Here is a 72,089-nt window from a genome sequence, read left to right on the forward strand (position 1 = left end):
TACAATTATATATAAAAAATACCTACCTAATCGAATAAAAAAAACTAATATACAATAATAATAAAAAGTCAATCTATATTATTTTACCTAAGTTAAAACATCATCTGCTGTATAGCACCTAACACTTCTCTACCAAAAAAGTATTCAATTTATTTTTAAACAAGATCGTGTTGTTTATTGTCTTTAGCTCAGCAGGTAATTATCATAATCAGCCTACTGTCACAATCATTGGGTAGTTAGTTTTTAATATGAATAAAATGTTTAGTTGTTATTATTACAGACTCCATTGCCAATATTTTTCTGGCTTCACTGTCAGCTCAGCTCGATGTCATAGAAATTGCTTAAAAATTAGCTTATGATAAACAAGCTAACCAAACTCACAAGTTAAAGGAAAGCATTTAAATATAAAGCAATAAATAAACAAGTGAGTTAGTCCTCCTCCTCCGCGCATATGCATAGTGTTTATAATATGTATGTACATAATATTGGTATTATTTATATTTATATATATATTGGTACTTATATAGCAATATGTCTATTATGTAGTAATATAATTTGTATAATATTGTAAATAATGTTGTCATTGTCCAAAATAGCTTAGTTAGTATAGTTGTTAAAAAATTGTTTTCCTAATTGTTTTTCACACTGCACCCACATTCGAGAATTTCTGTTTTGCCCTATGGTTGACTGATAGAGAATGCCTTGAGGCATTAAATCCGCCATTTGTACGTATTTTAATTGTGCAATAAAGTTTAAAATAAATAAATAAAAATTAAATATAGAAGAAAACATTGCCTACGACAAATCCCGTTACATCAATCTTACATGAAGTTCTCAGTTGACATATTTTCCGTGGTGGAGCGGTAAATATTTTGTAGGGAGAGTCAACAGTCTTCACACTCTTTACCTAAACATTCGTGTCGAAAGCTCAAGTTAGTGAGAACGCCGAGGAAGAATAAATAAAGACGGCATGCAAAGGAGATCCGGCTCTTAATCTAAACTATTTCCAGCCAGTACATTGAGTTGGTACTAGAAACGCAATGGATAGTTGTTTGGCCAGATACCGGATACCGGATTGTCAGAATCAGAACGTATATATTACATAATAATATTTACAAAATATGTTACAACAATTATAAAAAATATATAAGCAGGTAGGTACATTATTACTTAGGTACATGGTGCTTGGTTTTATGTGTAGGTTCTAAAACGTGGTTTATTTTTGTAGTGGGTCAATTTGTGTAGTGTTCGGCCTGACCATCGGCCGAATATTCGGTATCCGTTCGGCCGGCGGAACTATACCTACATTTCGGTTTTTCAGATACGCATTATCATATGCAGGTTTTGACCTGTTTCGTAGTGAACGGTCGCGCGGACACATTTCTAGGTTCAAAATGAGTGTGCGTGCACTGAGTGGAATGCCAAATGTTTTAATTATGACCGTGACTGTTTCTTAAATCCAATTTGTTTACTCCGAAATCAAGCAGTTATTATCCGGTTACCGGCCGAATAGTAGGTAACTATCCGGTGTTCGGCCGGATATTAAAATAAGGGCCGGATACCGGATAGTGACAAAAAGCCGGGACAGCGCGAGGAAGATGATGATGATAATAATTATTATGAAAATAGCACGTTTCGTTTGAAAGATGCTATATTATGTAATTTCATTTAATTTTCGGAGAATCGCTTATCTTATTTTGATCTAACCAAATTTTAGACAAAATGTGAAAGAAAATCAATGTGTTTTCACCATGTACCAAAAGAGTATGAAAGTACCGTGATAAAAAGGTATGCCAAAACTGTAGTTATAAATAAAATATTTTTAAGTGCACCTATTAATGATATTTATTTAAGTGTCCTTAAACGTGCAGTTTCTATGAACTCAATGTACTGATTGCGGTACTCCCACTTGACTGTATATTTAGCAGGCCTCGCTTCCTCTAGTGTTGTGACAGCTTGGATTTATTCGAATAAAATTCGATACCGATTCCAACTGTGTGTTGTTTTAAACAAAGCTCAGCGTTTATAAAGTATGCCAGGATTAAAACAGGTTTAAATAAACATTTAGATGGCTCGCAATTGGTAGCCATATTTTTACCACAATCTTTAAAGGTTTTTAATCAAAATTCTATAAGTCAAACATTCTATTAGTCTTCAATATGCTAATGCCCAATTATTTAATGACATTTTGTGAGTGTTACTAACTTCAGTTAATGATGACATCTACTGGGAAAGTGACCTCTACCTTACATATTGGTAAGTAATTTTTTTCCACAGATTAAAAATAGACGAATTATAATTTATACAAAGGAAAAAATCCCCGCTTCGGTGCTTTTTTCAGCTCTAATTAAGATTCACCCCAAAGAAAAATATTCCTGCACCTACAAATGCTTTGAGTTTCAAGTTCAAAGCCTCCATTTCGTACGACCTTACTTATTTACCCGTATCCCAGAGTGTTTGCCGACTCGCGGAGCGGAGTCGCCAAAGATTGAATTTCGAATTACGCAAGCAAGCCACAGTTGTGTGCGTGCGTACGTTTATTAATAATGAACACATAGAAGGATTAGATTGTATCGGGCGACTTGAGTTCAACATTTATTGAGGCGTTTTGAAACTTAATTGCATTGTGTACCTTTTGGGGATGTGATAACACAAAATACCGGCCAAGTGCGTGTATCATTCGCGCACCGAGGGTTTGATGTAAATTACCTATTAACCAGCGTACAATTAAGTAAATTGAAATGACAATTCACTTTTCAAATTATAATCAGGCCTTCGGAAGTAAGGAACAGAACCGATGAACATACATACAGAAATACCAACATACACACCAGTCAAAATCACAACCCTCGTTTTTCTTCGCCGTAGTGGGGAAAAAATGGCCTTAGCGAGCGAAAAACGAAAAACACGAAACTGAAAAAGATACAAAAAGTTATATATTTCACCATATTATTTCTCGGGGACCGAACCTGGGATGTAGCTGTTAGAAAGCTTCCGACTACACAGTAATACTTAGCTAATTAAGTGATATCTAAATCCCGCCTATACTAGGGTTCCAAAATTTCTGCATTTTATGCCAAACACTCTCTAAACATGTCTCAAAAAGAAAAAAAAACTCAAATCATATTGAAACCGCTATTTATTTAGGCGTTGATCTACCATAGCTCCAGGATTTCAAGAAAAATCCAAAAACTGAATTGACAAAAACATTTTATTCAAACATCGAACCTGCTCAAGTGCTTACAAAATTTCACGAGAAATACATATAACAACTGGATTTACGTGCACGATATGATAAATTTGAAGATAACTCTGTCTATCTTCAAGCTTGATCCGTAAACTTATTTAGATGATATTTGGTACACAGATAGGTTGACGGGGAAGGATAACTTGTATCACGGAAATCATCATTACAAGCAGTCATAGTACGGGCAGAAGCTAGCTTCCTAATAATCTGAAGCTAAGTAGGTAACTGTGACAATGAACTGTGAAACACTCGGCTATGAAATAGTTGAGCTTGAGTCTTATCACGAGTCTGCTGGCACGTCCCAAAGCATTCCTTTAGCCGTCGCCCCGAGGCTTAAGGCGCCTTAATAAACTGTTTCACTAGTGCATTTTGTCGCCAAGAAAATACATCTAGTTAGTTTATGATTGAGTTCCGCTTTGCAGAGGTCGGTTAGGCAGCTTCTTAGCCGGCCGTAATACATGAATAAAATGAACTTTTCACATCACCAATTCGAAAAACGGGTTTTTCTTCCCTGCTAGGAGGCATCAAAGTGGCACTTTTCTTCCCTGCTAGGTGGGATCAAAGCAACACTTTTCTGTTCTAGGACACCATTTAAAAAAAAATGCACATTATTTTTTGTTTAAATAATATTTTTAAACATCATAATTACCTCATAGGTGATGTGAAAAGCAGTATGTGTCACATGGTAGCAAAATTATTTCCATCTTGGGCGTAACACACTTGAATCCCTCACTACGCTCAGGATTCTACTTTAGAATCCCTCGTTACTCTCGGGATTCTATTATAGAATCCTTCGCTTCGTTTAAGATTCAATATACGCCCTCGCCGTAAATATGTAATTTTGCTCCCTTGTAACACAATCTACTATTTTTATTTCACAGGTTATAAAGCTACGTATGCGATATAATAATAAAATATATACCATTTATAGATGCTATTGGTACAAAAGCTGCTCAAGGTTTGAAATTATTGCGAAGTGTAAGAAAATATACTTATCGAACAAGCGAAGCGAAGCGAAGTTCTTACATTCAACTTGGAACACACGGCTGGCTAGTGGCACGTCCCAGCATATCGATGTTTTTAAACTGAATTGTCGGGAATTGGAAACTATTCCACAGGGACCCATGATCTCCGAATTGAAAGACGCACTCATTACCGGTAGGCCTCAAATATAAAATTGCCCTTTAATTATTTCCTTGTAGTTTATTTCTTTAATTTAATTGCCGTTTTGTCTTATTTCATTTTCCTCTTTTAATGGCGACAGTGGCTTGAGAAATAATAACGTTGTAATTTCGAGATTCCGCCAGAAGATTAAAGCTTTAATAAGTCTGTTAGTAGGTAGGTAGGTACGTAGGTAGGTACTAAGCCAATAATTGATGTATGAACTAAACAGTTTGACACGTCTTAATACTTACTTTAATATTAGGATGAGATGCTTTGTGAAAGAGGTATTAGAGAACCTAACAACTATATTATACAGTGAGGAAAGAATGAAGGGAAGGAAAGGAAGGACTGGAGGGAAGTGCCTTAAAACAGTTAAAACCTTAAGTTAGTTCATTTTGCTCAAAGGAAACATTCTTTTATTTTTTTAAATAAACAAAACTGCATTCAAAGATTTTTTTGAAATTAGCTTGTTTCACCCGGGAATTTAATCGACAAATTTTTTTATAAAATAAACACTCGCTATTTTATTCTACTATTCGATACAGTTAATGTTAATGATAACATTTCTCCAAGAAACATTAGGCCTTATTTGTCTGTCGTACAAAATATCCAATTAATCGAATATTTAGTATTCAAGAATATTTTTAGACAAGCAAAATTGAAAAAAAAAATGAAAAATCTTTGAATACAGTTTTGTTTATGTTCGAAAATAAAAGAATGTTTCCTTTAAGCAAAATGAGCTAACTTAAGGTTTGGCCTACTTTCCCTCCAGGGCCCATTTATTTTTTCCAAACTGCACACTGTATAAGTCTTAAATATTATCGCGGTCTTAATATTATGAGACCTATTCGAACTTTTATATCATAATTGATAATTTTACATGATATATCGGCATCAACCGAGACATCCATAACAGATTAAGATAAGATTTATAAATGTTCGAATTAGCCCCTGTATCCGCGACTTAGACAGATCGTCGGAAAAGTTAGTGAAATGGTTCTAATTTAACAATTTCGAGAATTGCCTTGACTCGTGCCGTCACTTTGTCTTAGTGGGTTTCATTTAAATCTGTTGGATCGAAGGCCGCTTAGATACCTTCTTGTTTTTGTAATCAACATTAAGGTCAAACGTGGTGGCGATACAGTGGCAATTTGAAGGGCTACTTTTAAGAGCCCTTAGGCTTCTATATAATACTGGTTTAATGTTACCGATTAGTACTAAATTATGTTGGTTAAGCTTAAGACTCAGGCCTTTAAATCCTCTGATTTGAGACTTGGCTCAGTTTTTCAGGCTCTAGTCATTAAGTCGACTCTTGAAGAAAGAAAGAAAGAAAAAAAAAAGAAAAAAAATAATATAAAGAAAGTAAGTAGTAGAAGTAAGTAGAAAAGGTTTCTAAAACGCCTTGTCTCCACATAAAATTCATGGGTATCAATATAACGCCTATTTTCCTTAGCGTCACTTGTACCATCCCACTAACCCGGGGTTAACCGATTAAACCTGAGGTTGGTTACCAGTACAATTTGACACTGGGTTAATGGTCCTCGGGTTAGTGGGATGATGCAAGTGGCCCTTAGTGTTCATTTAGATATAAACCTGCAACATTTTTGCCGAAGTCTCTATCCGAAGGCTCGATTCCTTTAAGATACGCTCGAAAAGGCTTGACTCGGAATTTAAAAGACTCGGAATTTTTTTAAGCGCTGAGTTTTTATCAACACTAGACCTAAGTGTAAAAGCTTTATGCATCGAGGCGTCTTCAGTTCTAAAACAGAATTAGAACATGCCTACCTAACAATACGCTTAGCGAATCATTAAGTCGTCTCCCTAATGGCGTATTGACTGGTATCGAAGCAGATGGCTATAATTAATTCAGTTCCCGAGGAGGTAATAACGCAATATTAATACGTTATTAACACATCACTAACGTGGAATGAATATAAACACAAATTATGTTTTGACGCTACCTGAAAATAATTACCTACTTTCCAATAAACAGCGTAAAGGTACCAATCGGAGTCAAAATAGGTACTATCTGCTCAAACGTCGGTTGAGCCCGTCATAGTTTCTTTACAAATCAAGGGCCTGACACTCTTTGATAGAGAAAGATAGTCTTATTGCGATTCCTATAAGAGGAAAGAGAAAAGTGCCATGCTTTGTCCTTATCACCGACCGGATTTTTTTTCATGGTCGGGTTATGGCAGCATAGGTAGGAGGCGATGGCGTCATACCGAAATTTATAAGAGTGGAAGAGAAAAAAAGATTATGCTGCCATACATTAACCTGTCAATACATGAATATGTCTTTCTCTTACCCCTGGTCGCTCGGTTTCATGTCTATAACTACTACAACTATGTTACAAATGCACCCCAAAGCGCTGCGGTCACTTATTTACATTATCCACCATTGGAAAGATACTCGATAGTTTGTGATTTTTGACCAGTAACTCTTGCTAATTAATATAAACCTAGTGTCTTAACAATACGGTACAAATTATAACAGATAGGAAATCACAGGGAGTGGCTTTTTTTTTCATTATGGGTCAGGTAAATAAAAAGCATTCTATGTTAGAAGGATTACACATCTGGTGGCCGTTAAACAATTGAGCGACCAAGTAAGATTAATTGAAAACTTTTTTTATACAAGCCATAATGTGTTCAAGAATTGTTTAACTTTGCCCTAATTGGTTGTCATAAAACGAGGCGTGACGCCTTAAAGTTTTGGCTGCAAAGGATTTTCATTAGGAAATGTGTAACTTAGGGCTTGAGCCGATAGTACACCAGCACTACTGCTGCAATAATGCGGCGCGGCATTGTTGCCGCAAATGTCGAAAGTCCGGGCAGCAACATCAATCAATCATTTGCGGCAGTAATACTGCTGCAGTAATGAAAGTTTAACTTAACTAGGTAACTAGCAAATTGATTCAGAATTAAATACATAATTTTTCAACTCATCTACTTAATATTTTTAATACTTAAGCTTTTAGAAAAAAATGTATTTTATGTATATACATTTTTAAATTTCACCGAGGCATAACGGAAATCTAGTTTTAACTAGGGAAAACACGTATTCACTGAAAACGGGTTTTTACAATAATAAATAGGTATTTATTTCTTAAAACAAGTTTGGGAACAAATCAAATTATTTTATTAAATATTTTGATTTGTGTTTTTTAAAGTAGTCACACTACTATATATAAATTAAAAACTGTAACGTAAATCCGTAAGGAGTTCGTTTAGGAGGTGCAAGCGCGCACTGCTTGCCCTTAGAGCTGGTCAAAGACGCCTAGTCTTACTAAGATGGCATATAGTCGAGAAATTCGGACGGGCACCGCCGTGGCGGGGTGGCCTAGGGGTTCATGGCGTTAGCCGCGATAGCTAAAGACGCCGGTTCGAATCCGGCCTTCACCACTGGAGGGCTTCGTCACTTTTTCTTTAATATATGACATCTATTACAGTTTTTATTTATTTCTTATTTCGCCAAAAAATGCGAAAATTAACGAGTACCTATTTTTCTAGAAGACGAATAGCGAATGTTAAAGCTAGTAATAAAACATAACAATGATGGTTTTACGAAAACGAACGAAGCACAAAAATCATAATTTTTTCCTCTCTCTGTGCCTTCGCACTTCAAAGCCCAGAGGAGGCCGATTGTAATTTAACAATTTGATATGGTTTTCAACTTATTTTGATTGGACCTAACCTTATCGTGAGCAGTGAGCACCAATGAGCGTTAGTGAATTACGCTGACGAAATGCATTGAGGGCGCCCAGCCAAGACGACAATCCTACATAGAAAAATGTGTCGTCTTCAAGCAAAAGGTCCCACTTTGTCGCTTGCCATAAGGACACTCTGACAGGTTATTTGTATAAAGATACTAGCAAATTTCGTTCTTATTGAAAGCGACAATGTAGTACCTTTTACTTGAACAGGTCACAAATGTCAAACGAAAAGAAAAAAATTGTCGAGATGACAGATGCTATTAAGTCACGTGATAATTTCCATACATCATTTTAAGTTCAATTATCGTTTCCTATCAATGATTGCAAAGATATATAGAACTCCGTATAAGATAAAGTCTAATATTAAAACGTGCCTCCGAAAATCAAGAAAAATGTATGCTTGAAAAGATGGCACGCATACCTTTGGCCTATACTCGTGTAGATGGAGACACGGTTTGATATTTAAACATTTTAACACATATCATTGAAATAATAAAGGATCAAAGTTAAATGGCATTCTAAATGTTTTAATAATGTGTCGAAAAGTCGAAAGATGGCAGTAAATTTAATGTGACTACAAAATTTACTTTGACAATACGATACGCTCCTATACTAAATTCTCTTTAATGATTGTCATCTATGCTAGGCCCTCAGGAGTCAACTCATCGGGCCTCCCGCTCGCATTTTTTGGTACCCATGAGATGCCCGATATAACTGAAGTTCGCATCAAAATAAGATGCAAACCATATCAAAATGTCAAAACAGAATTGACCTCCCCGACGCGTTTGCCAGTTTTACGACTTGTAATATTAGGGATACGTTTAATAAATTTCACCGCCTCGCTTAAAGCTCCCACATAAATTAAAATGTAATGACATGAATGCTAATGTTGTTTTCTGACTCACTTAATGCCTTTTGAGGTTCCAATTTGTTTCAAACGACAACTCAAGTTCGTCCTTTCATCTTATGTGGAGGCTGCCGACAAAGTTATAATTAATTTAATTATTCTTGGAATATGGCTACTTATATTTTGTAGGTATGTTGTATTATGCCGAATACTGGAAGTTGACGTGTGATTAGGAAAATAGACTCTAATAAAATGGAATTATGGGTGATTTTTGGAATTACCCGACAACATAAAGTACATATATATTTAAAATTACCCTAATTATATTTTTATTTATTATATTATTTACACCTTGTACATAAAAATATAACTTGGAGTTTGCCATTTACATATATCTACCGGGAAACGACTCGGAGGGTAAATGTTCCGGGCGGGTGAATATATGTAAATCATACTGAACAACTTTCACCTCAACCTCTAAAAACGCAACAAAAACCTGCTGTCTCATACATTTCAGATCATATGTCAATTCATAGAAATATGGAACAGCCATCAGATTTTTTTGGCGCTTATGGGGTTGGCCCCTTAGTAAAAGTTGATCTGTATGACAGAGTATGGTCAGGCATAACAAAAACAGCCTGTATAAACTTTTAGTGAAGGAATGAAGCAGAATTCAGGTTTTAAAAATCAAAATGTGGCAATTAGTCCAGCCATAACCATAATTTAATATTCTATTTTGGCTCTGTTTTATCCATTTTTACTATTCATCAGTGGGAAAATGTAAAATATGAGTTGTAATGTTCAGGGATGAATGGGCGGTTTCACGACATCCTTATTTCTAGAAATTTAAATTTACAAATAATTTCAGTCCGCTAATATAATCGTAATTTTTCTTACCACATTCACTGCCAGTGACTCGCTAGGCGGGTTCTCTGTTCGTAGACGCTTTTCGCTACAAATTACATTATAAGCTACAAAATAAAGTTATATGCTACAAAAGAAGCTTGGGCTTGCAGAAAATAACGTTACAACTCGTAATAAACGCACCACGTCAGCTGGTATGAATAAATAATGAAACCGGTCAAATTTTACTTACACCCTAAAGGCTACATTCGGATTGCAACCTGCTGCTTTATCACTGTTGCGGCCTTGACGCGAGCGCTGTCGCTGTCAATTTCCTTGATAAAACAAGTGACAGATTGAAATTTCTAATCGCGGCAGTAATACAATTACGAACGTAATTAATTTTATCAATGCAATTGACAGTGATAGCGCCCGCGCCAATATCGCAGTAGTAGGGGAGAGTGGGGGAATTGGGAACGGCGGGTAATTAAAAACAGTGAAATACATATTACTTCATTTATTATTATTATTACGAGCCTATTGTGTCCCACTGCTGGGCAAAGGCCTCCCCCCTCTTCTTCCACTCCTCCCGGTTTTGAGCTACATCTGGCCATACATATTACTTCAAATTGCACAAAAAAATCTTGAGTATGTTTAACACAAACATAAAGAGGCCTTCATGTGCCTAAGTCTGTCAGAGTCGGAAGCTACGCACATGTGGTCACGATTAATCGAACAAAATATTTTCAACTTTTGTTATAATTTTTATCATACATCATGATAGATGTAAGCATGGAGTTTTTGGAGTGGAAGATTTTGTTATTATCTTATGTATGGTACCTGCTTTCAAACCCCAGATGGTTTCAAGTTCACCAAAATTACAATCATGTGTAATACTCATTTTGATTGATATTATTCAATTGGGGTAATTAGGAACTAAGAAAACGAGAGCGTTCCCAATTACCCCTTGCATTCTCAATGATTCCTACTACATACTGATTGATAAACCAATATTATTGAATTTGTAAATTGTTATGTATCTCGTAAGGTAAAGAAAGATCCTTGAAAAGTGATACGAAATTGAAAATCTTCAGTGTTTCCATTTCCCCCGCGGACTGTTTCCAATTACCCCATACGGTTTGGGGTAAAAAGAAACGGCAAGGTTTTTGTTTTCGCCCAAATTTTGTAGGATAACATTAACTGAATAAATTTATTTTGTTAAAATTAAATAGACAGATAACCAAACTAACGGTTACCTTAATTCGGCTTAGGACATTTTTAAAGCGTTTGAACTTGAGTGTTGCCAATTCCCCCACTCTCCCCTAATGCCGCAACAGTACCTAATGCAGCTGCTGCAGTGTTACCATCCGAATGACACCTTAAGGGTTCTGTTCTGAACTATCACATTTTCAAACAATGTTTTTTTTTTCTTTAGGCTGAATCACGCTTGACCGGTTTTTATTATTTGTTATGCAGTATATTCATTTTTAGGGTTCCGTACCCAAAGGGTAAAAACGGGACCCTATTACTAAGACTTCGCTCTCCGTCTGTCCGTCCGTCTGTCCGTCTGTCTGTCTGTCACCAGGCTGTATCTCATGAACCGTGATAGCTAGACAGTTGAAATTTTCACAGATGATGTATTTCTGTTGCCGCTATAATAACAAATACTAAAAACAGAATAATATAAATATTTAAATTGGGCTCCCATACAACAAACGTGATTTTTTTGCTGTTTTTTTTCGTAATGGTACGGAACCCTTCGTGCGCGAGTCCGACTCGCACTTGGCCGGTTTTTATTATCTAACCACATTCACGGAAACATGGACTTACGAATAGCGAAAGTTTAGTAATAGTGTTTTAACTATTACTCTACGTGTACGAAACCAAAAAATTTAGACATAAAACCGCAAAGATTAACAATATTTAGTACAAACAATATAAATAATATATGATATTAACCAGTTCAGCTGAAGACTGGCGTCCTTTTCCACTGTCTGAGCAGCGTACTGATGCGGCAATAAGTGGTAAAGTTTCCTGCGTATCTCTCTCAGGGGTCCGCGTTCGTGGAATTCTTCATGAGCTAATTCTTGAGCCTTTATTCTTTCCAATGTGTATTACACACTTTTAGCACTTTCTCCTGTCATACATAGCGTATACCGTTCCGTTGTGTACAAAGCTGTGCTGTCGGAAAACAAATGGGTGTCGAGACGAACTTGTCTCTCTGTCATGTTAAAAATGGATGTCTTTGATAAAAATGGATGTCTTTGAAATTAATTGGGGCGTATTACTGCAATATTTTGCCGAAAGAGTGCAGCACTAGCGCCTGTCGTAAACCATAAGTGTGCCAATAATTAACATTTAGCATAACAAGCAATAAATTAAGTAGCATAGAAAGTAGAAAAATTTAGTTAACTATTTTACCTGCAGACAAACTGTGAAAACAGTTTTGCAGGAAACTGTATAATATAATGTATAACTTTTGAATAATAAATCTATGGATGGTATAGAAAGGATGCCAATCTCTTATGGCAGAATTGTTGCAAAAGTGACCGCTTTCAGCTTTAAATAATAGTTCCTAATCTCTCCGGTGGCGCTAGTTAGGCTCTGGGACATGATTATAACATGAACCATATAAGGCAACAAATAACCCGACCAAATTACGTAGGTTGTTTTTGGTAGTATTTCGGTGTATGGTGGCGCCGCCTAATTACTGTTTTTTCATGGACACTTTTCAAACATAGAGATTTGGCTCCTTTATATAGTCTCCATGAATAAATCTCTGTATCTATCTATAGAGTAACTTATACATACTGTGCCTTAAACTGTTTTTTGTCAATTTTTCACAGATAATAAAATATGACATTGATGCATCAAGGCGGTTTGTTTAGAAAGGGCCTACCGCGAAAATAGAAATTTAGTTAGATCTGCCTCTTTATCGCTCGAATATGCAAGAGTAGTGATAGAGAGGTTAGATAAGGAAATTTCGAGAGACGAGATTATTATAAGCAAACATAAAACTAAATAATTTCACGGTTTAGAATCACTTGTTTGTTTGTTGTTTGTTAGTGCTTGAGAAAGGAGACCTAGGCTCTCTGAAACATGTCGCGCGAGTGACTAAAACAAGTGAGTCTATACCGTGAAATTATTTAATAATCTCATCTGTCAATAAAATTATACATTGTATGGCAAAATAGGCTGATAAAGCTAATTACACTTTACAACTATTTTAAGTAACATAACTAGGCATTAGTACTTAAACTATCAGCGTGAATAACTATCGCGGTAACCCAAGACAATATTATTATTACATCATTATGCATTTACTGCAGTTACTTAGATAACATAATTTCCAAAATATTTATTTAAAATATGATGTTGCCCTCAGAATACGTAAATGAAAACTCCATAAAGTAAAATGACAGTGATTACTACCGCGTATGTCGTTTTCTTATTTGAAAATCTCTCACGGATTTAATGTAATCCTCTCGCAAATTTCGTCTCGAACCTCCATAAACCAACGTGAATTACATCTCACTCTAACGCTCTAAATTATAGATATGCTATTAAACTTCATCATGGAAATACGCTTTACGGATTATGACTCCAAATTTATTAAGTCAAGAAACAAAATAGCAGGAGCGGGGCGTTCAGCAAATTGGTTAATAAATTAAAAGCGGTAGTCTCGGCGCCGTCGCCGACAGATGGCGCTTGAAATACGACAGGTATTTAGCGTGTTGCAACACCGTCGGCCGCGATCCGTGTTTTAATTTTATGCTTTATGAGCAATTTTTATATATCAATTTTCCCTAGTCGTACTTTACATAATTCACCGGCGCGCTTTTGACGACTATACGGCAATTTGAGAACGAAGGCCGTTACCAACTTTGTTATTTGCCTTTTTTACTGTGTTGTGCGTTTTGAATTAATAAAGCTAAAAAACCGGCCAAGTGCGAGTCGGACTCGCGTTGCAAGGGTTCCGTACATTACATAATTTAAACAATGTATTTTTTATGTGAAACGTGAGTGAAATGTCTTTAAAAAACCCGTAGGGGTCGGATCAAAAACTAAGTAATTAAGTCCGACTCACGCTTGACTGCAATTTCTAATAGGTTTCCTGTTATCTATAGGTAAAGATGTAGTTTGTGTATTTTTTTTCAAAATTTTAGACCCAGTAGTTTCGGAGATAAAGGGGGAATGGTCATTTTTTGCCTATTTTCTTGAATAACTTCTAAATTGTTTATCGTAAAATTTTAAAAAAATATATATATTTGAGATTCTCACAATGAGCTCTTTCATTTGATATATAACACGATATAGTTTGAAAAACTTTATTTTTTAATTTTCTCATTTACCCCCCAAAAGTGGCCCCCATGTTTAAAATTCATTTGTTTACGTTACATGTCCGTCTTTGGGTCACAAACTTACATATGTTTACCAAATTTCAACTTAATTGGTCCAGTAGTTTCGGAGAAAATAGGCAGTGACAGACGGACAGACAGACAGACGCACGACTGATTCTATAAGGGTTCCGTTTTTTCCTTTTGAGGTACGGAACTCTAAAAAGGGAACGGTGATTTCTATTGCCAAATAGGTATAAGAGTGAAGGAATGACATTACTTGTCTTCCTCTGACATTGTAGAAGCATAGTGTAAATGTTAAACGTTAGTCAGAGTCAAAACCGAGTGAAGTGACAGACATTTGAAACTTGATAGCTGATGATCAGCGGCGGTAGCACGGTCGCATTTTTATCGCTGGTCACCATGCCTGTCACGTTCTAACAAGCTTGTAAGTGTGAAAGTGACCTGCATAGTGACAGGCGATAAAAATGGAACCATGCTGCGCCCGCTGGACACGAACTTTTAGTGCGGACAACGTAAATACCTATGAAGTTGCTTTGCTTTGCTTTGCACACCTGTTACTGTTGCACAAATAAAATAAGTTTTACGAAACCTAATTGCTACCGTACGGTACGATTGTTTACTAGTTGTAAAATTGTAACAATATTCTTGTAAAGAAGATTTTTTACAGCGACTTTTATACATTGGTAAAAATAAATACTACATAATAGTTGTGAAAATGTCAGTTAAAGACGTTATAAACTGCTCATTTCTAGTGGCGATAGGGAGCGTGCATAAACTGTAGGGGGCAGCACGAGACGTCAGATTTTTGGCGCTAGGTGTAAATGTGTAGTTTATGCTTCCAAAGTAATCCACAAGATGGCAGCACTTTGGCAGCTTTGGCGTGAAGTGCCAGTGTACATGTGATGTACATGTTTATGGTTCCGATTCAGGCCACAAGATGGCAGACCCTCCAACGCGCACGGTCCCTATATCGTTCTTGTAACTGAATGAGAGATAACAAGTTGATAAATGGTGACTGTTTACGAAAAGACTACTCAAAATCATTCTGCGTGTGGTTTGACGTCGGCACTAAAAGTTCGAACTTATGATGGTTCGATTAACCTATAATATACATCCGTCTTACATGTTAAAATCTGGCTAAGCAACGAAAACACAGAAGAAAGAACCTATGTCTGAAATATTTACCTTTAACCAGATGGTAATTAGCCACAGTTTGCGTGGACTTCCGTACCTCATTTAGAAACCGCTTTGAAATGCATTTTTACAAGGTGTGAGCATTAAATGAACGTACCAGTTCGCAATCGTTAGGCCACCGCTACGTGACCGCAGGCCGCTTCAGATTTACGAGCGAAATACAACATTGATAACCTCTGAGGTAAGTACGTGGAACGAGCCACTTTAAGAGGCCGGTGTCGATTTTAGTCGCAAAAATGTAAAATTGATAGATTTCGTCGATGAAATTGTACACCTTTTGTCACCAAATTGAAATAACAAGTACTGTTTTCTATTAGCACGTCTTCTTATCTTGCCTTTTATCAGATCAATTTTTTGAAAACAGACTCACTAAATTAGTAATGATTTTTTTTCTGAAGGACGTTTAAGTAAACGCGCGTAAAGCACTGATTTTGTCGCTCTTATTTGTAAATTTCGTAAAGTTTGGACTGCTAAAAATGGTAAATTTGTATTACACATATTCTGTACTTCACCTTTATCAGATTACATTTTTGTTATATGACTTAGAGTTCGAGGAAATGAAAGTTAAACGAATTCAATTTTCTCCAGAAATTACTTCAAAACAAGTTACAATTTCTCTGAAAATCGACTTAATTTCAACGTAATTTGGATACTTGAACAATCTACAACATTTGCTGAAACTATTCTTATACATTAATTTGTATAATTTACTACCATAATTTTTTGATGAATTTTTAAAAACTGCCCCTTCTCTTCATATATTACCGGTGACGGACGCTCGCGACCTCATTATTAAAAGGCAAGATGAGAAAACGTGCTAATAGAAACCAATACTTGTTATTTAGATATTACGTAACAAAACGTGTATAATTTCAACGACTAAATCTATCAATTTAAAATTTTTGCTCCAAAATCGACTACGGCCTCTTAACGTTTTTCAGAAAAAACTTATTGTTGCTAACTTGTAACTTTGGCGTTGCACTTAGACGTTGTCGAAGTTATAAATAACGACACCATGTGTAGGTATTTGTGTCGACAGTAAGCAATATATGTATTTTGATAAATGCTGAATTTAAAGTTGGACACAGCAAAATAATTTAAGTAAGTAAGTAAGTAAGCTCTTTCATCATCTCATCTTCCTCGCGTTGTCCCGGCATTTTGCCACGGCTCATGGGAGCCTGGGGTCCGCTTGGCAACTAATCCCAAGAATTGGCGTAGGCACTAGTTTTTACGAAAGCGACTGCCATCTGACCTTCCAACCCAGAGGGGAAACTAGGCCTTGTTGGGATTAGTCCGGTTTCCTCACGATGTTTTCCTTCACCGAAAAGCGACTGGTAAATATCAAATGATATTTCGTACATAAGTTCCGAAAAACTCATTGGTACGAGCCAGGGTTTGAACCTGCGACCTTCGGATTGCAAGTCGCACGCTCTTACCGCTAGGCCACCAGCGCTTCAGTAAGTAAGCTCTTTATTTGCATTAAATGCGGTTAACAAAAGGTTAATTTTATATGTTACTTTATTTTTTCCATTATTGTTTTTAGTATAAATTCAGCATGCATGTTTATTCATAATTATAAAGATGAAAGACATTCTTAGAATCTATTTGCAATTACATAATATATTATAACGTGCAATTATCTGTATAGTCTATTTCAATATGAATTACTTTGTACAAAGGTTAAACATAGGACTTCCGGTTCGAACGCCATCTTGATAGTAGCCTCGTGATGAATTCCTTTGTTTTTTGCTCATTAATATTGTTTAAAGTGTAATATCGATAGCTTTATTATACAATAATCTAATGTGGCAGTGTGCAGTGAATGGAGAATTAATCTCAAAGCGTGTTTAACCACCATTTTGGAGTCAACGGCCGGTAGTCCACGTGCTTCTCTTAAAATCCAGCTATCGGTTTTACGAGACAACTACAACAACCACCGAACAGCGTCGTGCTCTTATTTTGTTCCGAAGAGCATTTATTTTGTTCCTATCCTTTTACGTGACATTGGCTACGGGCAACACCGCCCTCAAGTCCATCAAGAAAAGAAGGTTAAACATACTTAAGTTTGGTCAAACAATACATGGTTGTATTATTCAATTCAATTATTTAATTCGAATCATTTTGATCCATATAGTGTTAGTGTATTATATTGCAAATAATCATTGTGTAGATTTAAGTTAAGTTATAAATACGATACAGCAAATAGTAAAATTAAAAATTAAATTTTTCGTGTCGAAAAACGTAAAAAACTTGTTTATAAGACAGCTTTAAGGGGCCCACTGACTATATCGGCCTGTCAGTTGTTCGGACCTGTCAAATTTTTGTTCTAACTGACAGGCCGATATCGTCCGGCGGACTGACAGTCAGTGGGGAGTTGCTTGACGACCGCCATCTTGGCGACATCGAGTCGGGATTATTTTTTTGTTTTTGCTCATTAACATTGTTTGAAGTGTAATACTGATAGCTTATTATGCAGTAAACTAATGAAGACGTGTGCGGATAATGAATAATTAATCTAGATACGAGTTTATCCACCGTTTTGGCGTCACGTGGCCCTTGTATAGTCGCTATCGCTATACAAGAGCTCATAATATCACAACTACCGAACAACGTCGTGCTCTAAGAGCATTTGGAATTTCTACCTCTAACCGTATCTGGATAGAGCCCTAGAGGCCATAATTGTATTATTTATACTTTTACCGTACACTGGCTGATTTACATGAAGATTGAAGAAATATAACTCGATCCCACGTGGATCCCACTTTGACGTTGGCGAAATCATCGACAGTATCGATGGAGCCATTCTACATAAAGATTGATTGATTGATTGACAGTCAGTGGGCCACTTAAAGTATCATAGTTAAATTAGCAATCACAATAACATAAGATGATATACCAACTTACATTATCAATCCCCGTCACACACTTAAACCCAATCTAATTACTCAGAAAGGCTAAGTACTCACGAACAAACGCGTGCGAAGTGTTTTATCACATCTGTCCCGGACACATCGACTGCTTGACGTGGCATCACGCGCCCTGATTTATGAAAGGAAACTTGGACCAGGCTCGGGGAAAATGTTTCGTCCGATAGCCTTCGCGGGACGTGTCCCAATCCCACTCGTTTTATTCAGTTAGCTGGATGAGACATTTATCGTGTCGTGTGATGATTTACGCTGGTTGGATGTGGAGCTCGGTTTTGTAGATATAAGAATTTGTGTCACATAAAAAGAACAGGCATTTATGTAAAGTCTGACAAGCCAGTTTTGTCATTTGAAAAATGAGGCAATTTTGAACAAGCTATTGACAATTGTTTTGTGACACACACTTTAGTTCCTGACAGTACTTCTCATATCTATCAAGTACTTGTCGAGACCTTTCTAATGAGCCTAAACTCGATGTGTTTATGTTTTTCCATCGGGAAGTTCCTTTGGCTACCTTCCAATTGCATCATCAGATCAGCTCCATGTTAGCATATTATTACATTGTCATAGAAATTACGGAAGTATTTCCAAGTTTAAACTGAGTCAGATATCAGGAAGTGGTTTAAATTCAAGTTACAAGATTTGAGTCAAATATACAGTCACATAAACTTACGCGGTTAAGCTAAATAAAAGTGTGTAAAAATGTAGGCTAAAAGGATCGATGTCTCATATAAATATTGACTTTCGCGCCTTTTTCTACTGACAATGTTAGCTTGCCAGAGAATACTTTTTCTCTCAGGAGGGATTTAAATTTAATCCTAAGCTTTGGATATGTAAATACATTTACAAAATTTACAAAAAAATATCAAAGCATACATAGATGAATTCTGCATCGAAAATAAATAAGTTTGTAGCGTTCGTCAGCGAAATCGTTTTTCGATTCCATTTCCTTGCAGAGCTTAAACTTCCATTGTTTTTCTTTTAACTGCATAGAAATAACTTGTTTTATTTGGTAGAAGTCAGTGAATACAAATTACTGTACCAGTAAATAACGTTCAAATTTTAACAAAGAGATAATAAATATGACAAAGAAACATTTATTTAGCGGCTGCAAAAGTGTAAGTACCTAGTTAAAATATTGAGTGCCGCGCCGTTCCCAATTTTGATTGGAATGCATGTATAGTTTTACAATATTTTTAAATTTTTTATTTTTACAATTTAAGTTAGTAAAAAGCTTTCTATTTTATTTTAATACTTTTTCGTATCATACAAAAGTTAGTAATCGTTATTTATAATATTGTATTTATAGTAGTGTCACCCGTTGATTACGAACGCTGTAAAGGGTTCGAAATGTAGACTCTAATTCCTCATAACGTGAAATAAGAATTGAAACGCCGATTTGCAACACAATTATTTATATTATTAATAAATTAGACGCGTATACATGACATGTTATTTCTTTGAAGGATATTGCAAAAGTAAAAAGCTTGACAATGGCCGCGCTTATATAGGTCGCAGGAAACCCGTAGCGCGCGATGTGTGCAGCGCAGCGCCATCTACCATGAAATTGAGTATGCTTTCTTGCTTGCCGCAACAGAAACGTCGGGATGTATTATAAATTCAATATACGCGATATAATCCGTTTTCATAGTTTTATTTCAATCGTTATTTATGTTTGGCAGAATACGTTTTTTAGCCATTAATTTCACCGATCCCATGAATATCATGAAATATTTAATTTAACTTAATAAAATGCAACGTATTGCAGAGGGATTAATTTGTCTGATTTTTTTTATATTTTTCGTTAGTGGTTTTATTCAATTCTCTGAAACTAAAACCTTTTCATAAAATCTCCCGGTATCCATTACAATTTTAAACTTGACATAGTTAAACGCCGTTCCACAATTCCAATAAACTGCAAATTAATATCTACTAGTGGGTCACTACAATAAAGAACAATACAATAAAAATTAACGAATCTGGTACATATATATCCCGTTCTTTTCATTTGAGTCTCAAGTACTGAAAAGTGTATCTGCGAGAGTGCAGCATAAACATTTGCTTTAGATTCCCTTTGCGATGTCTACAGAAAAGACGCGAGAAGAGTTAAGCATACTACAAAATGTGTATGACCCAAATGCTAAAAGTTGAGACGTCAGCTGTGGTAATGACCATGGTAACGAAATAAACGTTCCACTTTATTACTAATTCAATTTGTCGACTTGGAAAGTTTTGAGACAAGGCAAGTCAATTCACATTAAGTATTTTTTCAAAGGCAAGCACTTCCTGGTTTCTCGACTGGTGTTATATTCTGCATATTAATTTTGAAGTTTCCTGAGTTAAAACTGCAAATTTTTTGTTGTTATAATTATAATTTCTTTGCTACGATTACTCTTTCCCCAGGTAGCAAAATGACGTAAAATGACGTCAGCGACGTCATAATGAAGGCATTATTACGTCATTACGACGTCGCTGACGTTATTTGACGTCATTTTGCTACCTGGGTCGCGCTACATCAAGTTTAGCACGTAGCGACTTCATGAAGCTTTGAGGCGCAGGTATAGTATGAATTTTCTCAGATGATTTTTTCGTGCTCGGGCCCTATACTGTTAAAAAAAGGCCTTTGTTTCTTTAAAGAGCGATCTTCAGCACGTGCCAAAGCAGCCAAGTCGTTTAAAAAGCAACTATCGTGATAGTATTAAGTTAAAATTTATGTGACAGCTCATTCAGAAAACAATCGGAGAACAATCTTTGGAGATAATAAAACGTGTTATCTCCAAATGGGCTGTTTGATGAATTTTAAACATATAAATAGAATAATATAGAAGTTAAAGTAATAATACATGTACAGACAAGTACCAGCGAAATGCACGCGCGGCTGACATTATTTAAATATCGTTTTGATGTCACAATGTAAGCTTGAATTACCTTCGGTAAGCGTTAGCCGTTCACGCTGATTTTTGCCGTCGAATTGCAATCTAAAGTCGTCTTATATTCGTATTCATATTTATATTTATATTCATATTCATATTCATATTTATTAATAATATACACATATATTACACGTCAAAATACAAAATACAATTACAATTAGGGGCGTCAGTTAGCTGGCGCGGGTGCACTATTGACTTCGTGCTGGGTGATTGTAGGTTATCGGTGGCACGCGTCCGCGCCAGTAAGCGTTGTCTATATAATTTTTCACTAACTTTCTCACCCGCTCCGTGCATTTGAGGCATTTTTATCGCACTTGGTGATAAAACGAAATAAGCTCTTATCAAAATACAAACAACCATATCAAATTGGTGAAACAGAATCACGCTCCTGAATAATAAAGTTACCGTGTTGAACACAGCCGTTGCCGTATTTCGAAAACTATTCACTCGGTTTAATACGGAGACAAATATAGTTATCTTATCTTATCTTATAATTTCGGGGGCCCTTGCGAATACACTTCGACCCATATGGATCTTTTGTGCAGTTACCTCCTAGGAAAGGTCCGTCCGCTACTCAAGAGCTTTCCCCACCATCTAAATATGCCTGATGATGGACCTTATGGGTAGCGTTTTGAATTCCTTTGGTTCCAGATAGCCTGTTCCAAAGTCCTTCATTCTTTGTCTGGCGAGGGCGTGACATTCACACATAAGGTGTTCTATTGTCTCTTCCTCTTCGCCACACATACGACAATGGGTGTTGTAATATAGTTAGTTCATATGATTTCACCTACCTAGGAATCATTTGGTGGCTTACAACCATGTAGGGAACAAATCAATTTATTTTATTTTATTTGCGCTTTTAAGTAGTTGTGACCGAATGGTCTGCTGGTGAAGACGTTAACCACGTAAGCTGAAGACAGAGGTTCGATTCCAGTCTCGGCCACCGGAGGCTTGGTTAACTTTTCTTAAGTATATATACCATCTATTTTTGTTTATGGTTCACAACCATAATATAATGAAATGATTTTCATGAAATTTTGATTATTTATGCATTGATAGTTATTATCGGTGTAATTAGTCGAGCAAAGTTTATCATTTGCAGTAACTAAAAAGGCTTACCTATCTAAAAACTTCTTTTAATCCCCAAAAGGTATTTAATATAAGTTTATTCTTTCATTTTAAAGAAAACTAGAAAGGGAGCGTCATAAATTCCCAAATAAAGTTTTAACTCAAACTTCAAAGTGATAAAGCCTATAAAATTTTATCGTTAAAAGTTACGCGCCTATTCGTGATTGATTCAACGCCTACCCTTTAGCAATTTCTAGTTCCTTTTACAATTTTAATTAACATTTTACACATTTTCAAACAATTTTAATTAACACTTTACACATTTTCAAACACAATGGTGATGCGACACAGTTCAGTGCAAAAGTGTTAATGTAGCAATGTGGCGCTGTAATGCTGGTACAGTTTGAATCCGAACGGTACTTTTAACCCAATGCAAACGTACGATACGGGTGCGGCCTCAGTGCACGCTGCTCAAAGCTTGGCGCCACGCTGCATGCCCCGCTAAACGCGCCGCTGAACGCGCGCCACTGTGTAAGGCCTGGACGCTCGAGTTGGGCGTGCAGCGGGGCGGGGCATGCGGCGTACATGTTAAACAAATGCAAACGTATAGGAGCGGCCTTAGTGCACGCTGCTCAAATCACTTGAGGCCGACGCCACGCTGCACGCCCCGTCGATCGCTCCGCTTCGAGCGTCCACTCAAGCCTTCCACTTAGGCCGTACCTACACAAAAGTTGCTTTATGCGCAACCTAGTCCCAATTTAAAGAGCAAATAAGTGCAAACAAAAGACGCGCGGCACATAAACCACGTCAGAACTGTCACGGCCTCATTACACTACGTTTATTTGCAACTAGTGGGAACTTTGTTTGCGAATTGGTACCTACATAAATAACATTTAAATAGAGCTTTATTTGACCGAGTGTCGGTGTGTACACATGAGACCGCGGATGACAAGGGTCCGTCTGTTTGCTTAGGAAAACAAAATTTAATATCCTATACTGTCTACACGAGCATTTAAACAAACAAGAGTGAAGGTAATTTGAACGGGTGGTATTAAAAAAAATCGGGAATTCATTAAAAAGTTTAATAGGATATTTGGACGATAATACCATTTTGTGACGTGCCCTGGTTTTAATGAGGAGGTTTAATTAAAAGGTACATTTTTGGTTCTATTTTTTTCTTTAAATATTTCTTTGTAGTTTTACATGTATGTAAAATGTATAATTTTGGTGCAATAAAGAATATTTACTTACTTACTTACTTACTTACATTTTTAATACTAGGTATTTCGCCATCTAGGCGATTAGACTAGGCTAGTCTAGGGGGGGGGGGGGGGGGTTAGGCTAGGGGGAGGCTTAGCGATTTATGCTAGTTTGGCCGTTATGTCGTAGAAACTTCGAAGATATAATTAGAAGTATCAATCACGAAGCTACAAATAAAAAAAAATATAGTAAGTATAATTTTCAAAAAAAAAAATCGTTTTTTACTTTTGTTGCCGAAATTTACATATTATACACAGGTTTTATTTTGTTAGTTAGCATATCTACTAATGAATAATAAAGAAATAAACACAAAGATTAAAAAAATATGACAAAGAACTAATAACATAAGAAAAACCCGTTCTGCGTCATGCCGATGCCGGGTCCGAATCTCCCCATCACACTAGCGCTGCCCCGGCTGTATAGTATGGCGATGGAGATCTGACAGCTACGCAATTGTGCAAATAAATGTTTAAATCATTTTACGGTTTAGACTCACTTGTTTTAGTCACTCGCGCGACATGTTTCGGAGAGCCTAGGTCTCCTTTCTCAAGCACTAATAGTGCAAGCAGCGTTCACGACGACCGTGACTGACCGTGTACTCAATACACGGTCGTCGTGAACGCTGCTCGCACTATTAGTGCTTGAGAAAGGAGACCTAGGCTCTCCGAAACATGTCGCGCGAGTGACTAAAACAAGTAAGTCTAAACCGTAAATTGATTTAATGTTAGTATGTCTCACAACAGTTTAAATTCGAAATAAATGTTTGTTTCATATTCGTTTATTCAAGCACAAATGTACAACTACTAGTAAAACGCGTAGTTTATTGACGCCATAACATTAAATTTACTAAAACTATATATTTACCAGCCAAAGCAAAGTTACATTGTAAATATGTAAATATATCCAACTAGAAATACAAATACACGACGACCATGTATGCATGTCATATTTAAACAGAAACATATTTGATACAGATAGGTGATTACTGCGTAATATCGCCTCGCTGAATTGTGGTGTAAAAAATGCCAAGCACTGTGCTATAGGTTCTCGTATTAACAGTAGGTAATGCAAAACGTTTAGTCTAGACTGTTAACAATATTCCGTGCTTGTTATCTGGCAGTGTGTTTTTCAAGTCGAAATAGGTCAGATTCGTATCCTTGCTGATGTATGCATGATACAAATCTGGAGGCACTCGTGTTTATTTTACACGATTCTAGTTCGAATTAAGTTAAATAAACAGTAGGTTTAGGATGACTAATAAAAAAACCTATTATTTCCTTTAAATAAACGGACATAATATTATGTTAACGGATAATATATCACGTAAAATTAATATAAAATACATCCGGAAATTTCGGACCCTTTACAGTGTTTGTGCCTTCGTGGTTAATGGGAGACTGAGGAAAATATATATAACCTCAAAATTACTTATAATGTACAAAACAACCCACATACAAAGATTAATAAACAAAAACTTGAGGCTAGTTAATCATTAAAATGTTAAGTAACCGCAACTCTACCTTATACTAAAATGTTCACACGAATCAACACTACGCACGGTCTCACAGTCCTATGTCTTGTTTGTTCCTTTATTAGATGGACTACTGGTTTCCAAGTTGGTGGTAGAGAAAAGCCATCTTCTGTTTAAAAGTTTAGATATATCTTCATCTCAATGGCCTTACACAACATTCTGGGGATATATCGTTTCTACTACTTCTTTTTACGAGCTTTTATTTAACTTGCCTTTTTAATATGTAGTTAGGTAAGTTAGTTAGTTACTGTGGTTCAAATCTTGGAAGCGAAATTTGACCCACTTCCCGATTTCCAATTGAGCTGAAATTTTGCATACATAATTATGAAAAACGGATGACAATGCAATATTATAATGACATGGAGCTAATCTGATGATGGAGACAAGAGGTGGCCATGGGAAAAACACGCAAACTAATTGTGTTTGGGGTTTTTAGAATTTTCTCGGCTAGTATTAGGTGCCTGTGGAAAGAAAAGTACTTACATAAATAACAGTCAGCGATAAAAGCAAATGAAATTTTTGCCAAAAATGTATAAATATATCCAAACTGCTCGCATTTTTTCTTTTCATTTTATTTTTTAAGTAATTAATTGATGTTACCTACCTCAGCAGCAAAAATACGTATCATAAAATCATAACTTTTCCAAACTACTTAATCCAAACACCCGTAAAGTGATTTCTTCAGCACAGGTAAATATCACGTAGGAGAAACTTAATCAGTGATTAGTGGAGCCCAAAGCATTTGGCTATCGTGTCACGTATTACCTACGTAACACCTCTGGACCCTTTTATTTGGGTCGCCCTTAGTTACATAGAAACTGATCCTGAGCTAAACACTTAGTAGACTTGGCAAAGTAACGTCTTATATCTGTAAGTGTTTGATAGGCAGTTACGTCTTTTATCAAAGATGTGGCTAATCGTCTCTTTACACAAAATGGTAACTAAAGACTTACCTAAGAATTTTACTAGTTAAGACGCGTAAAGCCAGGAAATTAGAGGGGGAAAAAAGATATAGCGCGCCGCGCGACACTTAATTGCGAGAGAAGATACGGCCACCGCGCGGGATTTTAACTTTTATCTCAATTACTCTTAAAATATATATCTGCTTAAAAAATTTCTCGTCAGGTCCCTTAGCTATATCACTAGCTATTTTATACTTTGTTTTTTTTTTTTACTAGCCTAATTTAGTGTCCCACTGCTGGGCAAAGGCCTCCCCTCGTTTCCTCCACTCGACCCTGTCGTTTGTAGTGTCCCGCCAATCCGGATAAAATGCGTCTAAGTCGTCCCGCCATCTCCTTTTCGGCCTGCCTGCACCCCGGCCAGCACCATCTATGGTGTTCCGTGGGTCCCACTCGGTAACCATTTTGGCCCACCTTTCAGGGTGCATGCGGCAGACATGCCCAGCCCAGTCCTACTTAAGCTTAGCGGTCTGGACACCTACATCTACAACTCGAGTTCTGGAGCGCAGTTCCGTGTTTCTGATTCTATCAGTTCTGCGAACACCTAGTATACTGCGCTCCATCGCTCGCTGGCAAACCTTGAGTTTGGACTTTAACGCCTTAAACTTAAACGTTAATATTATTGCATGCAGGATAACGATACAAAACAAAAAATAAATGAAAATTTAACGTTTTCGTGTTTTTTTTTCTATCGAGCCAACCTTTTAACTAATTGGTTAGAGTTTGCCCTTGCAAATATGCGTCAAAGTCTAGTCAAAGGTCCCACTTTGTTGACATCGTCTTCAGATAACCCACCCAATCCTTGGCGATGACATTGCGCCACCGCTGTCTTGGTTTGCTAGGTTTGTTTGTGTTTTAATAAGCAGGTGTCCGATTTTTTATCCAATTATGGCTAGGTAAATTGTCCATTCCTTGTACTTAGGTAATAGCTTTTATATATATTTAAAACCTGTAATTCCTGCTAAACAAAGATTATTCACAAAGTCATTCTTGGAAATAGCCGTCTAATTAAAATATTAGTAGAATTTTAGTAGGGACGTAATATATTTAACTTTGTTAAATTTGTTCCTTTCTAACAAAAAAAATATGTCAAAATGACAGATAAGGACAGACGATTATGAAGGGCTCGTTAAACTTCACAAGCTTCTTCTTCTTCTTTGCCTGTCCCTCTTCCCAGTTTATCTGGGGTCGGGCCTCCTTGTATGTCTGCTCCAGAGTGCTCTGTTCTGGCTTGTCTGTTAAACTTCACAAGCGTTTATTGAATAACGCCATAAATGTACATTTATTATAATTTGGCAAAACATAAGCCTTAGGTACTCGTTGTTACACGACCTATTTTTGGTTGAACGAATGAACTTTTTATCAACTTATTCAGCTACCAAAACAGACAGCTTTAAAAAGCGCCAGTCCATTTGTGCTATTTTGCAACACTGGAAACGTGTTGCGAATTAATTAATCACGTATCCGGGAGAAATTGTTTTTTTGGGCCTTATCCTCTTTTTTTATCCATATTTTGATGGCAACTATACGTTCGTTTTTTAATAGTCCGTAGCATATTTAAGCTTGTATTAACTAACATAACTCTATCTGCGTTGGATACGTTTTTTAAATCTGCACGCACATTTTTCGAAGGTTACACTTTGTTTACTCACTTAGGGTAAACTCGCATTGTTTGGTGACACGCCTAATTCGGTGATGCAAGTTTTGAAGCATGACACCCAGAAAAGCTAGTGAATTAGGGCCTTTAAAGCCGCCGAAGCCGTGAAGCCGTGAGTTTCCATTTAAAAGGCCCTAATTCACTAGCTTTCCTGGGTGTCATGCTTCAAAATTTACATCACCGAATTAGGCGTGTCACCAAACAATGCGAGTTTACCCTACTTTACTGGCTCTTGGTTTCTGGCAAAAGAAAACGCTACTCTGCCCTATTCTGCGCCACTTTACGTCAGCTGGGTACTCCTAGAGCGAACAGGTCTTTCAGGGCTTCGTCACTCCAGTTATCTGAGTCTGAGGCACCCGATCGGACGTTTTCCACCCGGGTGTTCTACTTACGCACACAAAGTCTTGAAGTTGTAACGTGTATTTAATATAATTTAAATACATACTTACTTCCTCCGTTGGCTCAGCGACCCAAAATGAGACTTGGCCACAAGACAGCGCCACTTTTCTCGATCCTGTGCGACCGCTCGCCAATTGGTGACTCGAAGTTCGCGCTAGGCTGCTGGTGGTTGGAATTTAAATACATATTAGGTAATATTCGAATTGCAATACAGTAAACAAAGTCAAGATTAATACAATTTTCCGTTTAATACGCCATTTTATACTGAAAATTGCAACTTGTTTTCATGCATTTTTCACAGTTAATACGCTTTCCCGTTTAAGGCGCGTTTTTGGCGAGGTCCCTTCAGAATCTATGTTGAGTTGAGTCACACGAACTTGCCACCAAGAAGCCGTTCATATACGCGACGCTTAAGCATATTTTGATATACTTACAAAAACTTTACCAACCGTACAAAACCCAGAGACCCGTAGATAGTCACCATCAGATATATGAGATATATCGGAGCGCCAAGGTACAAATATCTGAACAGGCAAGGCGTGTTCAAGTTAAGGCCTTTGTAATATGTGTTCAGATATGTTTGAGCATCTAGGCCGGTCCTATATATCTGATGGCGACTATATGGGTGGTTCTCTTATAAACTTCAATAAAAGTCCACCGCGGATTATCTCGCTATAAACCAATATGCCATCGCCAACTGTGTACAAAGCATAAAGCCAATTGCTGCGCCTGTCCGGCTATCTGACGGAGAAAAGGTCTATTATTGTATTTGGCACTCCTTTGTGCGTAACAGTGTAGTTGTAGTATATCTAAGATAGTATGACTTCGTTTGAGCTTTTACTAATAGAGTTGGCCAAAAATACGTCGATATAGAATTTTTAGGAATATTTTTCTAACTTACAAAGTGTAAGTAAAATTAAAAATGTAAGTAAAAGCACAATCATTTAACTAAAACAAAACGCATTATCTTCAAAATATTCTTGTTAGCTTTAATACACTTTCATCAACATGTGCCAGTTAAAAAGCTAAACCGCACTAAAAAAGTGTGATTGTTGTGTGTTCTCACTTACTAATGTTGCATTATATTTTACAATACAAAATGTGTAAATAAAAGGCGAAGCCTTAGCCGGGCTGTAATGCAGCACGCGGTCGTGCTCCAGACTCCGGAATATATTCTTTCACTAGCTGCTGGTTCTCTATATGGTGTTCCGTACACGACAGTACCAAGCGTTTCATATACCTCTCTTCTGGACTATTCGGGGCAGCGTTCATCACGGTCATCATGAACCATGGTTAAAGACATAACAAAAGCTACACCTACAATTATAACACATATAATTTACAAAAATACTAAACATTTCTTCCGATGATGTTCGGCTCGGACACCAGATCTTCAATCTCCTGGTTCTTGCGGAGTCTCCAGGTTCCATCCTCTCGACGTGTGGGTCCCAATATCTTGCGGCTCCGGCGGCGGCGGCTTTCCGCTCGGCTACCAGCAGCGCGCGCTCCTCTATGTGGACGCCCTAGGTACTGCTGGAGAGACGAAGTGCAGAAAGACCTCAGCGAACTCGGCGCCGTCGACTGGACAGAAACGGCTTTGGACAGAGTAGCATGGCGGTCTTTGGTGTCGGAGGCCAAGATCCACTTCGGGTCGTCGCGCCACAGCAGTAGTAGTAGTAGTAGTACTAAACATTTCTTGCTAAAATTGACAGCACAAAACCAAGAAAAATCTATACATATTGTTGCATATGTGTGCGTGAGGCTGCGTCCACACGCTGTTACTCGTTGAAATATATGTCAGTGCGCTAACGGCCGTCTGTGGTTTTACTCGCTCCTTTCCGTATCTATCAGTGGCGACTCGCGTGCGTAATCTACCCGTTCCGCAAAAAAAAAAACATGGCAAGTGCTAATCTCGGGATTTTAACTATTTTTGATCACGATGGCCAAAGTTGGAAGAGTTACAAAGGCAGGATTCTACAATTTTTTTTGGCTAATGATGTGGACGGGACGACAGATGCTACGGGGAAGAAGAGGAAAGCCATTCTTTTAAGCGCACTCAGCGAAGGCACGTATAAATTAGTTGAGGATTTAGCGTTGCCAAAGCAATTGGAAAGCGTGCCATTCGAGGACATTTTGACGCTTTTGGACGGACATTTTACACCGACACGGGTGGGCTTCGGGGAGCGTCATAAGTTCTACTCCGCGTCACAGCAGGTAGGCGAGTCTCACACGCAATGGGCGGCGAGGCTCCGTGGTCTGACTGCACACTGTGAATTTGCTAATGTAGAAGAGGCATTGCGTGACCGGTTCCTGATAGGCATGTTGCCAGGCCGGGAGAAGGAGAAACTTTATGCTCGGGAGTTGAAGGATTTGACGCTGGCTAAAGCTGTCGAGTTGGCAGAAACTATTCGGTGCGCCAGCGCGGGAGCTACGGCGTCGGGTTCCGAACCCGGCACTGATCAGCTGTTGAAGATATCAAAGATTCCGAAGAAAACAGAAGGTGTCGGCGCGAAGGTTCCGTGTACAGTTTGCGGTTACACAAATCATAAGACTGCAGAGTGTCGATTTACAAATTTCGTGTGCAAAAAGTGTCATGTAAAGGGACATTTGCGTAGAATGTGTAAAGTGAAATACGTTAATTTGGGACCAGAGGATGAGGGCGATGACGACGGTAAGATTTATTTTATTCGTTCATTTCGCGGAGAGCCTATGGTCGAAACCGTCACTATTCGTAAAAAACAATTTAAATTTGAAATTGATACGGGCAGTGCCGTCACGGTTGTACCGCAAAATACATACAATAAGAGTTTTAGTGACATTCCCTTACGATCCACGAGCAAAAGGTTGCACGGGTATTCTGGGGAACGTATTCAGTGTATAGGAATGATTCCACTACCCATTTCATATGCGGGGAGCACGCATTCCATAAACGCATATGTAGTCTGTGATGAGGGCCCCGCACTACTAGGAAGAGATTTCACTTCTACATTTAATTTACAATTAACCCCTGTGCATTATTGTAGTGATGAAACTATAGTTAAACGGTTACAAAAGGGATACCCTCAGCTTTTCTCGGATGAACTCGGGTGTTACAATAAAACTAAAATTAAATTAACTTTAAAAGAACACTCTAAACCGGTTTTTATTAAAGCCCGGCCGATCGCGTTCGCATTGCGAGATAAAATCGATAAGGAGATAGATAGGCTAGTCAATCTAGGCGTTCTCGTTCCGGTCGAACACTCTGAATATGCCTCCCCAATTGTCCCCGTATTAAAACGAAACGGAACCGTTAGACTATGCGCAGATTACTCGGTGAGTATTAATAAACAACTAGTCGTTGAGCAATACCCGCTACCTACGGCAAATGAGTTATTTTCTAAACTATGTGGGGGCAAACAATTTTCAAAACTCGATTTATCGATGGCATATAATCAGTTTATGCTCGACGAGGCCTCACAAAATATAACGTGTATTAATACACACCGAGGCCTTTATAAATATACAAGGTTAGTGTTCGGGTTATCCTCGGCACCAGCGATTTTTCAGCGTGCTATGGAGGGGCTACTAGCGGGCATGGATGGCGTGTTGTGTTTGTTGGACGACGTGCTCATCACGGGCAGTGATGAAAAACAGCACATAGACCGGTTGCACGCAGTCCTTAAGCGATTACAATCAGCGGGGTTAACCCTACAAAAGGAAAAGTGCGTGTTTTTCCAGGACGAAGTTTCATATTTAGGGTACGTCATAAGTAAAAACGGTTTAAAAAAATCATCGGATAAAATAGTAGCGATGGTAAATGCACCAAAACCTAAAAATGTTAACGAATTACAGTCTTTTTTGGGACTCGTAAACTATTACCGGAGTTTTGTACCGGAAGCATCAACAATCTTGAGCCCATTGTATGACCTATTAAAAAAAAATATAAAGTGGCATTGGTCTAGCGAGCATGACACTGCGTTTGAAAAGATTAAAAGTGTCTTAGCGTCGGATCAGGTACTTGCGCATTTCAATCCTAACGCGAAGGTCATCTTGACAGTTGATGCATCCCCCACCGGGCTATCTGCCATTTTATCACAGATCGAATCAGATGGCACCGAAAGACCGGTTTCCTTTGCCTCGCGCAGTCTTAACGCGGCCGAAAAACGTTACTCGCAGTTACAGAAGGAAGCCACTAGTATCGTGTTTGGTATACGTCGATTTCACCAGTACCTGTACGGAAGGTCGGTACCCTTCGTTTTACGTACAGATCATAAGCCCTTAACCAGCATTTTCCAACCCGAGCGTGGCATTCCCGAAGTATCTGCGAATAGATTACAGAGATACGCAATGTTTCTAAGTGGGTATAATTACGTCATAGAATACGTACGCAGCGCTGATAACAGCGCGGACTACTTGTCGCGGGCTTGTCTGCCGCCGCGAGGGGGCGGGGAGGATGAAACTCGGGTCGACCCGCGCGATGATTGGGATCGAGCTGCATACATTTGTTTTGCCACGGATGGTAATTTGCCAATTTCTGTTAATGAGCTTCGTAATGAAACTAGTAAAGACATTGTTCTCCAACAGGTAATTAAGTATACCGTGAATGGCTGGCCTCATAAAGTTAACGATATAAAAATAAAACCATTCTTTTTATGTCGTACACAACTATCAATTGAAAACGGGTGTATTATGCGGGGCCATAAAGCCGTGATACCGAAAAGATTGCAGGGGAAAGTGTTGTCTGAATTACATACCTCACACTTAGGTATCGTTAAAACTAAAGCGGAGGCACGTTCAAGGTTATGGTTTCCCGGTATAGACGAGGCGATCGAAAAAATGATAGGTTCGTGCGACGTTTGCATTCAATTACGCCCATCTCCGGCGCGGGTTCCATTGGCACATTGGGACCTACCCCCCACGGTTTTTTTTAGGCTCCACATTGATTTCCTGGGTCCTATAAATAACCACACATATTTAATCGCTGTGGATGCATATTCCAAATGGGTGGAGGTCTATGATATGGGAAACTCGACATCATCAATGGCGGTCATAGATAAATTATGTGATTTTTTTTCAAGGTTCGGGTTACCTACGGTAATCGTAAGTGATAACGGTGCATCCTTTTGTTCGCACGAGTTTACCACTTTTTGTAACTTAAACGGGATACAACACGTGACGTCACCACCATACCATCCGGCTAGTAATGGCCAGGCGGAAAGTATGGTCAAAGTGATCAAAAAAGGGATCAAATCTAGTTTAATAACAGGGCTTAATGTACGGGATAGTAAGGTTAAACTATTACAGTACTTGTTCAATTACAGGAACTCCGTTCATTCTACCACGGGCTCTTCGCCAACTGAACTAGTGTATGGACGCAAACTAAGATCGCGTTTAGATTTACTGCACCCGGTTACGCCAACGCCTTCATCCTCATCGGTCACCCTTGCTAATATTATCAAAAATAAACAGTGTTCGCAGAATAACAAGTTAAATAGGAAGAACAATGAAACTTTTACAACCGACGAGCGCGTACTATACAAAAAATTTACTAATAAAAATAAGTTCACTTGGTCTAAAGGCGTGGTTAACAGAAGACTAGGCAAAGTTTTATACTTAATAAAAGACATTACTACTTCAGCGTTGATTAAAAAACATAAAAATCATATACTTAAGTACAAAGGTACTGAAAGTAACTGGGACTATTGTGACGCACTGGATTGTGACTTACCTGAGACATCCTTACCCTCTGCACTGCAAACGCCGCCGCCGCCGCAAACGCCGCCGCCGCCGCAAACGCCGCCGCCGCCGCCGCTGCAAACGCTGCCGCCGCCACCGTCGCCACCGCAAACACCGCCGCCGCCACCGCCGCTGCCGCAAACGCCATCGCCACCAACTCCACTGCCGTCACCATTGCCGATGTCAACCCATGAACTACCGCCGGGTCCCTCACTCACGGGGACTTTAGCCCCATCATCGGACGACCCCGCAGAGGGGGAAAGTAAGGCAAAGAGCGAAGTAAGGAAAGAGGTGACAAGCTCAGATGATGAGGATGAATTGCATGAAGCGGAAGCAGGAGGCCAGAAGCCAGACATGGCGAGCAATGCGCCAATAGTCCCCAAAAGAATATTACGGAAGCGTTCCAATATTAGTTTTAAGAAATATTTTTAAGAATTGTTTTAGGTTAGTTATGTAACTAGGGGGAGGAAGTGTTGCATATGTGTGCGTGAGGCTGCGTCCACACGCTGTTACTCGTTGAAATATATGTCAGTGCGCTAACGGCCGTCTGTGGTTTTACTCGCTCCTTTCCGTATCTATCACATATAAACAAAAGACGTGCGCGCTGGCAGCGGCATCCGTACCAGCCAGGCTGCCAGCACACGCGCAGCACAGAGGTTGGTAGGTCTGGATTCTGTAGAATCAAGGGTCTGACACTCTTTGATAGAGAAAGATGGTCTTATTGCGATTCCTATAAGAGGAAAGAGAAAATAGTGCCATGCTTTGTCCTTACCACCGACCGGGTGGCATCATAGGTAGGAGGTGATGGCGAAATACCGAAATTTATAAGAGTGAAAGAGAAAAAATCTTATGCTGCCCACATTTTTCATGAATATTCTTTTTCTCACCGCTGTTTACATGTAACACATTTGGTATTGTGATATATTCCATAAAGAACTTCAGATAGCACCAACATCCGAGTCCTATGTACGTAGATTATCTGATTCCCTTGGCATTACAGTATATGGGACTGTAATGTGAATGTGTGATAGTAGTTGTGATTTACTGGTTACTGGTACAGACGTAGGTATACACGCTTCTTAATAAAATCCATCTGCAAGATAAAACTTAATGGAAACTGAGTCCTTAACGGATTCTGAGGATAGGTACCTACTGAAGATCCTTTACTTTTCGGTTGCTCTCATTTCAGTAAGAAGTAATATGTTGATTCGTAGGTTCGCAAGGTGTACTAGCAACGTTAAATCTAAATGAATCTAAATCTAAATCTACACTTGCAGCCTATGGGTCAACTTTACTCAAAAAATTTACAGCGCCCTACGCGTCCAATATAATAATGCTTTTAGGATGCTGTTGGGGCTGCCACGCTATTGCAGCGCTAGTGGTATGTTCGCGGAGGCGCGCACCGACGGCTTCCACGCCATCATGCGCAAGCGGGTGGCGTCGCTGGTGCGGCGCGTGCGGGGCAGCACTAACAGCATCCTAGCCACAGTCGCAGACAGGATAGATGGCGCTTTCTGGAAATACTGGAGTAGCCTACATGTTTATAATAGTTAAAATATACATATATTACATACATAGATATTGTCACTAACATAGGTTACGATCAATTCAATCGATCGAGGATCAATCGAGGTAGGTCAATTAAATGTGTTAAATTAAATGTACCAATTAAAATGTGTTAAATGTGTAACAGTTAAATTGAATATGTACCTATTGAATATGTACCTGATGACATGTAACTTGGCGTTATGAATACTCTATCTGTATCTGTATCTGTATCTGTTAAGAGTTAATAGAATAAGTTACTAATATATTATGGAAATTGAATTTCTGAAATAAATAGTTATTTAATTTAATTTACCTTATCGGGGGCTAGCTCTTAGCCTAACATAAACAATAGCATCATTTTCATTTGTACTTTACTTATTCAGCAACTTACAACACACGTATGGACTTCATTAGTCTAGTAATCCACAACCGTATTATGACTACCCACTTTCCTAGTAAATCAGCAATTAAGATACACCAGCACCGATAGCGAGTCCAATACATCCATTATTGTCTTTTAACGGCCTATAATTGCCAGCAGAACCATTATGTGAGCTTTGCGGGAAAAAATAACGTTATTCCGAAATATTGCTTTCGTTCCAAATATAGATAAAGGTTTTGCATTAAGTCAGGTGGGTTTAATTGTTCCTTTGAAAGGTATTTACTCTGATATTTAGTAAATGAAGCGTTTCGAGGTTAGTCAGCAATTAAAAAGATAATTTGGGTCGGCCATATTTCATTTCAAATGTTATTTTTGAATAGAAAACTAATAGAGGTGACCGAATTGACTGCTGACTTTGACCTAAACCTACCTGTAAGTGTGGGCAAAGAGGATATAATAAGAGCGGTACTGTCATAGTAAATTTTGTAACTACTGTAAATTCACTGCCATCTATCGACATACTTTAAAACTAAAAATGAAGATTTATAAAATTGCGTTCAAATGTATTTAAATATGTATAAATGATTTTTTATTTGCATTAATTATTTTATATGATTTTGACCCATGTTCTTCAACGGATATGCGTCAAAAAACCGTCAACGCCCTCTATACGAGAGAAGGCCAAAACTAGTGGCGCCATTTGATCAAGAATCAAATTTTCGTGATTTTTCGAGGCACGTTTTTTCCTTAGACTGTATCCATCTATTACGGAGTTATATCTATCTTTGGTGTAGGTAAATATATTTTTGGAACGTCTTTACAAGCCAAGATGTTTGTAAACTTGACCGTACAAGATCTTAACCCTTACTCATAACCCTCAGGTATCAGAAAATATGCAAAATTAAACTCTATCACTATGAAACAAAGTTGAATAAATGAATATGAATTTGAGAAGGATAAAGTAAAAGATAAATACGAATGTACTAAATCTATTTAATTTTAAAGATAACTTTACTTTAGTGCACTAACCGAAGTATACACGTGAAAGTCTTCACAATGCATACGCTTTGTTATCTCGAAAGTTTCCTTTCAGATAAACATGCAGAGCATGTGACGGCAGATGCATTAAGGTAAACTTTTAATGAGTTTTGTGAAGAGGAAATATAATTTTACGAATTCAACAATTTACAGAATTGTGTTTATTAGTCGAGAAATTGGGACGGGTTCCGCCGTGGCGGGGTGGCCTAGGGGTTCAAGGCGTTAGCCCGGATTGCTAAAGACGCCGGTTCAAATCCGACCTTCGTCACTTTTTCTTTAATATATGACATCTATTTCAGTTTATAATTTATATACAGTAGTGTGACTAATTAAAAAACACACACATAAAAAATTAATACAATAATTTGATTTACTATATGTAAATAATAATATGTATAATTTTATCAATCAATCAATCAAATGTTTTATTCGTGATAAACTTAAAACTAAAATTACATACAAAAGATTTTAGATTAAATAAGTATGTTTCGCTATGTGGAAAAAAAAAATAATAATAAATGATTTCAATTTCAATTTCGATTTGTTCCTAAAGTTGTGTAAAGACTAGCGTTTTGTTATAATTGTTTTGTTAAGTACCTACGTAGATCGATATCTGAAGAAAAGTAGGCTAGCTACCTAACTACTACTATAGGAAATGAGGTTTTCACAAAAACATATTAAATTATGTTAGTTTGTACATGTACAATGCGCTACCGCAGCTGTATCTTTACATTTTTGAGTTGAATTCTTAACTCTAATAAAAAAGGTATAAATAAATGATTTTATCACCAATCTTAACACTCTTAACAGTTTGCAACTAAACTACTTCACAATAATTATGGTGCTTGCACAACATAGACCCGATTTAGAATTAAGAGCCAACAGGAGGTGAGCCCGGGTTCAATTTTGAGATTTCAAGTTGAATATCGCCGTCGCTCTGACGGGGGCGGTACCGCGTAGCGAGGGACTATCCCAGTGTGTGTGGTGCACGCACACAGACGTGCACGCATTTTGCGCTCCTCGCCGGCCTCCGCTGGCCGGCCCGCGACGCTATAGCTATGCATACCACATACCACGCCACACACCACCCAGTTCTTTTCTTACTTTATTCTTCGATTATAACTCGTTCGCTCGCTACCACCACTAAGCGTTTGCTTATTCCCTGTTATTGTGTTATCTCCTTGATTTTAAGTAACTGAATTCAATATCCTTCTACAACCTGCAATCTAATTAACATTTCGAGGTACAGAAGAGTAAAAAAACATAACATAACATGAACATACAAGAAAACATTGCTGTATAAAAACATACAAGATAACGGCTGTTAAATTAATCCAATTAAATATTTTTAAATATAAACAAAAATATTAAATTATAGTCGTGAGTATTTTAAAAGTAAAACTCCCTTATACCTTGACTTTAAACAAAGTATTTTACTTATAACTTACTTGGTTCGTATGAATTAGTGACATACCTAATTAAAAAAGAAAGCTATAACTCCCGCGGGAACAATATAGGCCTTTTCCCTTCAGTACACCTGCATAGAATAAGATCTTTTCGAGCAAGTGTGATTAAAAACAAATTTGCCGCTCTCCGGCTACGTGGAATAGAAAAAAATAGCCTCAGGTTAGATAAAATATCATAACAAAGAAACATGTGATATGTGATATTTCTTACTTTGATGTAATTATACAGTTTTATTAATTGTCTGTTTTTTATTTATGAGTCAGATTTTGATAAAAATGTTTGAAGAGCTAATTCTGGTCGGAATAAATATGAAACCCCAATTTGGGACAATAGTCTAGTCTACAAAACGTTCAAGGTGGTGAAAAATATAGTGTAAGCTGTTCGCATAAAAAAACCACAAATCGATGTACAGGTTACCCGTTTGGTACACGTATACTAGAGGTCACAACATAATTTTTGACCCGCAGTTCCTAAAAAAAATTCCCTTAGGAGGGTGCTGAAACCTTTTTTTCATATATTTTTTTTTAAACCTATTGTATTCTTCTCTTATCTATCATACGAAAGGGCTTTTTGAAGCGATTCTGAAAATATACCACATCATTACATTTTAGCCAGTTTTAGGGTTCCGTACCTCAAAAGGAAAAACGGAACCCTTATAGGATCGTGCGTCTGTCTGTCTGTGTGTCCGTCTGTCACAGCCTATTTTCTCCGAAACTACTGGACCAATTAAGTTGAAATTTGGTATACATATGTAAGTTTGTGACCCAAAGACGGACATGTAACGTAAACAAATGAATTTTAAACATGGGGGCCACTTTTTGGGGGTAAATGAGAAAATTAAAAATAAAGTATTTCAAACTATATCGTGTTATATATCAAATGAAAGAGCTCATTGTGAGAATCTCTAATACATTTTTTTTATAATTTAGGATAACCAATTTAGAAGTTATTCAAGAAAATAGGCAAAAAATGACCATTCCCCCCCTTTATCTCCGAAACTACTGGGTCTAAAATTAAAAAAAAAAACACAAAATAGATTTTACCAAAAGATTACAGGAAAACCTATTGGAAATTGCAGTCAAGCGTGAGTCGGACTTAATTACTTAGTTTATATCCGACCCCTACGGATTTTTTAAAGACATTTACTCACGTTTCACTAAAACACAAAAAATACATTGTTTAAATTTTGTAATGTACAGAACCCTTGGAACGCGAGTCCGACTCGCACTTGGCCGGTTTTTCTTAAATTGAAACAAAAAGAATTTTCAAAACATACCAAGTTTGGGCTCCTCCAGTTACGATATGGCTGATTTTTTTTTGTACAATATACCACAAATGATACGTTATATCCTCATATCGAACCCAAAAAAAGAAATTTTAAAAATAATTTTATTTAGTTTTTTTTTTTTCAATACAAAGTGACACAACCTACTTCAATACCTATTTTACGAGACTTATGGAACTGTACTGCAGATATGGTACATATTAATCATACAATGATACGTAATATCCATACATCCAACGGGAAATACCTCCTTAACCCTTTAACTTGACCCCAAACTTGGTATGTTTTGAAAATTCTATTTGTTTTAATTTACAAAAAAAAGGTATTTTTTTTAGGAACTGCGGGTCAAAAATTTTGTTTTGATCTCTTAGTATGCGTGTGCCAAACGACTAACCTGTACATCGATTTGCGGTTTTTCATTGAAATTGGGCTTGTACGGCTGCCACTAATAGAGATACTAATTCCTAAAAATACGTATGATACCTCATTGGATTCGGAATGATGTCTAGAAAAATTGTATTCGAAGCGTTTATTCCCACATAAAAAAAGTTCAAAAGCTTTTAACAAAAAACGGCCAAGTGCGAGTCGGACTCGCGCACGAAGGGTTTCGTACCATTACGCAAAAAACGGCAAAAAAATCACGTTTGTTGTTTGGGAGCGACATTTAAAAATTTATTTTATTTTAATGTTTCGTTCATATATTCAGATTTGTGTATGAAAATGTGAAACTATTATTTCTAAAATAAATTATTCGTCCCTAATTTACACAAAATTTATACCAAATTTGATCTCATAGCAACAGATAGATCGAAATAGAGGCAAACTGGACCGCAGAAGCCGACTTTTCCCCTTCCTTTTTGGGGGGTAGCCAGGACTTAATCTCGTAGCTAATGCGTCATTGTATGAACCAAGGAATAATAAATAGTATTAAACGATATCCCCTGAGGCCAAAGTGCATACTCACTTTACTTACTTCGCCTACTAAGAGGCAAATCGCGACTTTGTTATGGTTTATCGATCTTATCACATCACTAGATTATCGACATTCAATGTCGACTATTGCCCATCACTTTTCTGTCTGTGTACGTATTTAGAAACTTGACTCCGCCCCTAAAATTAGTACGATAAGGACAACTGCAGCTTAGGCGAAAAATCCTGCGTAAAAATCTCAAAAATCGAGGTTTTGTACTCGACTGTTTCCTCCTCCAAAACTTAACCAATCGTAACCAAATTTGGAAATCTAAATGATTATGAAATTGTCTGTGTCGGACTGTTTTGATTTTTTGGCTAATTGATATCGGTTTTGAATACCACGCCTCTCATTGCGGCATAGTCAGTGAGGCCATTTTTGGCCATGTTTGAAGGGCTCTAGCGCCTTAAAAAACAAAAATATCAAAAAAAGCAAAACACACCGACACAGATATTGACAATATTAATCTGTGTTGAAAAAATCATTCCTCTAACTTCAAAACCCACGGAGGAAACAGTCGAGTACGTTTGTATGGAGAAATGACCACTCCTGTTGGCTCTTAACAACCTGTAACGGTTTTGATCTTATTTATTACGACCTTGAAGACGGCGCACGCTGATTGGTGAATTTCGTGCGTGAGATGCGCGTCAATCACCAAGACGGACGCCAAGGTCGTATCAAAACCATACCAAATTATTATATTAAAATAAAACTAATAATTAATACCAAAATATTATTTTGCTAATCCGCGAAAAGATAAAGTGCTAGTCAATTCTTTTGGTGGTGGTTTTTTATAATTATTTGCATATCTATTTTTGCGGCGGAAGGTTGGGAACATTAGATGCATGTAAAAAATACACAAGTAAGTATAATGACAAAACTTCCGTGAGACACAGACATATTAAACATAGACTTATATTAACCGGGATATAGAACCGACCGTGAACTAACCGTGAATCATTCAAAACTCATATTAAACATATTAATAACGGGTCACTCACGTATTTTAAGTCGAAAACGCTCGACAAGTTTCACTCCGTACCGAGGAGCGTCATCAGTACGGTCGGTACGGAGTGAAGGCTTATCAAAGTGTACATCTGGAGCATAGCGTTATACGAGTGTGAAACGTGGACAATGACACAGAGGGACAGAGAAAGACTTGAAGCCTTTGAAATGTGGTGCTGGCGGCGGATGGAGAAGATTAGTTGGACCGAGAGAAAATCTAACGAGGAAGTTCTCAACCTTGTACAGGAGAGGAGGTCCCTGTTGCAAATCATTGAGAACAGAAGAGGGAAGATGGTTGGGCACCTGTTACGACACGACGAATTCATAAAAAATATTGTGGAAGGGAAAGTAGAAGGAAGGCGGAAGAGAGGGAGACCAAGAAGAACATACATGGACCAACTAAAGGAAAAGATAAACGTCGTGTCGTATCAGGCGGTCAAACGAAAGGCTCAGGAAAGAGATACATGGAAATTGCTCCACCGACAAGAGCTAGGCTCTTAAATTAATGACGATGATGAGAGAACGAATACTCATCTTCAAAGTTCGACTTTCAACAATACACATGTCACTTACAAAATCTTAACGTCATGACAGATCGTACCAAAAGCTCACAGCGCTCATGAATATTCGTTTACATGCTTCATTAACATATTCGTAATGGCTGCATGTACTGTTCTTGTTTAACCTCGTGTGTTGCACTTGTAACGCTTGTTTAGAGCTCGAAACGTCACGCCTACAATAAGGGAATTTGGAGAAATCTAAGAGTACCCGGGGCAATATGAGATTTTTCACCCTTTTTAGATTTCTAGATTGGAATTATCTTCTCAAGAAATATTTTTCCTAATATATGCAATTATCTGGGCAAGGGCTTCCCCTAATGATCTCTACAACCATCGGTCGTGTGCTGCCCTCATCCAAAATAATGTAGTAAGTAACGAAGCCTCTATTATCTATTTTATTAATAAGGAGCAATTATGTTAACTTCTTTGATGACAGTGTCGGCTCTCATTTTAGCGCACTTTATTGCAAAATAAAATAATTAAACATTTTCTCGAAGTTCGGGCCTTGCACTTTGAAAGGCCTCGGGCAGTTTCTTCAAGAAATCTTGCTTTTAGAGAAAAAGGACCTATCTGACTGTGATACTCATAGTTACATGAATCTTTGCTATCTTAAGCACCCATTGAAGCTCTGTAATAAAGATGCTAAGAATTCTCGAAGTTTTTTCTACATAACTTAGCACTCCGTTTATTTTATAATCTTTACGCATAACAGTGGGAATTTTAAGCTTTTGCTTCTGTTCGATTTAAATATTGTAGCTGATAAAATGAATTCAAGGCTTTCAGTTAGATTAAGTTATTTGGATGGCCACTGCACTGATTGCAGTTGCAATAGCAAAGTTCAAACCTTCACTATATCTATGAAATAAAACTATGGAAACGGATCAAATCGCGTATAATAAATTTAAAATACATCCCGAACCCGTCACCCGTTGACCACGAACACTGTAAAGGGTTCGAAACGTCGGGATGTTTTTTAAATTAATTATACGCGATTTAATCCGTATCCATAGTTTTATTTCATGAATAACTATCGCGGTAACCGAAGACAATACTACATTTATTAAGAAATTAACAGTGACATCAGCCATTTCTTGGTGTTGCATCGCTGCGCCAGCAATGTTGCAACAGTTGCTCTGGTGTAGTCGTAATTTGAATGTCACCTGATGTACAGACCTGCTGACAATAAAGTTGTACGATACAATTTTAAAAATAAATTAGGTTAAGTTTCTGCGGGTCTCTATTGTTTCTCAAAAAGTTTTAAGTCATAATGTATTGTTTGTCCGAATTTTCGTTAGTCATAATTTGGTTTTTCTTAACTTTTCAGGATTGCCATAAAACTAACCTAACCTAACCTATCTACAGGATAACCTTACGATAATCCTGACGGATCCTGATCCTGAATCCTGTTAACGGTTTCAGAGTTGTGACTAATGATAATCTGACAATTATTACATTATGACTTTCAATAATTATGTCAATCCCGGTTTCTATACATCAGATGGATTTGCGAGTTAAATTTAAAATATTAAACTTTATATGAGTAGAATTTTTGGTAAGAAACAAATGTAGAAAACAAACGGAGTGAATATAAAAATATACCTAACCATACTCTCGCCAGGTTATACGCTACATTTCCCAAGTCAATTCAAGAAACCTTTTTTCTCATAAGCCACGAATCGATAGCTTATAAATGCGTTTTCAGATCTCCAGGTGCGTTACCCGTGACACGTCGGATTAATTCGTGATGGATCTCTATTCCACGGGCCCGCATTTTAATATTTGCGAGTTTTCGACACGACAGCTACATAATTGATGCAAGGGATTAGTGCGGCAGTGCGATTTGGACAGGGACACATTATTAATTCAGTTTGAGCGATTACGACTTTGTTCATTAGTTAAAAGTCTACTTGTTTTATTACACGTCGTTAATAGTTTGGCAGATTATTAATGTTGAATTCTATTTGATTCAGTTTTCGATTTGTCCTTCCACGACAGCTTTTTTGAAAACTATATTAATGGTATCAATTATAATTTGGATCACTAAGGAGTAGGTTATTTGTATGAATATTATTTATACAATAGTTTTTTCTATAGTTGTAAATGTAAATTTTTGTTTTACTTATTTTATTGTTTCTAATTTCTATCCCCGGTATCTTAAACGTAACATATTGTGCCACTTAATTATACTAATTAACTATATTCTCAAATATATTTTTTATCGAAATATAAACGTTTAGAAAAGCCTTTGGTAAAGAAAAATCACTCCCAGTAAATTTGCTCGATGAAGACGTTTGGGGGTTGACCTGAGCGTGAAAATTTTCGATGCAAATTTCGGTGTGGATTTTACAATAAACATCATACAATAAGTTTTTTACTCTCGGCGTTGCGTCAGCGTCAAATGAATTCCCTTTGACCACTTTTTAGTCCTAATAAAATATATAAATTGCCCTGCAAATAATTGTTAACAAATCAAGAACTTTTTTGCAGTCCGAGCGGCCTCTTATTTGGGAAAGCGAGTGACGATTTGATTTTAAATACCTTTTCGTTTCTGAATACAGAAGTAATTAAATATTTTTAGACTTCAAAGCCATTACAAATGGAAGCCAGCCAGGAACCGGCTCAAAGGCCTATCTCGAGGACTGTTATAAATCTTTGAGAAACACCAATGGGATGCTTAATCGTGTTCAATTGCTTAAAAAAAGCCTTCAACAGAGGTTCACAAGGGCTAACTTAAATACTCCAAGGCGGTTCAAAGAAGTTCACGACTTGGCTGCTGATTTTTTTGCTTTAGGCACTCGTTTTGAACTTTCCGTCGAATAATAATGGAACGATTTAACACAAACCTATCCTTTTATAAATGAAACCATAAGCTGTTAAATATACGGTTGAAAATTTGATAACTGAATGCGCTGTAAGAACGCGTGACAATTGAATAACATGTTTTTACATTAGGCACTTTTTTTGGGTTTCGAACCCAACAACAACGTGTTTTAAGCAGGTCACCTCATTTAAGGTGATATTTGGATGTGCACTGCAGCTCAATTACTATGGCGACATAACTGCAGCGGCCTTTATGCGGGCGCTATATCTGTCAATTTGCTTGATAAATTGAGTGACTTTACCGCCGCGACTGTAACGTTCAATCCGCCACTAATTTTACGAGTATCATGAAAATTGACAGATACAGCGGCGACATCAATGCCGCAGCAGTAATGTCGCAACAGTAATGCAGCCCCCGCTTGATTTCCGAATCACATTAAATTTATTATTCTCCTCACTCCACATCGCTTCCCATAAAAAAACAGAACTGTCTTGTTTACTGTGCCCGTCGAATAAACGGCAATAAATGCACACCTTTTTATTCACCTGTTCGTATTTGTATTGTAAACAAACGATTGTATGCATCAGATTCCAATACAGCCTGAGTAGAGGAATAGATGCCTTCCAAAGTCTAACGAACCTAACCCTCAACACATTACGGCTCCACGTGACCTATATGACTTCAATACAACTTGAGGAGTCTCTCTGTCGAGTTCATAGGTTCCATTAGATACTTAGGAGATCGTTAACTATCGCAAATTGGAATTAAGTATGTACGTGCTTATACTGGGGGTCGATTCTGATCTAACAAATTGTTATAGTTTTGAACTGGTTTTGATACGACATTGACGACCTACTTGGTGATTAGCTCGCATCTTACGCACGACACACTTCATTTCGCATGTACTGGGTTGCCAGATAAGATGTTATTTTATTCTATAAAATATAAAAGATATTAAGTATTCCTTGTTAAATATAGTATTTAGGGCCGGCAGTTAAACATGGAAAATAATGTCAGACAAATTTACAGCTCTAGCAGCATGGCAGATGGGAATTTTTCCTTTTCATCGCGTTTTTCATCACATTTTCACACATTTCCTGCGTTAACTGCTGAAGGTTCATTGGCCTGTTAGCATAGACACGTCCCTTTAGATAGCTCTACAGAAAAAAGTCAGGAGCTGTTAAATCAGGCGATCTTGAGGGCCAATCAATGTCACCTTTTCTCGAATTGTCCGCAATTTTCTTAGTTTCAAATACGTTGTTCCGTCGTAAAACGCTCCATAACAAATTTGCCGTATCTAAGTAGTTTTCATGCAACAACTGTCATATTTACCGCCAAAACAAAATGGCGACAAAAAAAGTTGCATACCTCCAAGTTGGCCACTCTGTACCTACTACTGCCTACCTACTACTCACAAAGCCGATCGTTAAGGCCGGTCGTGTTAAAACCAGTTCAAAACAAGTTGTAAATTCTGAATTGGGTTACTGGTCTTTGCTTTGCAGTAATGTACCTACTATTACATCACAATTAGCATTCTCCTTGCAGTAAAATAACTTAACAAAATATACATTCGTGACAGCAAACAATAAAACGTGTAAATGAGGTGCTGATTTAAAGGCACATTCAGAGTTAAATACCGTTATTATGACAATTAAATTTCTTTGCACAAAAGTAGAAACGTTATAAGCTTTTGTAATTAGCTTGTAAAGTACGATATTGCACGCTATTTTGTACCTAGAACTAACATGTGGGCGTAAGAAACATTTATTTAATGTTACACAAAAATTGGTTGTTTTAGCCGATTAGTCAACATAAAGATTAAGCCCAGTTCTTTTCTTTGTGCCTTTCCGGGCCATTCGAAACTACCCTGACATCAGAATGATATTTGTATAACGTTATTTAGTGATCGTGCGTCGCGCGCCGCCTTGCACATTTAGTAGGTACGAGCGAAATGCACGATAACTAAATACCATGATTCAAACATCATTTTTATGTCGGAGTACGTTCAATTTGGCCTGTTCGTTTTCATTATTCGATATTGCTTGATTGTAATATAAAATTAGGATGTGCTTTTAGAAGATTAAAAACAATCTTTTACTAAAAAATACCTCCAAATACTTATTTTAAGAAAATTAAAAAAAAACCAACGCAATGAAACGGATGAACCGATTTTGATAAAACTTGTTTTAGAACCACCGCTATAAAATCTACTTTGTAATGAAAAAATGGCATCTAAATGGGTACATGCGTTTAGGCGCTATGGTGCCACAAAAAGGCACACACACATTTTTCTGACCTCGGAAAACTTACGCTGCTCGGAAAACCCGTTATCGATGGCCTGTAGGATAAAAAGTTAATTGCGTCCATGTTCAATTGTCCCAGTGCATTGCCTCTTATAATGTCAAGTACTTAGCTGATAAGTGAAAATTAGAAACCTCCGACGATCAGGTAGAGAAAATGCGGGTAACGAAATATATTTGCCTGCTTTGATGCGATTATTCAGGTAAACGTTTAATTTTCAATTTGACAGTTTAGATGTTAGTGTTTAGTGCGAGTTCAATATTGGCCAATAAACGCAAGTAGCAATTAGCAAATAAATGTGAACTTGCAATAAACACTCATTAATGTGTAAATAGGCTCCAATGTGAAGGCTAGGCACGCTTACCCTGCAACCTCTCTGTCTCTCTTTAGCCCTTTTCTACCCTTCGGGTGTAGGCCTCCTTCATTTTGCGCCATTCGTCACGGTTCTGTGTGACCTGGAGCCAATTCTTCCCCGCAGTCCTCTTGATGTCGTCGTCCCAACGCATCTGGGGTCTATTTTGAGGACGCTCTTCCCCCCATGGTCGTCACTCGAGTAGTCGTTTACTCCACGAATCGGTCTCAATTGCTATATAACCATCCCATTCCCACTTCAAACTGGCTACGCGTTTTACAACAGTGACCTTGCTCTGTTGTCTAATCCACTGCAACCACACTTATCTTATTACTTTACTTTTCTAAATTCTGTAAACAGTATAGTCGATGTGGATAACAGTATATATATCGCCATCTATCGCTTTTAATAAAGACTCAATGGCATTCGTCTCTCCAAAGTTTAATCTATATGTTAATGAACCGGGCATATTAGGTTCCCGTCATTGTATCGAGATGGTCAAAGGTAACTTTTCTTATATTTTTATTAACTCAGTATGCACATATTCAATGATGTCCAATAAGAAAGTTAATAACTCATTGTCAGCCTTTTTATTTAATACTTTTTTGGTTAGCCATTTTCGTAGTTATTAAAGTATGGACACGAAAAAATCTGGACTGTAAAACATAGGTATGGTGGAATATATAATGCTGAAACTCATAAATAACTTAACGTTATATTATGATTGTATTATGTAGTTTGATATCCACAAGTAATTAAAAAAAGTGCTGCTTGAAAATTCTCATTCATTTAAAAGATTTACCATTACATGCATAACCAGAAATTTATTCGTGTCCATACTTTATTTTATTCGGTTTATTATAAATAATTAATCATGTAAAATTATAATGGGATTACGTATTATCGGAAACAGTGCCCGTTCATAGTGCCCATAATAAATTTAACGGGTGTTATTTAATCGATCTGCAAAATATTCCTATTTTGATGAACAAAAATATATATTTGGTCAGCCAAAATATGTTTTTGATCAGCAACTAAAGGTTAGCAAGTATTTCAAAATCAGTTCGCAATTAATGTAATAATGAGCTGCTCTAAATTGATTTGGTTGGCAAATTAATTATTTGATCAGCAGTAAGCGATCCACCATTAATCAAATTTGGTTAAGCAGTCAGTGGGTAAGCGGATTATTTCATTTTGGATTACAATTTAACTGATCCGCAAAAAATAGTTCTAACCTAACCTAACCCACTTTTCTAGTAGCAGTTGGTTTCTGTAAAGGTCGCAGTTCTAACCTAACCTAACCCACTTTTCTAGTAGCAGTTTGTTTCTGTGAATGTCGCAGTTCTAACCTAACCTAACCCACTTTTCTAATAGCTTCCATTTTACACCTATAATAGTCTCAAGGTACCAAAACGGATAAATATCACCAACAAATACGTAAGAACACCGCAATGTGACTGCTAATAATCATCGAATGAAATGCACGCACACGATTCCGCTCCGCCTGCAACCCTGCCGATTTTTCAAATCAAACGCAACCCATCTTATTATATCAGATTACCATTTGTTTAATATGCATACGTCTCATATTAAACTGCCAACCAATTTTTAAATCTTGCTGACCAAATAATAATTTTGCAGCTCAAATATTTATTAAGCAGATGGATATTGGTTATAATGTTGACCGTTTCGCGTTTGTGAATTATTTGCTGAACAAGAGTTGCAGCTCGATTTTTATTTATTGCTGGCAACATATTTGTATGCTGCCCAAATGATTTAATGGCTATTTTTTTTGCATATCTGTTTTAAAAAGGGCTGATCATTTAATTACTTCCCAAATTGAACATTCTGGGAATTTATATACGGATATAATGTATTACGGTTAGGTTACTACAGGATAATATTGTTATGTCTGACTATATTCTGACGAGTAGGTGTAGGTGAACAAACATTATTGTCAGAACCAACCCCGAAATTCTATGGAAGCAAAAATGTATGGGCAGGTTTAAAGTTAAAAAATAAGTCGACACGTTAATTCGTTCATATTTCCTTTTAATGGTGATTTCAAAGTACGTTCAGTACTTCCTGGAACCGTATTGATAAGATTCTAAGAAGATATTGAATATATATACATACCTCCTATTTGTTTGCTTTAACATGAAATATCTTTGAAAGAATATCAAAACGTATTCAAATCCTAAAGCAAGTGAAACGATACATATAAAATGCATGTATGTGTAAAGCATTTGTAATTATTTTTGTTTTTAGGCATATTTTATGAGTAGATATTTTATTTTACAAAAATATTTTTCGATGATTTTTCAAAAAGGCGAATTTAATGCATTAAGACATTCTCTACCAGGCAACCATATTGCGTCTTAACAGAAAGTAATGACTCCATAACGTATCATACATTTATACATAAGTCTTGATTATACATAGATTTGATCTGCACTCTTGTTACTTTTTTATACAGTAATACGTTTTATTTTTCAACTATGTTTTCAGTACCTACTAAAAAGGTAAAACACCTGGTACTCTAATTAAATTGCCTTAATCTGAAAGTGAGAGCCGTTTAACTTACGGGAGTGAACATGTATTAACGCAAAAGCGATTAACATGGTAATAAATCAATAATTTAAAAATACTTCTAACCTACAAGATTAAATAATAACACAACACACAGGATGACGCGAGCAACAGAGACAATATTAAAGACCTATGTGACTAAGTGACCCTGGTAGTGCCTTGATACCACTATTTATGCGGAATAAAAAATACACGGGGAGATGTATGGGAGCCCTCAAGACACCAGAAGAGATTGAAATTATACTCGTAAGTGGACTGTATCTAAAAATAATGAAAAGAAAAGTACTTGTTTGACGCTTAGAATTAAGGGTGTTAGAAAAAATGCCTGCGCACATACTTTTGTAGCTCGTTGTATGTCTCTTCGGCTGGCCAGCACTTCATAAAACTTTCACCAAAACTTCTGCTTCAATCACGTGTATCACTTTCACTCCAGTTCAGTTTTTGCTAGTTTTCACACATTTTGATTTGTTCAAATTAAAGACAATGCTGTTAGTCAAGCATCTATTCGGTAACTGAATTCGCCAAGATGGCGTCTCATACAAGTGCCGTAAAACGAGACGGGGATACGGCTTTGTGCGCGTTGGCAAGGGATAGGTAGCTTGGAAGGGTGTAGAGCGTTTTCACAAGTACCTACATTTAAAAATATTAAGAAAAAACTACCTTAAACATAAATATCAAATATGAAACTCAACAGCGACCTAAAATAGATCTTGGTCTCCAGCTCCAGCACCGTTTCACACTCGGAGATTGCCACTAAGTTACATTACGTCATTTGAATTTCCCAACCGGTCAATTCGAACAACGTGATAATTAAAAAAAAAAAAAATAATAATAAGCCCGCAGGGCAGCTTGTGGCGAGCTGTTGGGGAGTGACGACCCCACGGACCCGAGTGCTCCAGAGAGTCGGTCAGGGTCTCCGTCTCCGGCGTGTCTTCGTCAGTCGGAGTGGACCCCAAGGGGACCCGCAGGACTCTCAGCTCTGGCTTGCCTTCATTGGCCGTCCAGAGGGGAGTCGTAAGAGCTATATGCTCCAGGGGTGGAAGTGAAAGATGCATAAGACGCGAGTTGGCACAGTTGCTGCTAACAGCCACTGGGTAGAAAGCGGCGCACACCTCTCGACACCCCTGAGCCGCTCACACTGGTGTTGCTCCTGGTCGTCTTCACGACTGCAGTTTCAGGGGCCCATCTAGTCAGCGGCAAGTCACCACCTGCCTAGATAACGTTGTTATGGCAGGTGTCCGGAGTTCTTTAGCCCAGTCTCATTGTCCACCCAAACTTCAATCCATAGACCGGTATACTGTTCACTTTTTCTGCAATAGTCCCAATGCCTGCTGCGACCGGTTCATGTGTGTCTATTGTTGCGCCTGTGAACGGGTTCCAGCAGGCGTTCTACATGACATTAAAGCTCTCCAAGGGGCCTCTACGTGTTGGATCTATATCCCCACGCAAGCCTATCAAAAGACCGGGATTTATAGGCCCGTGATATCCAAGGAGATACAAATAATAATAATAATTACGAAATACGAGAACAATACGAGATCTAATAGATACGTTATAGTTTAGTTCTCAACTAGTTATCTTTTGCAGTTCGATTTGAGAAACCAATGGGGTTGGCAACTGTCGAAGGTTTGCAGACATGGCGCCATCATAGCTTGCCCCTTTTTCTATGAGATTTGGCTTAAAGGGCTGGCATCCAGGGTATTAAAAAAAATTGACACTTTTCTAGGGATTGACAGAGCAAGCTATGCTGGCGCCATCTGCTAAACACTTCGACCGGCCAACCCCATTATCATTTTACGCTACAATAATTGTGACGTTTTGGGATATCCATTGGATGATAATTGGATGTCTAAGTAATATCTTAAGCAAATCTTAAAGAGATCGTTCAAGAGGACTTCGGAATCGCGGAAATGTCAAATTTGACATGACTTTATTAAATATCTCGTTATCGTTTCTGTTTCATATCGAGTGGATATCTAGTTGATATCTAGATCATTGTTCGAATTGGCCCGCAAGGCTACATCACTTCAACGATATATACGGCGACCAGCCAGACATTTTTCTCTTTGCGCACTGTGGCATAGCATGAAGTAATCTAGGCATGAGCGAAGTCTCATCTGAAAGACCCTTTTCTTTATAAGAAGGGTTAGCTCCCGCGCCCTTTAAGTGCGAATCCTTGGGCTAGGGGCCGCTTCGATAACGGCTAGCTACGTCACTGTTAGCGCACTACATACGCTCTCTTTACCGCACTATCGCTCTTACCTACCGTCTCATTCTTTGTAGGTGCTTCAGCTAGATGTAGATGTAGTGTAGGGACGCCCGGCCGGAGGCAGGCGGGCTTTCGATCACGTCTCGCGTTCATTCAGCCCAGTTCCCTGAAGTTGGAGCTGCAGGTTACTGTCCCGGCGGCATTCCCACACTATTCTCCTCAAATCTTCTTGTTTTCCTGCAGAACAGAAGTGCTTCAGCTAGCGGAGTCATGGGGCTTCAAGTTTCCAAAAAATATACTGCTGAGCTATAAGCTCCTAGATCATGACCGGGATTTAAGCTCGGGACCTCCTGATTATGCTTCATAGGCTACCGACTAGATTCATCATCATCATCATCATATCAGCCTTTTATCGCCCAGTGCTGAGCATAGGCCTCTCTTCGAGTACGCCACTTATCCCGGTCCTGAGCCAATCTCATCTAGACCGACTAGACTAGGGAGTTATATTGCCAAGAGTAATCTTCTAAGAGACCGAAAGAATATAGTATGTAATGTATGAATACATAATAAGTATGTAATGTATGAACACATAAGAGGCGCTGGTGGCCTAGCGGTAAGAGCGTGCGACTTGCAATCCGGAGGTCGCGGGTTCAAACCCCGGCTCGTACCAATGAGTTTTTCAGAATTTATGTACGAAATATCATTTGATATTTACCAGTCGCTTTTCGGTGAAGGAAAACATCGTGAGGAAACCGGACTAATCCCAACAAGGCCTAGTTTCCCCTCTGGGTTGGAAGGTCAGATGGCAGTCGCTTTCGTAAAAACTAGTGCCTCCGCCAATTCTTGGGATTAATTGCCAAGCGGACCCCAGGTTCCCATTAGCCGTGCCAAAAATGCCGGGACAACGCGAGGAAGATGATGAATGTATGAACACATAAATCGGCGCAAATGAAGTGCTATGAACACCCCGCTACCGCTACTGCTACTTTGCGTCACCCCTTATTTATACGTACACTGCAATCCGCTTACGCGTGTACATTCCGCGGTCAGGACATTACGAAATGTTGATGTTGGCACTAACGATTTTATAAACGGAAGCACGCAGCTTTTGTTGGTAATACACCGGCCGTTCTACCATTTGGTTTATGTTCAGTACGTGTGGCCAATTCTGTTTTAACGTTTTGATATGGTTTTTAGGGTTCCGTACCCAAAGGGTAAAACGGGATCCTATTACTAAGACTCCACTGTCCGTCTGTCTGTCTGTCACCAGGCTGTATCTTATAAACCGTGATAGCAAGACAGTTGGAATTTTTTCTGTTGCCGCTACTATAACAACAAATACTAAAAAGAGAATAAAATAAATATTTAAGTGGGGCTCCCATAAAACAAACGTGATTTTATGCCGTTTTTTGCGTAAAGGTACAGAACCCTTCGTGCGCGAGCCTGACTCGCACTTGACTGGTTTTTATCTTATTTTGACCTTGAGTCAGTATCACCAATCAGCGTGAACCGCTAGACCCTCATCGGTATGGTGTTATGAAAAAATAAAATAATTTATATTTTGTCCAAAACAAAGCTACCTTTTACTACCTATAGAAAGAATGCGGGATTACACGAACCGACTTAGTTAGGTATACGACTAGTAAAAGCTTCGACACCAGCCGTTAGAAGCATAAAACTTGCCCTTAAGGGTCACAAGAAAATATCAGACTTTAAAGTAATCGCTCTTTTGCCCTCGTTAAATCCTGTGCTGCAATTAAGAAGGGCATTTCTGAGTAGCACCGTAAACTGATTACTTAAAATGAAGCGGTAACACCCGGCATTACGCCCCGCATTTGCATAAATAAATGTTATTTCGGAACGAAAACGCTTATTTTCTGTTACGGCCAAGAAACCCGATGTTGCCATTATAACGTTTCCTTTTCACTGAAGCTTAACGCTGGTTCGAAACACGGCTCTTACTGCCGTAAGATGGATTCATCACATTCATGATACGCTGTTTAAGCTTTGACGATACGTGAGCTATTTTCGTTTGGCATTCGTAATTTTTTGCGTTCTTTAATCGACGCAGCATTCCGAAATAAACGTGTGTTTGGTTTTGGGTGTATTTACTTTTTAGGGTTCCGTACCCACCGTACCCTATTATTAAGACTACTATTAGTACACTTTTTAACATGATTAATTTTACTGTATTAGTATAGTAATTTGATGTTATTTATCAACTCCGACTTGTAAATTGGTTTTATAAAATAAATGACTATGACTCCTCTGTTTATTTGTCTGTCTGTCTGTCACCAGGCTGTATCTCATGAACCATGATAGCTAGAAAAATGAAATTTTCACAGATGATGTATTTCTGTTGCCGCTATAACAACAAATACTAAAAACAAAATAAAATAAATATAGTGCGGCTCCCATATAACAAACGTGATTTTTTTTCAGTACGGTACGGAACCCTTCGTGCGCGAGTCCGACTCGCACTCGGCCGGTCTTTATTTATTAACCGTGAGGTAGATTCTAATTTAACCAATCGTTGTGGTTGTGAATTGGTTTTAATACGACCTTCACTTTATTCCACATGCAGAAATCAGCATGAGTGGTCTTCAGATTCATATCAACATAAAATCAAAACCATGACAAGTTGTTATATCAGAATCTGTCGTAACGCGTAACATGCTATTCTAGGGTCGGACTACGCTTAAGTTTTCATGCCAAGAGCTCGTCGACTGTGGCGCTGGCGCATACGTATGCATAGGCAATGGCAAACTATGGGACTCTATTTCCGAAAAAAGAAACCGGAGATGAGGCGTACGGTTAAAACAAAAGTAATCACCATCTTCCTTGCTTTGTCCCGGCATTTTGCCACGGCTCATGGGAGCTTGGGGTCCGCTTGGCAACTAATCTTAACTAACTAGTTGACGTGGGCACTAGTTTTTACGAAAGCGACTGCCATCTGACCTTCCAACCCAGAGGGGAAACTAGGCCTTATTGGGATTAGTCCGGTTAAAAGAAAAGTAATATTAAATAATACAACAGTAGGTAATAATATAATCGCACTTAAACTATCGTGAGACATATTTCAAAATATTTATCAGTACGGTTTTTACTCACTATAATTTTTAGTCGCTTTTGGCGACATGTTTCGGATTCTTTGTTTTGGGGGGTTTGGGGGTGCACGACGTACAACCGCCGCGGACACTCGTGCCTGAGGATGGATTCCCAAAGAATCCGAAACATGTCGCCAAAAGCGACTAAAAATAATAGTGAGTAAAAACCGTACTGATAAATATTTTGAATAATATAATAATAATAATAGGTAAGTTCCTAAGCCCCGCTTACGAAGTTACCCTGAGCATATATTTATTTAACAGCTTCTAAAGCTATGAAAACGGATTATATCGCGTATATTGAATTTATAATACATCCCGACGTTTCGAACTCTTTACAGCGTTCGTGGTCAACGGGTGACTGAGGAAAAATTACAAAATGCAAAAATACCCACATACTAAAATAATGAACAATCATAGACTACAAACTTTAAGGCTGGTTGTACATGCAAAATCGGTTCATAAGGCTAGTTATACACTATAATTATTTTTCAAAGATATATATATATACGCGATAAAAAAAAAAAAAAAAAAAAAAAAAAAAAAAAAAAAAAAAAAAAAAAAAAACTATGCCGGCTCCAACCCTACACCACGGACCCGAGAAGATTTAATTCCCTCCTAAATTGTAGGAGGGTATCCCAATATGGGACCGGCAACAAACTCGGCGGGACACATCTTTTCAAAACATCAGAATGTCCAGCATCATCCAACACTACGGTCTCACAGTCTATGTCTCGCTTGCTCCTTTATCAGGTGGACTACAGGATCCCAAGCTGGTGGTAGAGAAAAGCCATCTTCCCTATTAAAGTTTGGATATTTCTTAATCTCAATGGCCTCGCGCAGCATTCTGGGTATGTAACGCTTCTCCTTGGCAAGAACCAGAGGCTTATCAAACTTGATTGAGTGATTGGCTTTATCCATGACATGCTCACAGACAGCAGACCTAGGTCGACGGTGCTTGACATCAGCTATGTGTTCCTTCACCCGAGTGGAAATGCTCCGTTTCGTCTGCCCGACATATGATAGGCCACACTCACAGTCCAGCCTGTACACTCCTGCAGTCTGTAGAGGGGTATTGCATTTTACAGGCCTCAGGAATTGTGACATCTTCTTCATTGGCTTGAAATATGTTTTTATAGAAGCACGCTTCAAGATGTGGCTGATCCTGTCCGTGACCCCCCTGACAAAAGGCAGAATGGCAGGCCTGCGCTCAACTGTGGGGATCTTAATGTGGGACCTCTGGTTGACCCGCGGTATCCTGAGCTCGTTTGCCTGGAGCGCGCGCCTGGCATGCTGGAGCTCCGCGGCCAGATGCTGGTCATCACATATCCTCTGGGCTCTCTGAAACAAAGATTTGCCTACTGTAACAAGTTGACTGGGATGGTGATGCGATTTGCCATTTAAGTACCTATCAGTATGAGTAGGTTTCCTATACACAGTGCGACCTAGGGTGTTATCAGGTTTTCTTTTTACCAATACATCTAAGAAGGGGAGAGAACAGTCTTTTTCCAACTAAAAAAATAAAATTTACTATGGAGTTGGAAAAAGACTGTTCTCTCCCCTTCTTAGATGTATTGGTAAAAAGAAATCCTGATAACACCCTAGGTCGCACTGTGTATAGGAAACCTACTCATACTGATAGGTACTTAAATGGCAAATCGCATCACCATCCCAGTCAACTTGTTACAGTAGGCAAATCTTTGTTTCAGAGAGCCCAGAGGATATGTGATGACCAGCATCTGGCCGCGGAGCTCCAGCATGCCAGGCGCGCGCTCCAGGCAAACGAGCTCAGGATACCGCGGGTCAACCAGAGGTCCCACATTAAGATCCCCACAGTTGAGCGCAGGCCTGCCATTCTGCCTTTTGTCAGGGGGGTCACGGACAGGATCAGCCACATCTTGAAGCGTGCTTCTATAAAAACATATTTCAAGCCAATGAAGAAGATGTCACAATTCCTGAGGCCTGTAAAATGCAATACCCCTCTACAGACTGCAGGAGTGTACAGGCTGGACTGTGAGTGTGGCCTATCATATGTCGGGCAGACGAAACGGAGCATTTCCACTCGGGTGAAGGAACACATAGCTGATGTCAAGCACCGTCGACCTAGGTCTGCTGTCTGTGAGCATGTCATGGATAAAGCCAATCACTCAATCAAGTTTGATAAGCCTCTGGTTCTTGCCAAGGAGAAGCGTTACATACCCAGAATGCTGCGCGAGGCCATTGAGATTAAGAAATATCCAAACTTTAATAGGGAAGATGGCTTTTCTCTACCACCAGCTTGGGATCCTGTAGTCCACCTGATAAAGGAGCAAGCGAGACATAGACTGTGAGACCGTAGTGTTGGATGATGCTGGACATTCTGATGTTTTGAAAAGATGTGTCCCGCCGAGTTTGTTGCCGGTCCCATATTGGGATACCCTCCTACAATTTAGGAGGGAATTAAATCTTCTCGGGTCCGTGGTGTAGGGTTGGAGCCGGCATAGTTTTTTTTTTATCGCGTATATATATATATCTTTGAAAAATAATTATAGTGTATAACTAGCCTTATGAACCGATTTTGCATGTACAACCAGCCTTAAAGTTTGTAGTCTATGATTGTTCATTATTTTAGTATGTGGGTATTTTTGCATTTTGTAATTTTTCCTCAGTCACCCGTTGACCACGAACGCTGTAAAGAGTTCGAAACGTCGGGATGTATTATAAATTCAATATACGCGATATAATCCGTTTTCATAGTTTTATTTCATGAGTAACTATCGCGTTAACCGAAGACAATATTAGCTTCTAAAGCATTAAAAAAACCTAAAATTTCCCTCTTAAAATAATTTCACAAAGTCTAATGAAACAAGGCTTCCCGACAATTCCTTAAAGGTAATCAACCTTACAAGAAAATAATCTTACTTGTAATTACAAAACACGAGCCAATTAGCCACAAAGGCTGGAGTCCTCAGGGCAGCCAAGAAACATCGTCGCACCTTCAAAGGTTGCAAACACAATGACGGCAGAGCAATTTATCGATGGCTCTCTTTAATAAAGACTTTACTAATAATTGTTTGGAGTATGAATAATCACAAACAGTATAGGTAAATAACTGTAATTGCTAATATTTAATATGGTGTATGAAGATAAAAGTAGCTATAGGTATTCGCCATGTGTACCACAGTGACGCCACAATATAGCAAATCATAATACACAAATGTGTACATTTCCTAATAGATAAGTAATTAAAAGACTCATTAAAATAGAGAGACACTAAGTAAGTATTTTTATAGGAGTTTATTTAAGTAAAAATGGATAGGTATTATTATAAAAATAATACTCGAGCCCGTAGGTCTGGCTAGGGACGATGGCAAGAGGCCTGACGGTATAACGTTGGTGCCTTGGAGGATGGGACGGCCTCTAGTCTGGGATGCCACATGCGTTGACACCCTCGCGCCGTCCCACCTTCCGGGCACCAGCAGTAATGCTGGTCGTGCCGCGTCCATGGCAGAAGACCTCAAATGCCGCAAATATGCCACCCTTGGCAGTAGTTATAGTTTTGAGGCGTTTGGGGTCGAAACAATGCCCGTGGGGGCCAAGCGCGCGCCGGGTATACAAAGAGATAGCGGCGCGCCTTATAGACGCCACAAGGGACCAGAAGGCTGGCCAGTGTTTTGCTCAACGCATTAGCATTGCCATTCAACGTGGCAATGCAGCCAGCCTTCTGGGCACACTGCCCATCGGCAGTGACTTGGAGGTCAGGACGTGTTTTATTTATAGGGCCTTTACTTTAAGTTTATTTATACTTAGTTTGTATTATTATTTTTAAACCTATATATTCATAGCTTTGTTATTAGAAATAAATATATATATCTATCTTATAAAAATCGGTTTCGAAAGTTGATCATATCATTAATTTAAAACTCGTAAGGGCAGGCGTGGCTCACTGCGATTTCGTCGCGTCGCTACAAGTACATGCGGCCCACACCAATTTTGGTGTCTAGCCATAGTAGTTGCTGCGCACCGCTACGGAACGGACGCCTGCTCGCGCTTGCGCCACCTAGTGGTTATATGTGTCGTAATAGACGCGTTTTGTTAGAGAGTGAACCTTCTGTACCAAGTACCTACTATTATTTATTCTGTAGTAAGGGTTAATAATTAATTTAAATAGTAAATGTCAAAATCACACTTAACTCCTTCTACCAACGGTCTGTTACGGAGCATTATAAGTGTAAAATAGATTTTTAATAAAGGCTTGGCGGCGACACTGCCGCGGGCGCATTGTTCCCGCAGCTCCGCCGTGCACCTTTTATTTGCGTTGCAGCAATCGACTCTTAAAATATCTACACAATATTCAACCTTTCTCCTTAGACATAAGTTTTAAAATTCAAATCAATCTTTCTCGACGCGACAATATTTTATGGGAAATTCAAACATACTTTGCAATTTACTTGGTAAACACTCAAAGGGCAATGAAAACGAAATATTTATATAGACATTTAGGCGTATTTATTGTTTAGGTGATTTTAATAACAGGCAAAAACAAAATCGTCATTTTTGGCACTGGCATATCTAAATCCATATCGTTTCTAGAACTATTTAGTAAACGAAGTATCTTATTCATAAACATAGTATATACAAGTATTTATAGACATGAAACTGGGCGACCATGGGTAAGAGAAAGTCATATTCATGTATTGACAGTTTCATGTATGGCAGCATAATCCTTTTTCTCTTTCACTCTTATAAATTTCGGTATTTCACCATCGCCTCCTTGCTATGATGCCATAACCCGACCATGAAAAAATGCCCTGTCGGTGATAAAGACAAAGCATGGCACTATTTTCTTTTTCCTCTTATAGGAAACTATATATATTATAGGAATTAATAAGACTATCTTTCTCTAAAAGAGTTTCAGGCCCTTGATCTTATTGCTCGAATTGGCCTGTTAGATTCACCAATGCAATGTCACGTGTCAACTAGTTGAGTCTTTGTTCTCACGTTCTCATGTAAATTCCAGGTCAGAATTCTGTATTTTCCCAAGCGATCGCGGCTTCCAGCGTAAAATACGGCATGCTTGCGAACAAAGATTGCTTCGAATACACACTACACTTTACAATATGCGAGAGTTATATGTATGCTTAGCTGTCGAGGTGAGCTGGAACGATTTCTGTACCTAATACCGCTCTGGGTGAAGATAATAATGTATAAGCCTTGGGAAAATATTCATTTCTGATTAGGTTACATATGCATAGTGTGTATGAATCTATTAATTTAATTACAAAAATAGAGGCTAATTCCAATTTGACATCAAAACGATATCTAAATGATGTCATTTTAGTTATCATTCGGCCGTGCATACTTGTATGAGACTTGAAATGAACTTGCTACCTCGGCTAATTTCAATGGAATGCTATATTATATTATTCTACACGTTAAAGTAAATAGTTTTAGATTTTATCACTTTTTTATTGATTGGTTTATGTTCGTGCTGTGTTCGATAGTGATTCATATGATAAAATCACGGTTTAGTAAATACAGCAAGTTCTGTTTTTATATTCCTATATAAATGTTTCAATGGTGATAAATTAGTCTATCACTACCGCGGTAGTGATATCAATCATGCGTATCAGGCATGCATTTCTTACCAATTGTATACTAAAATAACTAGTATCATTTAGGTAAGTATATATAGGTTAGAGGCATGCATTTCTTACCAATTGTATACTAAAATAACTAGTATCATTTAGGTATATATAGGTTAGAAATAAAAACGAGGTTTAGAACTTGATATTTATCACCACACACTATTAGTACTAGTCACAAAAACAGTATTGAATGTATGAATGAGTGAATGTGCTTTAAACGCACGATATTAGAAAAACTAAAAATAAATAAGTACTTTGAAAAATCTTTTTCTTCCATCTCACAGTTGGCGGTTCAACTTACTATCGGTACGAAAAAAGAACAGTACCTACTAATTTCAAAATCGCGTGTGCGTGACTTAAACTATAGTACCCATTCCTATAATAGTTTTTATTTTACCATCTAACTACATTTCTGGATTTACTAAAAATAATCCTTTGCCCAGCGTTTAAGGCGGCGCGGCGGTGGCGGTGCAAAGGGGCAACGCCGCCAGCATCCTTGGCACTATTTCAGAGGCAGGAGACTTTGGTGAGGTTTTTTATATTTATTTAGTTAAGAATAATTTCCTTAATAATTTACTGTGTGTAAAAAAATCTGTAAACAACTGAACCTGTATCAAAATAAGGACATTATACGACGAAATAATTCTATTGAAGCTTCATATAAAAAAATAGGTATTGCCAGTGCAAAACGTTACGGGTGCATTATTAGTATTATTACAATCGACAACGGGGCTTAAGCCGCATTTGTATTCGTTAAGGGCGATCCAAGGTAATCTATATGATAATAGCCGCAGTGAGGACATGATTGTGAGGCGGTTGCTTGCGACATTTACATTCACTGAAGAATTATTCCGGGGTAACATAATTAGCGTATACGTAATTGGTTTGGAGCCAAATTGGTACGGTAGCAGATAAATAGCTTAATCAGCTGCTTTACAGCTTGTTAATTTCGATACGAAGCATATTTATATTATGTACATTGTTGTAAAAAACGCCACTGCGTACTTTCACGCTATTATATTGTTATCATCAATCGAAAGATTTTTTTGCGTCATTAACCTATGTAACATGCTGAGATGAGGCCATTTCGTGGCACTTTAATCTTATTTTATATTATGTAATGTCTTGTTTGTTTGTGCTTACGAATAAAATCTTTTTCAATTCTATTCTATTCTTCCATGTTAAGTCACATTACTTATATTTTTTTGCTGGCCTTGGAAATTCTTGGGTTCCACGTTGGTTTAATCGGGTGGATTGTTAAAGTGCAATATTTGAAAATATTCCCAAACTCTTAATTTAAAAAAAAACCAGCAAAATGACTTCCTAAGTGTAAAGTTAGGTAGTAAGTTGCTTATCTAATTGATTTTCGTAACTAACCTAAACAATTTTAGTAAGTATAGTCACGCTTCGTTATTGTTGTGCAACTAAGGGTTCTAGCTAAATTTGAATAGAATAGAATAGAATTTCTTTATTTGCCAGAATACGTGACTTTTCTCTGCCCTACTATGAGATTTCCCGGAGGAAAGTCGCGTACAATAATGTTACTAAAACTAACCAAAACTACCTTGTACAATCAACTCTCCACGAACACATCAACATCTCAAAACTTCAAACAGGTGCTAACTAATTATTTCCATCAGCTATTCAGGGCTATTAAATAAAATTTTAGTTTTTGTGACACATAATTTATTTATATCTCAAATACAGGGAAATCTTACTGTAATACGAGGTCAACCAGAGGGCAGATAGGTACCGAGTGATGAAAAACCATTAAGAAAGATTGTGACTTTCCACTAAGGCGGAGATGAGCGAAAATAAGACGAGACGTAGGGGAATCAACCAATAGCAATGGTTGTAATCCAGCAGAGTGGAGAAGAGCTGATGTGGTTTACAATCAATGCTATTGGTCCCGCACGTGTCTCTCGTCTCCGTTCGTCGCCGCCTCAGTGGAAAAGCAGCCAGCTTTACACGGAGGGATATTATAATTAGTCACGATCCTCAATCACGTGGTAGCGGTAACAACTCTTTCTCAGTTGTGCCCGAAGGCGAAAAAAATCCTAGTCTATTATCAGACCTAGCAACTTTGTGAGTGCTGCTTCGCTTTTCTACCTAGTTGGTACATAAATAATATAAACCTAAGTACTAGTAAAAGCGAGTGAAATTTCACACAATAAAGAACAAAGTGAAATCTTTTAAGCGGCCAGTCGATTTGCGGCAGCGCTGCGGTAATTAAGTGCGCCTTCACTACGCTTTAAAGACCCGTTGAAACGTGTTTACGCCCCTTTACGCCACTTTCAAGACTCGTCGAAACGTGTACGCCCATACGCCTCTTTACAAAGTCGTTTCAAGCATTACTTTTTAGGAGTTTATTTTATATACAATAACTATATCAATATCATTTGACAGTAAACTAACCGCCCGTGAGGCCAATTAAACTTACATTGTGACATCGAAATTATTTTCTTCGCCGGCTTATTTCCATCTAGATTCAATCAGCTGTGTTTGTGTGTATCAAGAACAAATATTTAAATATCTCGACGTAGGTACGAGTACAAACTTTTATATTAGTAGGATAACAAAAGGAAATTACAACAGACAATTTAACGGTCATAATAGCTTTATAAACTTTAATGACACACAATAAATATAAGAAATATAAAATAAAAACTAAAATATATCTTTTATTTTATTAAAAGGCATAAAAGCGCCTGTAATAAAGGTTTGGACTCGGCACGTTACTTATTTAAGTTGTTGTATTTTAAGTTCTAATCATTTCCAAGTCCTTTCCATAGCCCGTAATTTGTAAACGTGAAAAGGTTTAAAGAAAAATGATCGTACATTTTTCAAACCTTGGGATAATTAAGTGGGTATTTTGTATAAAAGTCTTCTAGAAATCGATTTTCGCTCATGACATCTCGGATATGGGTATATTTGCTATCAATGCATTCAGTATGATATCCTGAACACAAATGTAACAGATGAAAGGCGCGAAAATGGTGGGAGTAGTATATGTGACGTCATTAAGTCGGCGGTACAAATGAAAATGAAAAATGAATATGAAAATATTAAAACGAGTTACTCACGTATTTAAACTTAAAGTAGTTTTTTTTCTATTGGTTGTTATTTTTTAGATTTGTTTTACCCTACCAGGGTCCATGTTGAACTTTATAATGTTATAACACCTTGTAACACCATGGTTGGCATTTAATAAATGATATGATTATGAGAATATTGCTCGACTGAGTCTTCCTACGCCAACGCGACGCGTTCTCCCGTTGCGTTGAAGCTTGTCGTTAATGGAGCGAAACATGTCGAGCAATATTCGACTTAAAAAACGTGAGTGATCCATGATTGTGTCTCACAGAAGTTTAGTTATTAAAATAGGATCCCTTTTTTTGGAAGCGGATTAAAACTGAAATATAGATTACCAAGACTAATCGGTTTACATAATCATTCGTCAAAATTAATTCACTAAATAAATTAGAGGCTATCGTGGGACGCCTTGGAAAATAAAATGCCCATTCCTTTTTACTTTGCTGTAGTCAAAATTAAATAGGAAAATGTGAGTTATAGCCATATTGTAGCTACTTTGGCAACTATTGTAACTAACATTATGGGATGATACCCTAGTTTTTAAGAAACTATAGTGTCTGGACATCTGTCTGTCCAGTATATCTTAATTGTCACCAAAAAAGGAATGCATAATGTAAACAATACCACAAAAATTACAATCGAACTAAAATTTAGTGCCACTAAAAAGGCTGAAATAGTGAACTATAATAAATATTATTTAATATTACCGGAATAGTTCCCGTTACGCGAATAGCAGGCGAGGCGCAAACCGCTGCCTCGGGCTCACAATACACTACCGTTCCATTTCAAAACGGCGTAAGTTCTTATAAAACTTATATAAAAATACGACTTTCTTATTTCCCGGATCTCACAGCCGTCCCATTGTTCGATATAAACAAGATTTTATTAGAAGCTCCTCCAATAAATCGTTTTCCTATTTCACTGCCTCTAATATGGCTTAGATTTTTTTTCTCGAGTAATTGCTTTCAAGTTTAAAATGTCTGGGCCAGTAGGAAGTGGTAAATATTTTTTTGTCTAAAATTACGACAACATAAGGTCCTAGCTTATATTATATCTCAACAGGCGTATCCATGGGGTTATCAAAATCAAAATCCAAAATTTAAATACATTTATTTCAGATGACCAGAGATCCATTCATGTAAAGATAAAATAACAATTTAAAATACCACAATAATAAATAATTCAAACAAAAAATATTACAAAAAAACTTCAAAAATTAAAACAAAATAAAACTTAAAATTAAAAATTAAATAATCCACGTCAAAAATATTAAATATATACATACAAATACCATAAATATATACGCATATACATACATACATACAAATATAATCATATAAAAAAGGCAAGTATAAGTAGTTAGTAGAGGTAAGTATGTAATCACAAATTTCCAACCATCGCATTACCCGTTCAAACAAAGTTACGCGAAATTTCTCAAGAGATTAAAGCCGTCCTGAAAAACAATGTCTACGCTCTACGCTAATGCGATGTAATTTGAGTGTTACGAGTTAACGACTTAATTTGGACTCATAATCAGTTAAGGGGCTCCCTAACGCCAATGACCTTCTATGAATCCCTTAGTTTTCTAATGTTTTTTGTAGAGTATCATATTAACAGCAACGCCGTTAGGCAATATTGTATCACATTTACTTTAAAGTTCATTGTCTTCGCAATGCACGATCGAATTGAAAAAGGGCAAAACATTAATTTCCACTGTCGCGCATTGAAACCAGAATTAAATTGCAATGAAACGTTATTAACTGTCGTAATTATTTTAACGGGACACTTTCACGGAATATGGACATCAATTTTGTTTATCGTTTTACTCAGTGAGCTTTAAAACTGTTTTTATTCAATTTGATCACCATATTTTAAATGTATTATAGCTTTTTCTTTGGCATCGTATTCGTTGCACGATTAACTCTTAGGACTACCCTCTGTATAATGTACTTGACTTATTGGATAACTTGTTATGTATTCTGTAGCATTAGTTTATAAGACTGTTACCTTAACAGTCTTGACGCGAGTTATAATGATAGTTTCCTCGGACTGACAAAGAAATTATACGCTTTATGATTAGTGTCCTTTTTAATATCGATTTTAATTAATAATTTTATTTAATATAAATTTAATTTTGACATTTCGAGAGATTTTACACCTCCAAATATTAGTAGTACTCTGATATTGGGGACCTTTTACATCTCCAAATTTAATGTATTATTATCCATAGACTTATAATCTTCCTCACGTTATCCTGGCATTTTTTTCCACGGCTCATAGGAGCCTGGGGTCCGCTTGACAACTACTAACTACAATATTACAGAGATATTACAATGTTATCTGTTATATTGTAGTAATAATTTATTTTAAGTATTTTTCATGTCACTATAATTATGATGTTACTGTAAATGTATTGACTTGTAATAGAGCTTCAAGATAATTGAAGTGCGCAAAAGGGAGGTAGCCATCACGTATGTGAAAATTTTATGAGTGCGAAAGAGGCAGATAACAAATGAAAAAGTTACCACTTTTATGCATCATAGTGGCCGCTAGTGGCCGCTTGAATGTACCAAAACGGCCGAACTAGGTCAGCGGACTGTAAAATAACTACGAAAAGCTGTATTCAGGGGATACTGTGGGCGATTATTCGTATCTTGGAATATACTATTACTGTTAATACACAATCACATATTCATAATTTTGGGAACAAAATCAAATTATTTAATTAAATATTTTTGATTTGTGTTTTTCTAAGTAGTCACACTACTATATATCAATTATAAACTGATATAGATGTCATATATTAAAGAAAAAGTGACGAAGCCCTCCAGTGGTGAAGGCCGGATTCGAACTGGCGTCTTTAGCAATCCGGGCTAACGCCTTGAACCCCTAGGACAAACCCAAATCAAAAATATTTAATTATTTGATTTGTTCCCAAAGTTGTGTATAGATGGCAGGACCAATCTCTCACGCTATATATTAATTCCGTAAGGAATTCGTATAGGGGGTACAAGCGCGTTGCTGCTCGCCCTTAGAGTTGGTCAAAGACGCCTAGTCTTAGTAAGATGGCATATAGTCGAGAAATTGGGACCGGTACCGCCGTGGCGGGGTGGCCTAGGGGTTGAAAGCGTTAACCCGGATTGTTAAAGACGCCGGTTCGAATCCGGCCTTCACCACTGGAGGGCTTCGTCACTTTTTCTTTAATATACATATAACATCATATTTAAGTAATTCACGAGTTGGCAAAAACAAACCCCTATTTATAAATATCTCATTTTGTTTGCAGTCGCGCAAAGCAGTCTACCCGGTGACGCACTAAGCTTTCAGGCCGCGGGTTCCCATTGCATACTTATTTCGGGCTCAGGCCACTAGTATAGTCTGTGCCTGTACTTTGAAGGGGATCCCACTTTTAGGGTTATGTAGCTCAATCTAGTGGTTTGGTTCTGACTCCAGTAAAAGTCCGACCCGACGATTTATCTACGACCTTTCTCGCCACTTAGTTTTGCGGAAAGGCTTAGTTGAGTCGCGGTGTGGAGGGCATACGAAATTGTCACGCTGACGGCACGTAACGTCACTATGGTCATCATCATCATCCTGGACCACCGGAAGACCTGCTACATCTCACAACCCATGCAGCTGCATGGCTGAACACACTGAATGTTAACATCTGATTTTAGTATTAATTTGTTGTTATTTTGATTGTTTGCCTATATATACCTATATAGTGTACCTATGCCATACGACTAAATAAATAAAACGTCACTATGATTATGTACCATCACCGTATTTTGAGCAGAAGTGAGTGTCATGTGGCCAATCCTTCATTCGGCAAGTCGTCCCGTTTGCAAAGCAGTTGGAATTGGAACATCGCCTCTGAGTGCAAGGCTAACAAGCGCATCATTAGACAGAGCAGTAATGAGGAGCCTGACCTGCCGTCTCTGCTAACTGCCCCGTGATTCTGTGTATTTTTTTAGTCTGATGCGTTCTAAGTTATATTTATTTGTTTTCTTTTTGCCTTTAAGAACCACGAACGCCGTAAAGGGTTCAAAACGTCGAGATGTATTTTAAATTAATTATACGCTATATAATCCGTTTACATAGTTTTATTTCATGAGTAGGTAACTCTCGCGGTAACCGGAGTTCAAATAGGTAAGTTTCATTTGTATTTGTATGTAACTTTAGTTACTTTTGAGTGGCATTAACGTGAGACACTTTATTCGGTTTTTGTATGTTTGTCTTATAATAATTTATGTAAGAATCCAATTCTTGGAGACCCTTTACATCTCTAAGGATAATTTGATGATCGTTTTCTATTATATTTATTTTATCTTTGACTTTTACATCTCTAAAATATTAGTCTTTTTTGTGTTCTCTAATAAAGTATCTAATATTTCATTGATTCCATATTTTTAATTGTATTTTGTAATTTTGGTTATTTTTATTGCTTTACAAGCAATGACATGTAAAAATTCCCCTATGGCCTATTAAATTGGCTGAATAAATGTTTGATCTTTGTAAGGTTGGAATAAACACTTTTTCTTCTTGTTAATGTCCTTTAAGGTGAAATTTACATAAATTTTACTCTGTCGGTTTCCTATTTAAATTTCCTTGTAACTTATGAGGAAAGTGAAATAAGATAACCGATGTACTATGTACGTGCATCTGGCACATGAATTAGATTACCCGCGCGCGTGTAGGGACATAATCCCGTTTGGACACCAGCTGCCAAATTTGCAGACACACCGCCGCTGATCGATGTCGCCACAATGATGCTTATTGATCCCACTGCTGAGGGATTGTGTTTCGAGATTTGCACATATTAATGGTTATTAATGAATTTTAGTTTTGCAAGGAAATGAAAATGCTTAGGTAGTCAGGTGGAGTTACAAGAATAGACAAGATACGAAACGAGCTTATTAGAGGCAGCTTCAAAGTCACTCCCATCTCCGAAAAACTTACAGAAACGCGACTAAGGTGGTACGGCCATGTTATGCGGAGAGACGACGGCCATGTCGTGCAAAAAGCGCTAGTTCTCTGCCAGAAGGCAAAACAGGTAGAGGAAGGCCCCCTCTGACGTGGTGGACGAGTATGGCCAAACTATTGGAAAAAGCCCAACTACCCAACCCGACAACTCGAGACAGATCGTCTTGGCGCCGAAGGATAAGGAGAGCCGACCCCACCTAATGTGGGATAAGGCAACGGAAAAGAAGAAGAGTTTTACAAGGACGCAAAGTTGTTGTTTAACTCGTCGTGCTATTGATACCCGAGCAAGATAAATCAATGTTGCAATTTTTTTTAAATTAGGTTTGGCGAAAAATTCGGCCAAGTAAAATAATAATTTTACCAAGAAATATATTATCCGTTGAATTCACAATAAGTAGAGCTGCGTAAACATGTTTTAAAATAGAAAAAATATTATTAAAAAAAAACCTTCGCCAGCTGTCCCCAACTTCGCCTCATGATTTTCTTTAATTTTGACAATTGTAAAAAAACTTATTCTTCTTCTTCATTGTCCTGGCTATTATCCCAGTTTATTTGGGGTCAGCCCTCCTAGTAATCCTGCGCCACATCGCACGATAGTGGGTTGTCTCCTCTGTTTGGATTTTTTGTTCGTCAGTCTTCCTCATCGGCCAACACTCCGAACCATACAACAAGGCTGGTCTTACTGCCCTTTTGTAGACGTTACCCCTGATTTTTATTGACATACGAGAATCGCAGAGTACACCCGAGAGCGATCTCCATTTTAGCCAGGCCGTCTGGATCCTATATATTCTGTATGTCTTTCTCTACACAAGCTCTTGGTGCTACAATGGATCCGAGGTATTTAAATTGTAAAAAAACTTATTCTGAAATGTTAAATTACTAAACGCCCATTAAAAAGTTGGAATTAGGATTACTGCTATAAGGGCGAATTTGGGATATGTGTGTGTGTTAGGATGTGTGTGTTGTGGATGTGCAAACCCTTATTTTCAATGAATTTCAAACCCCGTTTATTTGCTAAATACTCGTACATATAAACAAACTTGATCGTCACTAAAAACTAACCGTGAAATATAAATAAAATGTGAATTAAAGAAGTGCTATTAAGCTAATACAGCTGAAATCCGCTCGTACCGCAATGGGCAATTTAGCCTGAGTTGGATAAAACAGCCGTAAGCCAGCCGCGTAATGTTTATTAGGAAAAATGTGTGATTGCGGTCTGCACGCGTGCGCAGTTAGGACATTCAACTTTTTTTAATTTTAATGTTTTTATTTATTAAAAAAATTAAATCAGGCAACATTATTATAAATACCTTAGGTACAGACTAACATATATACGCATTTCATGAACTTAAAAACTAAACACTATTTAGGCGACAAAACGGCGTGGCTCCGTTTAATCGTCTGGTCTTGTGTCTGATTCGGCAGTTTGCCCCGGGAACCTCCGAAACCCTACTTCGGCCAGAAGTCATTAGTACTGTCCGCGCGCCAATTCCATGCATTCGGAGGTCGAGGAAGTGGGGGGGGGGGGGGGGGTGCGCCGCGCCCGTACGTACAAAATGACACCAGTCACTATCACTGTCATGACGCCCAACATTCCTAACATTCCTCAGCCGTGCACGAATTCGCGCGCGGTAAGTACTGATGATTTTTTTCAGGAGTCCGTGCTTCTACTATTCACAACTTCAAAGTGAAAGCACACTTGGACTTGTGAATTTGTCATATCATTTTGTATGGGGACAGTGAACGTGTTAATAATAATATGGAACAAACACATTTTAGAAAAGAGTGACCCTATTCTACCCTGACCCTGTGACCCTGTTCTGTAGCAATAAATTATTTGTTCTAATATAACGACTGGTACATAGATATCCCGTTTTTCTTATTTGAGTCTTAAGTACTGACAAAATGTATCCCGCCTATAATAAAGCTGCGTAAAAAATTGCTTCAGATTCCCTTAACTTTGCGATGTCTACAGGAAAGTCGCGAACGAGTTAAGCATACAATTAAATCTGTATGACCTATATGGATGGGATTATCAGAGCTCTAGTGCCGAAGGCTAATAATGCAAATTATAAATACTACTCCTAAGCGACTTAAATAGTACCTAATAGTTGGCCATCGAATTTTCTCAATGCTACTGAGAAGCTCTAAAACAAATTCTATTAATTATTTTCAATCAATTTACTGTTAAATCAATCTTATTAAAGCTTCACGAAATAAAATGGATTAACAAAGTTAAATTGGTTTAACATTCTGCATTGTTGAATATTTCACGTGAACTTAGATGATTAGTCAGCCGTCTGTTGTTCATAGATTATCCTCTAGTGGATTCATCATTATGAAACACGGCTAGACTTCAATCTTGTACCTAATAAGGCCACTCAGCAAGCTTCGTCGACTTAACACGGTAGTTCTCTTGAAGTAGTACAATCAATAATAGCAGATGAAACAACGCGCCAAAGTGTCTGCCGCACTGGAATATTTTTCCTAATACAGATAGATCTCTACAGTTTGCCTTCAGATGTATCTGTTACAGTCTAAATATTCTACATAATAGACGCATCTCTTTTTGTTATGCTACTAGAGAAATGGTAGATATTTAGTCTGATCCGCTACTTTTGATTTTGCGGTTTAGACTCACTTGTTCAAACATCTGTGTGAACACATACATGTGTGTGAACATATTGCGCGAGTGACCAAAACAAGTGAGTCTAAACCGTAAAATTATTTAAAGTTAGTATGTCTCACAACAGTTTAAATTCGATTATCTCATCCTATTTATTAATTTACTTAGTTTTATTGGTTTAGGTATCAGACAGAGTAACAAGATCTAAATTACTACAGAGCTGTCTGTAGTTAATTAAATATCAACAATAATCAAAGTTTTGGAATAAATGTGGGTTATTGCATAAAACCTGGAGGCCTGGAAACAGCG

At 37.8% G+C, this 72,089-nt stretch overlaps 1 protein-coding gene across 1 annotated transcript; it reads left to right on the forward strand.

Annotated features, from left to right (window-relative positions):
• The first annotated feature begins 29,841 nt into the window (after window positions 1-29,841).
• On the forward strand, window positions 29,842-59,120 carry LOC134749051 (uncharacterized protein K02A2.6-like). The gene is made up of 3 exons (XM_063683957.1): window positions 29,842-33,861; window positions 35,095-35,324; window positions 58,783-59,120. Exons 1-3 carry the CDS (start codon window positions 29,999-30,001, stop codon window positions 59,118-59,120), a joined length of 4,431 nt encoding a protein of 1,476 aa, XP_063540027.1. The 5' UTR covers window positions 29,842-29,998.
• Window positions 59,121-72,089: the final 12,969 nt, after the last annotated feature.

The sequence above is a fragment of the Cydia strobilella genome, chromosome 17, assembly GCF_947568885.1.
Source record: "Cydia strobilella chromosome 17, ilCydStro3.1, whole genome shotgun sequence".
Taxonomy (NCBI): domain Eukaryota; kingdom Metazoa; phylum Arthropoda; class Insecta; order Lepidoptera; family Tortricidae; genus Cydia; species Cydia strobilella.

Excerpts from the sequence above, each read along its gene's own strand:
- LOC134749051 (XM_063683957.1), top strand. The coding sequence starts at position 29,999 with ATGGCAAGTGCTAATCTCGGGATTTTAACTATTTTTGATCACGATGGC. Across the intron at positions 33,862-35,094 it reads CCGCCGCCGCCGCAAACGCC|CCTATGGGTCAACTTTACTC; the intron begins GCCGCCGCCGCA and ends CTACACTTGCAG. Across the intron at positions 35,325-58,782 it reads AGTCGCAGACAGGATAGATG|GTCTGGCTAGGGACGATGGC; the intron begins GCGCTTTCTGGA and ends TCGAGCCCGTAG.